General features: G+C 35.1%; 1 protein-coding gene across 6 annotated transcripts; it reads left to right on the plus strand.

Annotated features, from left to right (window-relative positions):
- Nucleotides 1-29,978: 29,978 nt before the first annotated feature.
- LOC145680988 (uncharacterized) lies at nucleotides 29,979-57,718 on the plus strand. 6 transcript variants are annotated; one of them, XM_081752242.1, is made up of 11 exons: nucleotides 29,979-30,251; nucleotides 37,048-37,244; nucleotides 39,263-39,386; nucleotides 44,480-44,571; nucleotides 45,556-45,692; nucleotides 48,341-48,407; nucleotides 49,488-49,653; nucleotides 50,821-51,011; nucleotides 51,459-51,624; nucleotides 54,572-54,711; nucleotides 57,366-57,718. In XM_081752242.1, exons 1-11 carry the CDS (start codon nucleotides 30,197-30,199, stop codon nucleotides 57,708-57,710), a joined length of 1,680 nt encoding a protein of 559 aa, XP_081608368.1. In that variant the 5' UTR covers nucleotides 29,979-30,196; the 3' UTR covers nucleotides 57,711-57,718. The 6 variants fall into 6 exon arrangements, with proteins under 6 accessions (XP_081608368.1, XP_081608369.1, XP_081608372.1 ...); XM_081752243.1 differs by having other exon boundaries at nucleotides 39,269-39,386; XM_081752244.1 differs by lacking the exon at nucleotides 29,979-30,251 and adding an exon at nucleotides 32,615-33,346.
- Nucleotides 57,719-72,089: the final 14,371 nt, after the last annotated feature.

The raw sequence follows: 72,089 nt of genomic DNA on the forward strand, positions 1-72,089 counted from the left end.
CATAGATTTTGCAAAACATAAGTATTTGAAAGTTTATGAAATATATACGGTATATAAGCGGGCTACAATTGGAAACACTGAGATGTTTTTTTATCCTAAAGAGTTTTTAGAAAATAGACCGATGTTCGTAATTAACACAAGCAAGCATAAATCAGTAACTGTAAGTGATAGAACTAATTTGAGAATGACTGTTAATTTTGAAAGCGATGTACCCGAAAAAACAATTTGCTATGTTGTTATGATTATTAAGAAAAATTTAGAGTATGATGTTGAGAAAGAAAAAATAATTGAGAAGATATAAATCAATTATATGTTTATTAGATTTGTTTATTTTGTAAGTGTTTTTATGACAATATGACAATAAAATGACTATTCCAGATAACATTCCACGTGAGAATTTAATTGTGTTAATTGAAGATACTATATTAAATCTTGAGAAGTTATTAATGAAAAACAAAAGAAAGTTTAAGAGAATAAAATGTGTTTATACTACTGTTATTACATTATCAATTCTATTATCAGCTTCTACAGGGTTCATCAATGTATTTATTCCTGTTACAGTGTATTCAATTATTACAACTGCATTTGCTTCGGCTTCTGCTGTTATCACTGGTCTATCAACACGGTTTAATATAGCTTCAAAGAAAGAATATTATAAAAATATCGTGAATCGAATTGGGCTGTTTAAAGATGAGCTTAATGTAATTAAGCTCATGAATGGTGAATTAACAGATGAAAATGTAAGAGATATTGTTAAGAGAATCAATGATATACTTAACGAAATTCGAGACTATTAGAAAAAATTCTTTATAATAAATATAGCAAAACACGTTGATTTTTTAAACAAGCTTGGAAGTCTTGAACAAAAACAAATTATTGGATTAAGAGAATTAGAATTAGATACAGAATACAAGATTGAGAAAATGGAAAAGATTAAAACTAAGTTTGGAAAAAGCATTTTAGTTGAATGTGAAGAGTTTAAGTTCTTTCTTCCACCTAGATTTATAAAACACTTAACAGATAAGATGATTGATGAAATTGTTAAAGATGGATTAAAAATCAAATATACTGGTTTAAAAGATAATTATCCAACTGTTGAGTTCTGTATGTAACAAAATTGATGCAAATAAAAACAATCTTATAAAAAAGTGAGCTGTTAGTATGGAGCCTCAGAAGAAATTTATTCTTACTAATTCATTCAATGTGATTGTGAAAGTTGTACAAGATCAAACGCAAGTAGTATTTGAAATCAATGGATGTTTATTCAGTTTGAACTATGATCAATGGACTGAGTTATGACAAGAAATCATTATTTTCAATAGAGAATGAAGTTAGCAGAAGATTTCACTATCAATATACTAATTTGTAACTATCAATATACTAATTTCTAACTATTATGTAATTATGTAGAATTTAGTTAACTTTTATGGTAAAATCATAAAAGTGTTTTTGTAATTTTATTTTACTAGAATTAGTGATATTTTTATAACTAGATTTAGTAATTTTTTATTTTTTAACTAGATTTAGTGACTTTTTGTAACCAGATTTAGTGATTTTTTTGTTTTTGTAACTAGATTTAGTGATTTTTTGTAACCAGATTTAATGATTTTTGAAGTCAAAACCGGTTATAACCAGATTTAGTGATTTTTGAAGTCAAAACCGGTTATAACCAGATTTAGTGATTTTTGAAGTCAAAACCGGTTATAACCAGATTTAATAATTTTTTTGTAACAGGTTTAGTGATTTTTTGTTACTAAATTTAGTGATAGAATGCATTAGAAGTTATTATGAGTAAGATATAAGTTATTTGAGATGTGATAGAAGTTATTTGGGATAGGGAGTGCGCTAGAAATTATTAGGGGTAGATTAGAAGTTATTAGAGATGATAGGGTGACATATAGTTAAAATGGGCTAATAATAAGTTTGTCTGCAGAATCCCCATTCCCTATCTACTAATGTTGCTTTTTTTCTACACTTGGTAATAAGTCTTATTATATTTAAAAGAAGAAAAACACATCTGCAAACTTTTTCCCGATTGCAAAGGCTGGCTTGGAGGTTCGAACTTGGTTTACTTTTTTCCGAAGATACCCGAAGCTGGACTTAAAAAAAATTTGCCTCAAAACACCAATAAAGAATGCGCTTAACCTTTTTGAGACAAGGTGTACATTCTTTAAGGAACAATTGCTTTCAAGACTGAATCTTATAGTCTACTTTTTACTTTGTATTTTGTAGTTCATTAAATTTATTTTGATCGGTGGAGGTACATTAGTAGCCAAACTTTTATAATTACTTCTGTATATCCTAAAAGATAACTTATTCTATGCCTTACTGATCATAGATATTCAATTAATTTTATTACAGTTATTTTCCTTAACCCCATTTTTTTCCTATTTTTTTCGTATTCTTTTGTCGTGGGGTCTCACAGACCCCAATATTGTAAACTGTATCTATATTGAAAATTACCACTAACAAATTAATATTACAGTTTATAATGACCATCTTAGACTGTATCTATATTTAAAATGACTACTAACAATTTACATTCACAACTATCTTAACCTAACCTAATATCGTAGATTGTATCTATATTGAAACTCACGACTAACAATTTACTGTTACCATTTACAATGACCACTAACCTAACCTAACAATTTATTATTTCGCTTAATATTATTTAAAAAGCTAATCCTCTTCTGTTTTACAATTTAATCTTTATTAGTGTTCAAAATACAATTTCACATTTGGTACATTTCAACCTATTTTTCATTATTACAAGAGAACTAAGTTTTTTCACGTTTATTTACATGTTGCAACAAATAACTGCTTGGTGCTCTGCGCAAAAATGTTTGTTGCATTTTTCACCAACTATTCTACTTTTTCTGTCCTTGCTATCACAAAGATGACAACGCTTTCCTCTGTTTGCAGATGACGCTGAAATTGTTGAAGTTCTTTCAGTTTTGGAGATTCCAAAGTGTTTCATTGCTTCACTCACTGATTTTGATAACAGTGCTGACATCTCGCATCTTCGCTGCATGCGAGGCTTTACCATATCCTTGACAAGGCTGGTTAAAAATTTACGCTTCGCATTAAGTTTATTGCATAAATCTGGATTTTGAATTTTTAAAATTATAGATGCATTCAGTGCAGAAACATCTACCTTATTGAAGAACACAGCTAATGGCCACCTTCTTGTTTGCCGTTTTGTTGTGAATTCTCTCACCATTTGGTCAAATTTATCCACCGCCCCATTGGTATTGTTATATCTGGCTTTTTCTTACCTGTTTCAGATACAGCGGTATCATAATGCTGCGTGCTCAGTAAAATCACATCTTTGCTTCTCTTAGGTGCATAACTTACGATCGTTAGGTCTCCGTTGAATCCTAAGACAGGTGTCAATGGAGTACAAGATTTACTAGGTTGCATAAAGTCCGGGATTTCACGTTTGTTGTTCTTCATGGTTCCAACGAGAGTGAGATTCTGAGTTACCAGGAACTGAGCAAGTTCAACACTTGTAAAATAATTTTAATAGTAAGTTTCCTTCCACTTTTGAACAAATGTTTTGAAAGTTTCATGACAACGTTCTGAGCCAGATTCTTCTCCACAGTACATAACTAATATTTTCGTCTGTTATAACAGTTCGGGGTCTCTTATTTTCAGACATAATAAAGAACAAATAATTTCATCCGAAAAACTAATTGTTTGGAAAACCAATTAGGCAAACACTACACTACAATGATTTCTTACAGGGAGGGACGAAAACAGCGGTCACACTGGCAAATGAAGAAATTCTTAACTTTTTCTTCTCAGATTGGAAGAAATTGCGATCAACTAAGGTCTGTTATCATTACCAAACTTTCTGTTTGCTTTACATGCATCAAATGCTGGATGCGCGTATTCCTAATTCGATCAAATAACTTCACCAGTGGATGCAAGGTATATTCATTTGTAGATAACACAGTCCCATCTTCTAGATTGTCAATGATAAATTTGCCAGTCATACAAAGTTACGTCACTCCGCAATTTTCCAGTGATAATGTAGAGGGTAGCACTGTGCTACCTACAATTGAATATACCTTGGATTTACCGGTGAAGATATCTAACTTGCCTAACTGAGGTACGGTTACTTGGTCGATTTGGTGGCAAACTAACACACATAAATACGCTGAAAGAAGTCAAACGTTCTCCCATCATCTTTATTTGGAAACATTCTGTGATTATTAGAGTAAAAGATAAGGTAGAATCACAAATTTATAAATTGTCTTTTCCTAGTACTTTCTCCCTTGCAACAGAAAATTCGCTCTACTCTGTTAGCACCATCAACCAGTGACGGATATAGGGGGTAAAATTGGGGGAGGGGAAACCAGATTCCAGTCTATGATAGGCAAATAAGTAAGATAATTATGGCTTAGGCGAAAGAAAAATTTATAGTCATAAAATATACTGTAAAATTGAATTTCTGAAGATGTCAGAAACGTACTATGTTTTAAGTATCAAAATAAGGAAATAATTGAGCCGTATGACTCCTTGGGGCCTGTGAGACCCCACAACATAAAACTGGGGTTAACCCTACAAGGGCCAACCTATTTTCCTTACATAAACAGCCAAGGTGAGTCCAATGGTCTCACACTGTTGATATCGTGTTATGAGATCTTATATTGTGTTATTGAGAGCAATTTCGTATAATATTTTTAAGTGTTTCCGACGGAACATGCAAGTATAACAACCACTTATTCTTATAGTGTTTACAAGCTCGTCAATGTTGCCATCTGATGTAAAATTTTCGTTGAAATTAAAATACTTTCTTATTGTTTAGTAGGTAGTGCAATTATATATTTTAGTAGAAACAGCTTTTGCTAACTTCTAGATTTCCAAGAAACGCTTTTCTCAAAGTACTGTAAGTTATTAAAAACAATAGAAGTAATGCGATTGAAAGGGTGGATTCCAAAAGAGCCTGACCCAATTTTTGTCAATTTTGAGATGTTGGTTCTATTAAGTTCCATTTCAGCATCTTCGTATATTGAACAGGCTTTCATGCCAAAACTACATAAATTAAATTAGTTGTAGGCAAGAGAAAACTGAGTTATTGTCCAAAATGTCCTTAGTCAACAGCATTTTCTGAAGTTATTTTGTGACTCATGCCTACAAACAGTTATAAAACTCTTGCTTTAGATTATAATTTCACCGTTATCTTACGAAACGTAGAGATTTAAAATTTTCTTTTATGTAGATTACTTTTCTTTCACAGAAATAGAATGATGGCAACTCACACAAAATATCGTCTCCTGAAAAGCTTACTTTCTTGTCTTAGGCTCTTTTGGAATTGAGCTCTTCAATTGTTGGTTTGGAATGTTCTCGTAATTTCCTGTAACTACTGAAAAAAATGCTTCGTTTTACTTGTTTGTTGATTTGCATTTTTTGCAGTATCTAAGAACAACAGAATTTTCAGAAGACACATGCTTTTGGCAGGTCCTGCATGTTTGCCTTTGCAATTGTCCTTTTCGCGCATCACACAAGTTAAAAATATTTTCTTTCTTTCTCCAACCTTATGTTGGTAACATGCATTACCCTATATCACTAGTTTTCAATTCGACAGCCACAGACTGGATTGATTTTCAAAATCTACAGCACGTCTATTGCCAGTATGTGGCTAGATGAGACTTTGTGCTATTGCAGTAAGAATATCCTTTCTGGAAGTCTTCCGATCAGGATGTAATGTACTCCAGACGAGTAGGCTGCAACAGCGCATACATCAAGCATATTCATAAAAAATGGTCATATATTAGTCTTTATTTGCCATGAATATTCATGGGCCAATTGGTTTCTTCCTTCCTTCAGTTTGGTAAGAATTCGGGTGGAACGAACGTCTTTTGTTTTTCACTGTTCCCACTAGTGTAAGACCATTGCAAAGCAATATGTTGGTGAGATCAAAATGTGTGAAATAGTTATCGCATGCGATAATTTTTTAATCCCAGAGTAATACTCCGCCAAATACAAGACAACATTTTGTCCGAAGTTTTTGGTTGTTATTTTCTTTCCTAACGTAAGATGTGCCATACAAACGAATAGTGTGTTTTGGAATCTGCTATTCATCATACCTTCATCCCACACTTACCTGGTTTCAACTACATATATTGCTTAAGTAGACATCTACCTGCAAATGGAACAAGCTGTTTGTCAACATTCAAACTTTCCCCATGGCCATAGTGGGTTTTGAAGCATTGGTTCATTCTTTTCCACACTTCACGTATTGACGCCAGTTTATCTTTATTTCTTCTGTCACTTCTTGTTGTTTTGTCATCAAATTGGATAAATATGCACAAATACTTGAACCTGTTTTTATTCATCGCACCGCGAAGTATTGGTGGTCCATACTTTTTGTCCCATAGCAGTTCTATGTTCAGATCTTTCGCTCATATAAAGGTCTAAGTAAATACTTCAATTCTCTCTCATCGGCCGGCTTCCACTGATTCTGCATGTTGCCTCTTCATGAGTATACTGAACACATCTTCATTCATCGTCTTGAATAAATAATAACAGAGCGTCTAAGGAATCTTCGATTATTTTATTTGGAAAAAGGAACCTTATTTACTCCCTACGATGATGTTCTGAGATTTCATCTTCTGTGGTCAAAGAGGTTCAGAATATGTGGTTCCGTCCTTTGCATATAAAATCTTTTCATTACTTTGGCACCGAATTCCAACATCTTCAATCTCAGAATTATTAATTGTACCAGAAACTTCTAATGTTTCACTTTCCCAATCACTTCCGCTATCTTCAAGTTCACTGCGCATAATGTCTTCGTCTTCATCCCCAGCAACTGGCGATTTACTTATACAATATTAGAAGAAGCAGCCATTTCTACACCTTCATTAGCACTAACATACACTAACAGTTCCACAGTGTGCACAACAACAAGAATCAACTGATACAAATGTGCCATTAATTAATAATTTAAAGACAATTACCTATATTACCACTGGGAACCCACATATATGAAGCAATTTAGTAATGAGTCCATTGGACTCATGTTGACCTTTTGTGTTACGAAATTAGAGATATATTTTTAAAACCTACCATGATGTATATTTTTTCAATTCCAAATTGTATTCACACTTTACATTACCTACCGATAGCATATCTATAAAGAGACATGTATTGAGCAAGAAATAAATTGCAGCTGGATAAAAATTATACGCGATGAATCCATTGGACTCACGTTGGCCGTTTAAGGGTTAAAACGTACAGTGGCGAACGCGTAATCTCACAAGTAGGATCGGGCAGATAAACTAATAATATAAATAATATTTAACGTATCATATTTTTTTTATAACTATGGTCAAAATTCTATTTTCCTTATTGAGGAAAACAAAAGAAACTACCAAATCTATTTATTTTAAAGAACTTTCTCGCTGTATTTCTGTTTATTTTTAAATTAATGTGGATGTATACAAGGTAGTTTTATTCTGTTCTCTAATTTATCAAGAAGGAATAAATAGATTCTGTCGTGAGGCTAACACTTCATCTTTACACTTCGGGAGGTCTAAATCCCTAATTAGATCACTGAGTTCACGTTGTATGATTTTGTGTGTTTCGCTGGATGAAGATGGCGTAAATGAAGGATCAACAACACTGGTGGATGGATGCACGTCTTTGCCTGGATGAGTAGCATCAGCATTCTCGCTATCACTGCTTGATGTTGTTGAGTTTGGAGGAACAGAAACTGGCAGCCCTTGTCCATGAGGCACAAGGCGAATTACCGATGGGATTTCAGGGTATTCATTATTTCTCTTCCTTTTGGTATTGATTTCTTTCTTCAAGGGCAGTGTCATACAAAAATTGCAATAAGATACATGATTTGTGGGTTTACCCCAAACTTCATGGAGACGTTTTTCCCATGCATCCAAGCATTTAGTACGGAAGAACACGACGTACAACACACTTGTGAAGCCCAAGATTTGTCTTGGTCTCCCACTCGACAACAGAAATACAATGAATAGGCTTTCCTTACTGCATCAGTAAGAGGTCGTCTTCTATTACCACAAATAGCGTCTGCACAAATGTAATAAAAGTTATTAGGATTGTTCTTGCAGGTGCGTGGCATCTTCATGAAAACCGATACTCGTTCAAATAGCACAAACACTCACACTTTAATTCAAACACTTTACTGTATATACATTCACCACCAACCACCTCTCAACCAAGACACATTATAGCACAGTAAAAGAGAATGCGGACATACACACGCACGCCGCCAACAAATTTCAGCCTGCTGAATGATCAGGTGATTGGATTGTGGGCACATGAGTGAGCTTTACGCATTGTTGCCAGATCCAACAAGTACAACTTGCTTAACGACGCAGGAAAACCGTCGTTACACTTCCTTGTAAATTGCTATTATAACAACAACGCAATTCATTTGTTCCCTAAGTACGCGTGACATTTACCCCTTCGAAATTTCTTGACAATACAGTCATCCCATGGGAATTTTTTTTGTTTTTTGTGTGTGGATATGAATAGAATATAAATTGTTGGTGTCAACGTATCTTTTATGATTATATTTATCTGAGGATTGGGAGTGCAGTTATTTATTGCAGGATTGCCAGCTGTAGGCAGAAAAAAGTCGGAATGACTACAAGAGGCAAGGAAGGAAGGAAGGTACGCAGTGTTAGTGTTTAATAAACTGAAGATTGAAGGGGATATCAATCGTGCTGACACAACAAGTAACACAGTGTTTAAAATTTTCCGTGAAAGTCGTAGCAGTGATGAAAATAACAAGAGAAGTGAATTTGGTGCTAGTGCTAGTGTTTCTAATAATTCTGTGGTGTGTACCAGTAATGAAGATAAAGGCGAGAGTGTGGATAGAGAAAAAGTGCGTGTTGTTAGCAATACTGAAAACAGCTTTCAAGAGAAATCCAAAGGAAGGTGGATGACCACACGGAAGGTGGATGACCCCTCGGGGACAAAAGGAAGGCAGTGTTAGGCGGGGCAGGGAAACAACAGGACTCTCGCACTAGGGGTGCAGCTCAAGCGCCAAAATAAATGGCCGGGAAAATTGCCATCAGAGACAACTGAAGCCAACATTTCCAGTAAGTAACTATTCTTTTGGTAGAATCAGTGACCCAACAAAATCAAAACATCAAAACCAAACATTTTCTTTGTGCTTTCAAAATGTCAATGGCCTGCGTACTAAAGCCAGTTGTTTTCATAATGCTGTTTTATCTAACTCTTATGACTTTATTAGCTTGGTAGAAACTTCTTTAACGACAAAATTATTCTGACTCAGAATTCTTTGATGATAGGTATGTGGTCTGGAGACAAGACAGAAATATTGAACTACAAAAAAGGACTAAGGATGGGGAAGTATTGTTTGCTGCACTTAAAAAAATACAATATTCAAAAAGTAAATAGCTGGGAAACTAACTTTGAAAGTGTAATTGTCAAACTGGTTTTGAACTCAATTACCGTGTATATTTGTACTGTTTACATACAGCCTGATTCACCACTTCATATATATGAACAGTTTTTTGAATTTGTAGAATCAAATTGTCCTGTGGGTTGCACAATTCTTTGTATAGGGGATCTGAATCTACGACAAATAACTAGTTCAAATTTCGATTTAATGACGTCATCAGCTAAATGTAAAAGTCTTGACAATTTTATGTCCCTCTTTAATATGATTTCAATTAATAATAATCCTAATAGCAATGGCCAAACCTTAGATCTTGTTCTCACAAATCTCTCAAAAGTAACAGTTCAAAGAGAATGCGATCCACTGGTAATAGAAGATAAACATCATCCTCCCCTTCTTATTCAGTTTACAGCATTGTATTCAACCAAACTTAAAACAGTGCCTAACACAGTAGGTTATAATTTTAGGAAAGCAGATTTTGAAAAACTTTACCGAAACCTATTAGCTGTGGATTGGGGGATGCTGCAGAATATTAAGGATGTCAATCCCGCTGTCGATCTATTTTATGAAGTATTGTATCAAATATTTGATGATTGCATTCCCCGTAAAAGAGCAACTAATAAAATCTACCCTACATGGTTTACCCCGAATATTATTAATAAAATTAAACGTAAAACTTATCATCGTAAAAAAAAGTCGTCTCAGTGTAGGTAATACTAAGTACCATGAAGAGCAATTTCGTCAACTGCGTAGAGAAATTAAAGCAGAAATAACTGCTGCTTATAAAGAGTTTTTAAGCAGCACAGAAGATAAATTGAAGACTGATCCGAAATTATTATGGTCCTTCATTAAAAATAAATCGCGTCACTTGTCTTCTGATCGCATACAGTACAATGGTCACGACCTTACTAATGATAGGGACATAGCTAAAGCATTCGGGCAACATTTTAGTTCAGTCTATGGCTCCTCAAGAGCGGACTATGACGTATCGAGCATGTCTCTTAATGATCGTTCCAGTGCTCTTCTTGATATATTTTCACTACCTCTCATATCTGAAAAAGAAATAAAAGAAGCAGTAAGGAAGTTGAAATCGAAAACAGCAAGTGGCCCAGATATGATCCCAACGTACATTGTGAAAGGCTGTTCAGATATATTCTTACAACCTTTGAATATTATATTTAATTTATCTATAAAAATATGTACCTTTCCTGAAAAATGGAAGGAGTCAGTTGTGTGTCCAATACCCAAAACAAACTCAGCTAGCAACATAGAACAGTTCCGACCAATTTCTATCTTATCTGCGTTTGCCAAGGTGTATGAATATATACTGCATAAGCGAATAATGAATCATGTTAAACCTGCATTATCTGTCAGTCAGCATGGATTTCTGAAGGGCAGATCTACTGTATCAAATCTAGCACTAATAGCAGACTACATTTCGAAGGAACTTGCCAAGCAAGGACAAATAGATGTCATATATACTAATTTTTCTAAAGCATTCACGTCATTGACCATGACATTCTCTTAAACAAACTGGCATCCTTTAACTTCTCGAAATCAACTCTGCAATATTTTGCTTCCTACCTTCAAAATCGTAAACAAACTGTATTGCATCGTAATCATAAATCTCAAATCTTTCATGCAACATCTGGAGTCCCTCAAGGCTTGAATCTGGGACCTCTACTTTTCATTTTGGCGGTAAATGATCTTCCTGAGTGCTTTCAATTTTCTAAAAATCTACTCTTTGCTGATGACCTTAAAATATTAAACAGAATTGAAACAATTCAGGACTGTTTAGAACTGCAGAGTGACTTACAAAATCTTGAAATTTGGTGTAAAAACAATAAATTTAAGTTAAATGTTCGTAAATGCAGTTATTTAACATTCACTAGAAAAGAAAAATATATTCAATATAATTATTCAATATTAGGGGAAAAACTAAAAAAGCTTGATTTTATAAGGGATTTGGGAGTTATTTTTGACTCAAAATTAACCTTTATTCAACATATTGAAACTATTTGCAAAGAAGCCTACAAAAATCTTGGATATATTTATCGAGTCAGTAAAGATTTTCAAAATGATCAAACTTTAATTGTGCTGTATTATGCATACGTCAGGTCAAAATTAGAATATTGTAGTAATATATGGAACCCCAATATACAGAAATAGTCATTCTTGATTGAGCGTACTCAAAATAAGTTTTTAAGGCTTCTTACCCTTAAGAAAACAAAATTCTATCCAAAATTTGAAAGCTACGTTAACCTTGTTGAAAATTTTAATTTTGAAACCTTAGAACTCAGGAGAAGAAATATTGATTTATTGTTTTTACACAAACTCTTTCATGGCAAAATAGACTGTCCTGACCTTAACGAAAAATTATGTATCCACGTACCATCTATTAAATTGCGCACTGCTTCGAAAAATACATTTTTTTGTATGACAGCGAAAACAAACGTTTTAAGCAGATCTCCTATATGGAGAGTTAGTGCAACCTACAACAGGTTAGTTAAAGAAAATTTCAACCTGGATGTACTGGCAATGGATGTAAGTAGTTTTAAGATGTCTATTAATTTTGTAAGACAAATGTAATTATGACCAATAGCTTTATTAACCTATATAATCTGTATAACGATATACTATGTAACAATGTAATTAGGCCTGTGCCTGTTGTGTTATATGTCAATAAATCAAAATCAAAATGTTGCAGAAAGAGACTTTCTCGTGCAATATTTCAGTACATAAAACCCCCACCCCACTACAGACTACCGAAATGATAGTTACATTGTCTGAATGTATTGTCCTATAGTTCTGTTCGGCATACGGAAGTCAATATTGTATTTTTAATGTACATGTTGTACAGGTAGGTAAAATTTCAGCATTTCGGTAGAAGGGATAATATTTTTTCACAGTTCGTCTCGCTTCGATCTTGACGACATTTGCAGAAAACATTCCGAATGGTGACAGGTTACTTTTTAAATATAAATTATAATTTTACTATTGCAGAGTTGCCAGTAAAAAATAAAATATCTGATTTTCCTCTAAAAAGAAAAGGATATTTTCGAATATATGGGTATATAATTTCCAAACTTTGCCGGTTACCGGAAAGATTGTTAAATTTTCAGAATGTATGGTCATCTGAAAATAGAAAGAGGTATAACACATTACGCAACGATAAATAGGGACGTAATTATACGTTTCTGAGTAAAACCTAAAAAAATAAATGTGAAATATATGAATTTTTAGGTAAAATCCTCATTTACTGGCAACCCTGAACTACCAGCTAATTTTAAGTGTGATATTCGTGTTCAGAGTCTCGATATCTATAAAAACTGGCTACTTTCGTTTCTGTAAAAAATAAAAAAATGAAAATTTGTTCACTAGTGTAATGTGCATCTATTACTACTATTACTTCTCTTAACTTGTATTACTACTATAATATACAATGCATACGCCAGAATGTTTGGACCAGGTCCGCAATCAGCCACAGAGGGCTGTAATGGCCATGAATATATTTGGGGGGACAAATCGTTAAAAATTCTCCCACATATATCTATATCGCTTTTTCTGTGTTAATGTCTAGAGGAGACCCAAAATATTTAAAGGGCAAGCTCCTTAGCCCCCTCTGGTTGCGGGCTTTGTTTGGACAATTGCAAAATGCAACAAATTGGAAACGTATTTTTAGTCTATATGGCTGGTACTAAAAATATTCTGTTCAGATGATGCTGTCTACAATGCAGTGAGCAGAGCGAGTTACTGGGTGGTGGGAAGCAGTGGGACATGCAGGTTGGTGGGTCGCAGTTGCTCATGAAGGGTTGTGTGTCGCATTGGGTCACGGTAAGTGGTGTGTCCAGTGGCTCGCATGCTGTTGACCCACTACCCATTCACTCACAAAGAAAACTCGACCCACTTGACCACTGACCTACCAAATTAAAGTGCTGCTCCACTCTAACTCTGGAACTTCTCAAAATATCCGTATATATTTTGAAAAAGTTCTAAACGATATATAATTGTTTAGTTTATGGTAAAGGTGTTATAAGTATGTTGTTCCAATTTTCAATGGAAATAAGATTCCAAATGTTTTTACTACATACTTTTAGTGAAAACACATTAATGAGCAAAAGAAAATACAAATAATTTTCGATTCACATTCGTTTCTATTAACAGGTTAAAAATGAAATCTGTACGTTTAATGTCCCACGATTATGCCTGTTTGGCTGAGGAAACTATAATGAAAGCAAGTGAATTATGATGGACGAATTGGTGGAATGAGAAAGTGGGAGTGTCCCGCCAAAAAACCACGAGCACAATCTTGTCTGCCTCAAGCTTAGCTGCCTAGGAAATCAACCAAGTACGCCACCCATCAGATAGTTTAGTAAGCGGGATCTCAGTTTCTATTACCAGTGGGAGAGCATTTGAAATATTAAATGTCCTGGATGTACCTGTGTTCGTGTCCCTGTCGTTCAAGATTAGTGGAGACAACTGTAAAACGAGAATAACCAAATGTAATAGAATAACCAAGTTACGGAGACACTTTCGTTTCTTTCAGAATTTAAACTTGAATTCTCTGGACTATAGTATTTTATCCTGATCGAAATCAGTGTTTCATCGTTAATAAAATATTGGATTCTTAACCGTTTGCAATTTGCTACATACATGAGTGTTTCTTGACTCTTACTTGAAAGAGCAGTATTAATGTAGTGCTTTGAGCATTGTTTTCATGAATTACGGGTCTGCTGTTCAATTCCTTATGAGGAAATTAAGAGAAGATTTTATAATCTACAATGTTGAGATTTCTGATGTATAATAACATCCAAAATAGTCATTTTTTATATTCTTACAACTTCGAGCTGAAACGGCTTCCATCACAAAGGAAAACTAATAGCATGGCGTCAAAGTCTACAATCGCGATTACCATTGTCTGAAGACTTAGCGTGTTTCACGAACAATTCATGAATGCGAAAGGGTCATCCTTAAGGCCTAATATGAGTCATAAATTTATCTCAAACATTATTGTGGAATTGTTTCGAAGTTCTTCCATTCTTACTAGAAATAACAGTAATATTTCCGTCCGCCATTTTTGACAAGTTTCATATATTTGTTGAACCAAAATTTGTAAATAATAACTATTCATTTTAATATTTGTGCGTATATTTTGTTAAAATATCAATATAACGCATATGTAATCCAATGTCTTTTACCTAAGGAAATGGCATTACTATTATCGTGATAAAGACAAAATCTACTTAGTTTCTCTTAAGGCATCCGAAAGTTTCGATTTTTATATTGTCCAGTAGCTGACCCTTTTTCCCCTCTTTTCCATCCAAAGTGTCCCTTATAAGTCAATTCATCCTTATAAAGAGTTCATTTTTTTTTCTTAATTTCAGTATTCTTATTTGCATTGGAAGAGGACTGATGTTGAGGTCTCAAAGGTTCAGTAATAATAATTATAATAATAATAATAATAATAATAATAATAATAATAATAATAATAATAATAATATAGAAGACAAATTCCGTATAATGAGAGATTGTATTGAAATCTGTAAAATCCCCTGGCGTAGACAAAAGTTACAAATTTGTCGATATTTTAGAGAAGTGTCAAGTCCATAAGGACATACCCTCTGCATCCGTTCCTACAACTAACTATATGTTAAACGGAAACTTTCCAGAAAAATTTAATGTAGAAAGTACGGATATTGAACTCACAATAGCAAAAAGAAAATTTTATTTTACGTAATTATGCCGGCTAAGCTACTGAAGACGTCAATGATGAGAATGAAAGAAATATTTGAATGTAGAAAATGGGAGATAGAAATAGAAATATTGGAAATTAGAAATTCCAATATAGAATTTCAAAACAATACCAAAATAGAAATATTGGAAAAACCCGTTAAAAAACCTGCACACACTGAGTTTGTTCAGCACAATACCAAGTATGCCAAGAATTAAATTCACAACACTTCAGTAACAAGAACAACAATAATAATAATAATAATAATAATAATAATAATAATAATAATAATAATAATAATAATAATAATAATAATAATAATAATAATAATAATAATAATAATGACAATACTATTAAAGGGTTTCAACGTGCTCAAAAATTTTGTAAAACTTACTTAAAGTTAGGTACTGCGGAGATGGTGTTCCGTACATTGAAAACACATCCGTACATTCAAAACTACAACAATTTAAAAGAAATCGTTCGATTAAAGTTTCAAAATAACTGAATATGATCGAACAGTAAGGTATATGCTAAACTAACTTGTAGAAACGACTAGTTTTCTTCTTGATTTTCAACATTTTCTTCCGCAAAGCTTGATATGTCACCGTTCTCTGAATGCCAGACTCATGACTTTACAGCCAAACAAAACCACGGAGGACAGATCGACAAGGGGAATTCGCCGTGAAGTTTAGGAAGGTGTAGGATCGTCGGAGGCAAGCACACCGCACCATTGCACGACGACCGACTCCATGTCCGAAGAATACCATTTTTTTTATCACTGCACACACATTTCAGGTTGACATCTGAATAGCGGCATGAAGGTGAAGAAGTATAGCGTAGAAGGCACATCGTCAAGAGACATCTCGACGCCCATAGCAGAACAACAGGATAGAGATCCGGATGTTGATTGATTCCAGCATTTCCAGAATTCTTCCGGCATTCATCCTTCCAAATGACCAGGCTGATGCCAGTCTCATTTGAATATCAGGCATCCTTTATATTTTAATCTCAACCTATCTATCTCTCTCATTTTTTCTCCAACTAGTCATTTTCAAAATTAAAACATTTGAGTTTTTATTTAACTTCAATCACAGCTTTGCAGTTAGCCACCATGTTGTGCATTAGTTTCATCCCCATTGTTGCATTTATTTACTGAGTATTTTAGAAATTATTCTGAGCTACAACTGATGGCACAGCTTCGGCACATTAGCATAGGAAACTATAATAATCGTAGCGAAGGGCGTCAATTGGGGGAGAAAGAGGGGACAATTATCAAATAAGAATTTTACGAATATTTATACTTTAATCAATTGCCTATTAATATACTACTACAAAACGTGAAAGTCTTGTATCGGTGGTGCTGTTGCCCCCTCAAGCGAAGTCTCAAATGATGCCTCTCGTTGTAGCATATATCCAGTATTACCAAAGGGGATTTCCACCTCGTATCCCTTGTAATTTTCACTGTCCACAGATGGGTTTTCTGGCTATTGAAATTTTTAATATTGATACTTTAAATGTGTACTCTTACCACGCGAAAGGCAGCCTCAAAGTTCATTTCCCCTTGTCAATAACTTGTGTATATTTCGTATTGTGTTTTTTCCAGTAAGCTTGAACGATACGGACACGAACACAGACACATTAGGAACATATAAAATTCCAAAATATCTCACACCGGGAATCGAACACGAAACCCCGTTCACCAGAAACACACGGGCTAGCCACTAGATCACACAGGCAAGTGAAAAAGCCAATGCATTTTAATAGTTCTAACAAAAATGCTCGAAATATGCACTTGTAATATATTGTAATATGGGGTAATGTGTGACATTCTATACCGATGTCTTTCTTTACTAAGCGGTTAGTGTACGCACCCTTCACGTAATGAACACAGTTCGATGTGAACTCATGTTATTCGGATTCCACGGTAATCAGCAGATAAACGTCTCATATAGCCTCGCTGCTGAAAGGGACGTTAAACCCAACATCAACTAAACATTATTTTTATACAATCAATAGAAGGAAGAAGATACTATCCTTCTAAAAACATACATTTATTTCTTTGGCACATATTGCAAAGAATCGGACTATTTGAGACATTAATTACAAAAGCATTAAGAAAAAGAAGCTTTGTGAACATTAAGTCGCTTCAAGCGTTCAAATCCCTTTATAAAAATCCAGATTATGAATTAAAATACTATCTTACGTTGTAAGTACAAAATACAATCATATATTGTTTTTTATATTTCTCTCTCTCTCTCTCTCTCTCTCTCTCACACACACACACACACACACACACGCACTCTCTTTCTCTAAATATATACTTGTATATTGCAATAGATATCAGAAACATGAATAATTTTCATTTTGGACGTGTGGTCTAAAGTTGGTATTCAAATCAGTAATCTTTTCCCATTACAGCAAACTTAACGTTCCTGATTTTAACGTCTTCGTACATAAATGATGGGCATTGTACATAAATGTGACTGAGCTTAGAAAATTGAAGAAACGAGTTGGTTTTATATTAACAAAGGAACTATAAATTTAAGGAAATGTTTTCAACTATTGAGGGAAAATATAAGTTCCAGGACTTTCAGATTACTGGTAGAGCGCCATGACCAGAGAACAATGATTATTACACTTTAGTTGATTCGTTTTTAGTTTTTTTACGTGTATAATACACGCGCCGTATTTGATTCAACACAAGTGAATTTTATATTTAGTTTTTTTTTTAATCTGTAATGCATATAATTTAGTGAATACCATGATATAATACCCTACGCGTCCTCAATTACATATTCCTATGGTTTGCCAATCAATTTGACTATAAAGAAGCTACGTTCTGGAGCGAACTGAAAAATCTCTTTATTTATGCGAGCCGGTGAAATAAATATTTAGGTGAATGGTTAGTGTTGTCGTTTCCTAATTTGTCGGTCTGTAATCGCTACTTTTTAAAATATTTCATTTACAATGCTGAGTTCCAGTTGAATGCTGCTAAACGAAGATAATCTATAAAGAAGAAATTCACTGATGATGTAATCCTGAGATTAGGGGAAGGAAAATGAATGAAGGAAAGGAACTACAGAGTTAATTCTGATAATGGTTCTATATTTGATATTATTCGTTATTTCCGTGCTTTTTTAAAAATTGTTGCTAATTAACACTGTATTCTCCCCTTTTCTCCTTGTGTTTCAATGTATAAATTTTTACAAATCAGGAACCCTCAGTTATATTTGTAACCTAAGGAGAAATACAGTTAGTACGGATAAGTTCTCCATCTCGTTTCAGTGTTATCGAATTTTCCATTTTTTTTTAAATATTTACAAATAAATTACTGCGTACCAATATTTAGAGTTTTCAAAAGTAACTTAACGAATAATGAAATGTGACAAGTTCTTCATTCGAAGAGGTATTACGTATAAATCAGTGGAGCCAAACCGAGGAATTCAGGCTTTGTTAGACTCCCAGAATTTTCATTGGACGCTGGGCTCTTCCCCCGAATGATCTATCGATACTGTAATTGATCTGTAGGTAGGACAACTGTTAATAGTTTTAAAACTCAGGGCAAGGTTTGTGTTTATTTAAAAAATTACCTACTACTTATACCGCATAATATATTCGTATATTATGTGATACGTATATATATATATATATATATATATATATATATATATATATATATATGTATGTATGTATGTATATATAGTCATTTGATGTCTCATTTGACTTAATCATAACGTTATTTATGTTCCCTGATCTTTTCATCGGCGCCTCTGGTGTTCGTATTTTTTTCCTGGTATTGTGTTGTTTATTGTAAGTACAAGTATCCCAAGAGTCCCTTTTGTCATTTCGTCAACCAGCGTTCCGCTCCACTTCTGCACAAAAACGCCCTTTGCGGTTTGTGCTTTTAACAGTTGGTGGCAACTTCAAGCTGCTGCTCTAATTATTAGCAGGCGTAATTAGTCTTGGAGTAGGCATTAGTTTGATTGCCTCTGTCACGGATTTTGAACATCATGAATTTATGTGGTCCACTGTACACACTATGAAATTAATACAAAGAATTGATATTTTGTGACATTAATAGATCTACTATGGTATCTGATTCGTCTCCGGATACGAAGTTCCTACACCGTAAAAGGGAAACAGAAAGTTAAGCAAACTACATAATGCAAGCCAAGTATAAAATATTTAGTTTGTTGTAGCTAGATAGTGCTTACGGGTGCTCATTCCTAAATAACTTTGGGTTTTAGGCTTTCCTGTCTGTGTCCTTCGCTGCCAGATATCCAAGGACGCTAACCTTCTGTGGTGCAAGGAAACTTGAAAACCGACCAATTTTACCTTCCATATTCAGAGATGATGATTTTTTCAGTGATAAAAAATATAAAGTTCACTTGTTACTGATGAAACCTTTAGCGCATACATCCAGTAATGTAGAATCTATGGCAGGAAGAGTAATCTTTAGGAACTGAGAACAGAATTTCCATTTATTCTATGTATTTTGTCCATTACAATAGAAAAGGATTTTCAACAGATAACTATGACATCCTATTTATTTAAAGCAAGCTTTTGAAGAATACTAATGTATTATTATTTAACAATGTGAACCAACCGAAGTGATTTCATGGTTAATATAAAGAACAGAATGATTAGGAAGTCCTTCATTGAATTTTCTCGCATTGTTTCGTGGTAGCAAAGCTTCATTTCAAGACTTTAATAGTCCACTTTAATTTAGTAAGGTGAGAACTTATTCAAATAACAGTATCACCTAGCGTTTGTCAATGGTGCAGTTGTTCGCAACTAAAATATTCCATTATTAGAGTAAGAAATGATAGGTTTAAGTACACGTTCAATGGTAATCGACTAAGCATTAAACTGATTAAATTACTCTAAAATACTATAGAATTCTATGTTATTACCTTTTTTGAAGTACTAGTGATATTACTAATAACCTTAATAGAAAATTATATTTATATCTAGATGTGAGAAGATATTCAAGTCATGCAAATCGGATGGAACTCCTTTTAATTGCTGCGAACACTTCCTGCCTGTCAAACTACCACAACCCGGGAAGAAGGGTTGTTATGTCATGAATTCTCTTCAAACGAAGTAAGTGAAAATTGAAACCTTAATTAATTCAATTTTCCAGAATGAAATTAATACATATAATAATTAATTTATAATTTATGCTCTAAGCATGTACGATAGAAGTAAATCCTTACAATCATTTTCTGCAATTCGATCCGCAAAAAATGGCCAATATCTTTTAATTCTAATTTTATCTCCTAATTTTGCTTGGTGTGTTCGTGAAGGATATCAATTTGGTATTCTTAGTGAAGTGGAATCATGATTCATAGAACATAAAAATGGGATACAAAAAGGAAAAGTTATATTCGAGCCATCGTTTAATAACATAGTGAATGCTATTTGCTTTTTGTGAAGATACTATTAATGACTACGTACGAAAATACATAAATCTGAGAGTTATTAACTAGAACTATAAAAGTAAATATATTTCAAGGTTTAATGCTTAAAAACAAATAAACTATTTGTTGAAGAAAATAATATATTAACATTTATAAACTATATACGTCTTACAGTTTCGCCAATTAACACTTTGGCTTCATACACACTTATGGAAACTTATGTTTATTTTTTTCCGTTTACGTTAAGCGCAAATAACAATGAACCAAATGCAAGTAATTTCATTTCATTAAAGAAGAGGCGTAAACACTACGTGCTAAGGGTAAACCATAGTAGTCTAAGGGTAACAATATATCTGAGTAGCTACACTCTGAGACGTCTTTACGCTGAAGTGAATATTGCATAATAAATTGAAGTTCAATAATGCAGTTATCAATCTAGGATTATACAAGGAGCACATGGATAAAATAGATTTGGAGGCAGCAGTTAGAAATCTGAGAAGTTACCTCCATATCATAACAGCGATTAATCGAATTTAGACCAGGTTTATCTTATTTACTGAGTGACTTAGCCTTACTGTTAAGCCACTCCAATACTTTCCTAGTTTGTTTTGGTGATTAGTAGCCCATGACTTACATTGCTATTTACAATTAGGAGTTCACACGAAATCATTACCAAAGCTATGATGGCCCAATAATTGGACACCGTTGGAAAGAAGGTGTTGAATTTCTTAAATGTTAGTTTATCGAACCTGCATAGTGTGCTGTAGTAAAAAAAATATTATTATTAGCATGAGCATAATGTTTGCTTTTCCTAATCTTCCTATCTTCCTTAACATCGAAGTTTAGTTAGCGCATATATCAATCAATCCCTTAAACTCGAAGTAACAACGCCCTTAAACTCGAAGTAATAAAGATGACTACCATATGATTTAGTAGCCATTTTGTCCGCAAGAACAACTCTATGGTAGCAAAAACTTACTACTGAATCGTGGTGTTATTCTTTGCCTATTTAAGTATGTAGTTGCAACTTCGTCTCAGTTTATCTGCTTTCTAGAATATAAATATTTTTTTTTCTGAATCCAAATGGCTCCTGCGCTTTACAAGTCGCAATCTCGTACTTGATCTTAAAATAATGGAACTATATTTAACGTTGACAATATGTAACGTTGACATGATTCGCTCTCAAAAATCAATACAATCCACGTTTCTTAGTTTTTTCCACAATCCTGTGAAATATAATGCGTGCAAGAATGGTGATCGAATTAAAATATGCATATCTTCATACACCCCACGCACATATACATAGGGTGTTTCAAAATAACACCGAGAACATTCAGGAAGTGATTAATCATACCATGAAAAGACGAAAAGTACAGATCAACCTGGTTGCACAAATGCTTCCTTTAGGAGTTATAGGCTGAAGAAAAAAAAATCTTTAAAGGTTCGTAACTCCAAAACTATGGGGCATATTATAGTCGGGTGAAGACTTCATTTAGGAACTAACATGTGCGCTATACAAAAAACTTGTTTAAGAATTTTGAAGTACACACCCAATAATTTTTATAGAGGGAGCTTTGCTACGGACATACACAATTTGAAGTCACAACAACTACCTTTATAAAATCTCTTGCGGAAGTACAATAGGCTTCTCAAAAATGGATATTTGTATGGAGCACATTCTAATTTCAAAGTAAAGTATTGACCCGCTAAAGGTAGGGTTCGTAGTTTAGGAGCTATGGATCTTTAAAGTTCATTTTTTCATGTTTCTGGGTGCCTATAACTCCGAAAAGGATTTGTGCAACGAGGTTGGGCTGTACCCTTTCTCTTAACTTGGTGTCAGGAATCGTCTACGTTGTCGGTGTTGCTTTGAAACACCTTTGATATATATATATATATATATATATATATATATATATATATGTATGTGTGTGTGTGTGTGTGTGTGTCTGCGTGTGTGTATGTATGTATGTATATCCTATTACCATTATTGCACCGATTATATTCCGCAGGATTATGCCAAAAACTAGAAAACGTGAAGTGTTTGATTACTAATTGCAAATATTGTTAACGTTAAATATTGTCAGAATGTAAATCGTTTCTGATTATCCAACACCTAGACGAAATTTGTCACATTTCATTCTACACGTAAAGTTCATGCTATGTGATTATGAAACAGAAAATATACTGTCCCACAACTTTTACTCCATTATCATTATGAAACGATTGCATGCACAGTGATATCAATCTTTGTCTATGCACCGTTTCTTGCTATTTTTTAATTATGAAAAATGACAGAGAACAATTAAAGAAGAGGGACAAATATTTTATTGTTTCTTTTATTTTGAAGGTATTTTCCTGGAAAAACGATTGGGGAAGCACAGAAATATCTGACATTATGATCAAGAAATATCAACATTTTTAATAAGTAAAATTTGAAAATACCTAAGGTACTTGCTGCATTTTAACGATACTGCAGGGTACCTGAACAGATTCTCTTTTCTTCTACCTTCGCGCTAAAGGAAATACATCTATTTAAATACTAGATTTCGATATATATATATATATATATAGTTACAATTGTCTTCCATGTTTCTAACGTGGAAGTTGACGAGAAAGATGTAATGAAAAATATAGTTTCCTGTGCAATTTTAGACTGCTCAAGTAAACAAATGCAGATAAATATATTCCATGTTTTTTTATAACCTGTTTTTGCATAAACCTGATAGAATAAATTCTTACAATGTGAAGTATTTTAAACGCCTCAAACTTCAGAATCTCAAGTCCAGAAATTACAGTTCCACATGGGACCCACATAGATCTATATGGAATACATAGGACATGGAGATGCCATATAGATCCATTTGGGCCAACATAATATATATATTTTCTTTTAATATATTTCTTCAGGTTATAAACAATAAAGTCGACAAGAAAATGTATTTCTACATCGATCTCTGCATTAACTATTCCGGAAAGCATGCTTTATGTATTCGTTGGGACCCATAACAGACAAATGCGTATTGCAACAATTGTATCAACATGCACGGCAGTGCATGGCAGCCAAGTTCCGCGAAGCAAATGAAAACTGGCCTGCACTGCCGTAAGCATATTATACACGAACAAGAGTTTTGGGTAAAATCGCCGATTTCGAGGCTTTGTAAAAACGACTCTTTTAAGGGTAGAAACATGAAATTTAGAATATAAGGAGATATCCCACAGATGTACTCATATGCAAAATCTCACATTCCTATCTAAAACCATGTTCGAGTACTGGACCCCCAAAATATGCAGTTTTCAGGCTCACTGACTCACTGACTCACTCATCAAATTGATTAGGTACTTCCCAATTAGATAGAAACGTGAAACTTTGCATAAAGGTACCCTATAACAATTTGAGTATGGAAAAAGTCCAAAACCTGAGGAATGTCCTATGGGATCTTTTTTATGGGCAAAAAACTGTCCTTAGCCAGGAAAAAAATCGTTTCACTCACTCACTCATCAAATTGATTAGGTACTTCCCAATGAGATAGAAACCTGAAACTTTGCATAAAAGTACCCTATAACGACCTAAGTATGGAAAAAGTCCTAAATCTGAGGAATGTGCTATGGGAATTTTTTTATGGGCAAAAAAACTGTCCTTAGGCAGGAAAAAAATCGTTTCACTCACTCACTTATCAAATTGATTAGGTACTTCCCAATAAGATAGAAACCTGAAACTTTGCATAAAGGTACCCTATAACGCCATGAGTATGGAAAAAGTCCGAAATCTGAGGAATGTGCTACGGGAAAGTTTTTATAGGCAAAAAACTGTCCTTAGCCACGAAAAAAATCGTTTCACTCATTCACTCATCAAATTGATTAGGTACTTCTCAATGAGATAGAAACTTGAAACTTTGCATAAGGGTACCCCATAACACCATGAGTATGGAAAAAATCCGAAATCTACGGAATGTGCTACGGGAAAGTTTTTATAGGCAAAAAACTGTCCTTAGCCAGGAAAAAAATCGTTTCATTCACTCACTCATCAAATTGATTAGGTACTTCGCAATGATATAGAAACCTGAAACTTTGCATAAAGGTACCCTATAACGCCATGAGTATGGAAAAAGTCCGAAATCTGAGGAATGTGCTATGGGAAATTTTTTATAGGCAAAAAACTATCCTTAGCCAGAAAAAAAATCGTTTCACTCACTCATTCATCAAATTGGTTAGGCACTTCCCAATGAGGTAGAAACTTGAAACTTTGCATAAGGGTACCCTATAATGACCTAAGTATGGAAAAAGTCCGAAATCTGAGGAATGTTCTATGGGAAATTTTTTATAGGCAAAAAACTGTCCTTAGCCAGGAGAGAAATCGTTTCACTCACTCACTCATAAAATTCATTAGGTACTTCTCAATGAGATAGAAACCTGAAACTTTCCATAAAAGTACCCTATAACGGCCTGAGTATGGAAAAAATCCGAAATCTGAGGAATGTGCTATGGGAAATTTTTATAGGTAAAAAACTGTCCTTAGCCAGGAAAAAAATCGTTTCACTCACTCACTCATCAAATTGATTAGGCACTTCCCAATGAGATAGAAACTTGAAACTTTGCATAAGGGTACCCTATAACAATTTGAGTATGGAAAAAGTCCGAAATCTGAGGAATGTGCTATGGGAAATTTTTTATAGGCAAAAAACTGTCCTTAGCCAGGGAAAAAATCGTTTCACTCACTCACTCATGAAATTGATTAGGTACTTCTCAATGAGATAGAAACCTAAAACTTTGCATAAAAGTACTTTATAACGACCTGAGTACTGAAAAAGTCCGAAATCTGAGGAATGTGCTATGGGAAATTTTTATAGGCAAAAAACTGTCCTCAGCCAGGAAAAAAATCGTTTCACTCACTCACTCATCAAATTGATTAGGCACTTCCCAATGAGATAGAAGCTTCAAACTCTGCATAAAGGTACCCTACAATAACTTGAGTATGGAAAAAGTCCGAAATATGAGAAATGTGCTATGGGAAATCTTTTATGATCATAAAACTGTCCTTAGCCATGAAAAAAAATCGTTTCACTCCCTCACTCATAAATTGATTAGGTACTTTTTAATGAGACAGAGACGTGAAACTCTGCACAAATGTACCTAATAATTACTTGAGTATGAAAAAAGTCCGAAATTTGAGTAATATTCTGCGGGAAAGTTTTTATAGGTAAAAAAAACTGTCCTTAGCCAAGCAAGAAATCGATTCACTCACTCACTTATCAAGTTAATTAGGTACTTCCCAATGGGATAGAGACGTGAAACTCTGCATAAAGGTACATTATAATGACTTGAATATGGAAAAAGTCCGAAATGTGAGGAAGGTGCTATGGGAGTTATTTATGGGCAAAAAACTGAGCTTAGTCAAACACAAATCGCTTCATTCTCTCCCTCATCAAATTGATTCGATACTTCCCAATGAGATAGAAACGTGAAACTTTGTATAGCGTTACCCTATAATGACTTGAGCATAGAAAAATTCCGAAATGTGTGGCATGTGTTATAAGAAATTTTTTATTGGCGAAAAACTGTTCTTAGCCAAGTAGAAATCGTTTCATTCTCTCAATCATCAAATTGATTAGATAATTCCCAATGAGGTATAGACGTGAAACGTTGCATAGAAGCACCCTATAATGACTAGAGTACAGAAAAAGTCCGAAATGTGATTAATGTGCTATGGGATTTTTTATTGGCGAGAAACTGTCCTTAGCCAAACATAAATATGTTCGTCTTCTGACTCATCAAACTGATTAGGTATTTTCCAATGAGATAGAGACGTGAAACTCTGCATGAAAGTACTGTACCTTATAATGGCTTAAGTGTAAAAAAATTCCGAAATGTGAGGAATGTGCTATTGGAAATTTTTCATGGGCGAAAACTGTCTTTAGCAAAGCACGGTTCATTCAGTCACTCATCACATTGATTTGTTAGTTTCCAATGATAATGACGTGAAGCTGTGCATAAAGGTACCTTATAATGACTTGAGTGTGAAAAAGGTCTTAAATGTGAGGAATGTGCAATGGGAATTTTTTTATGGGCGAAAAACTATTTTTGCCAAGCAGATATCGGTTCATCATTCACTCGTCACATTGATTAAGTACTTGTTTATGAAATATTGACGTAAAAGTCTGTACATTGGTACCTTATAATGACTTGAGTATGGAAAAGGTTTGAAATTTAAGTAATGTACTAAAGGAAATTTTTATGGGTGAAAACTGTCCGTATCCAAGCAGAAATCGGTTCACTCAATGATTGACTCATTCATAGCATTAATTAGGTACTTCTGAATGAGATAGAAGGATGAATCTCTGCATAAAGGTACCTTATAATGATTTGAGTATGGAAAATGTCCGAAATTTAAGGAAATGCTATGTAAAAATTTTATGGGTGAAAACTGTCTCTTAGTCAAGCAGAAATCGGTTCACTCACTCGCTCATCATATTGATTTTGTATTTCCAATGAGATAAGTCGTGAAACTCTGCAAAAAGGTATCTTATAATGACCTGAGTATGGAAAAAGTCCGAAATGTGACGAATGTGCTATGGGAAATTTTTTATAGACGAAAAATTGTCCGTGGCTTCCCAATGAGATGAAGATGTGAATGTCTATACGAAGGTAGCTTATAATGGCTTGAATATGAAAAATATCCGAAATTTAAGGAATGTGCTATGGAATTTTCTATGGGTGAAAAATTTTGCCTTTCTCAAACAGAGATAGGTTCATTTACTCACTCATCATTGATTAGGTGCTTCTAAATGAGATAGAGATTTGAAACTCTGCATAATGGTACCTATCTTATGTAATGACCTGTGTAAATAAAGGTTCCAAATTTAAGGAATGTACTATGGGAATTTTTATGGGCGAAAAACTGTCCATAGCCATTAGATACTTCTTAATGGGATAAAGATGCGAAACTCTCCATAAAGGTACACTATAACGGCTTGAAAATGAAATTTGAGGAATTTGCTACGGAAATTTTTTCATTAGCAAAAAAAAAAACTGTCCTTATGTACAATCAGAAATCGGGAATGATTCCGTTATTGAACACATCATGTGCATAGTGATAATGTTGTCAATCGTCTGAGTGGTCGAGTTGGTGCTCTCTTCGCTGGTGTATTGGCTATACTTAACATACGTTATCCATACCTCTTTCCCGCTTAGATGTTACACAATGTCGTTGCAGGATGTCTGATATCTAACAGTCATCCGTACATTACGTACGTCAGCTATAAGTTACATACGGCCATCTGTATGTGAGATCCTGACCGCCTACGTACAGTCTTTTCGTTCGTGTAAAAAGTACGTTTATTCGGAACACTTATACGGAAAGTACGCTCAAATATACTTTTCAGTTATACGTTCAGTGTACGATAAGTCCAACAACTACAGGATTTAGAAATGTAGCAAACGTTTTTACGTGCGCCACATACAGTTTTTCTCAGTGTGTGAGTAAAATAAGTGAAAGCTAGTAATAAGTAGTTAAGCAAGTTAATGAGGCACGTTCTGTGAATCAGTTAACTTTTAAAACCGTGGGCTAAGACACGTACATACTGCCGTAAATTTCGTGGTTGGACACCCAGACAAGGAAAGCCAATATTTTGTCTTTTTTCGGTGAATATTTTTCCTTTATTGCAGTCATTCCTATTAAATAGATATTGAAATTAATTTGATAAGTAAGATAATGTAGAGGTGAGAATGTTTAAAATTAATGAAGTTTTCGAAGAAATGCGAAATCCAATTGTTCGAATTTATGTTAGACCAGCAACAAAATGTAACCGATTTCGTAAATATATTGGTACCAGAGTTATAGTTACCACAGTTGTTATGTAAAAATGTTCTTTATACTTCGTGTCTCTATCTGTGAACAGAATGAGAATCTCTTATGTATCAAACTTTTAATCAACAGTGAATTTCGTGCCTTTTGCTCTTCATATTTTCTGAATTTGCCCTTCAGGGGTTCGTCCCCACACCCTCGCCTTTGCTCGTCCTACTTCCTTACACCTCTTAAGCTTACAATTCCCAAATTTCAAGTTTCTTTTCCTATTTCAACTATCTAAAAGATAAGATTTTGTATTCCAGGAAAACGCCTATTTAAATAACATGGTGATTTCTTCATCTTCCTTTAGACTCCTTAAAAATTAAAAATATTCAATTTTAGCAATTTTCCTGTTGGTTAGTCCCGGGAGGATACAATCGTGCCAAATTTCATCATTCTAACCCTGCCGGAAGTGCCTAAACATTTAGGGGTTTAGAAGACGTCCAATATAAATAACATGGAAAAGGTTTGTCTGTTCCCCATAAAACCACTCTAAATTTGGATATTTTCGTTTACTGACTTACTTAGGTAATATTAACGAAAACGTTGAACCATACCGAATTTCACATTTGTATTCCAATTTCAAGTACCTAAAATATGAGATTATTTGTCACAAAAAGGCCTATTTAAATAGCATGGTGAATTTCTTCATCTCCCCTTTAGACTCCCTAAAAATTAAAAATATTCACTTTTGGCAATTTTTCTTTCGGTTAGTTCCGAAAAACTACAATCACGTCAAATTTAGTCATTGTAGCCCTACAAGAAGTGCCGTATAATTTTGGGGTGTAAAAGGTGTCCCATATAAATATGTACCATGGGAAAGATTTTACAGTTCCCCAGAAAACCACTCTAAAGTTGAAATTGTTTATTTTTACTGATTTACTTAGATAATACTAATGAAAACGTACAAGCATACCGAATTTCAATTTTTTATTCCAATTCCAAGTTCCTAAAACATGAGATTAAATGTAAAAAAAAAAAAAAAGACCCATTTAAATAACATGGGAAAATTCTTCATCCCCCTTCACCAATTCAACTTTCCACGTCAACCGGAAGCTCCCCTTTAATTTATGCCAGTTCATGTAGCTTTATATACAGTTAGGATATGTTGGTAGCAAATATTATTAAGTTTACAAGCTATTTGAAAGGTGTATATCATTGGAAGGAAAACCCGAGGCAGTATGAAACTGCGCGTTATGTAATGAACTCCGTAATTTCGCAATGTGAAAACGTAGAGAACAACTAGGTATATTGAAACACCAGCTATATCTAGTGATGTAGCAGCGAGGATTCAGCATCAAGGGTTTTGGGCCCTGTTGATACTCTTCGTATTTAGGCAATGAAAAATGAGATGTTAGCGATCGTGATTTTGTAGTTCGGGTAAATGAATTGGAATCTCGTTTGGACATAACGCTCTGACAACTATATGTGAGAATAAATCCTCCCCGCACTCAAAAAACAAAATGGGTTACGTGTACAATAAAATTATAGTTAAACGGTATAGTCAAAGTAAATTGCTGCTCCAGCTGAGAAAATTTGTGAAACAACCTGGTGCTGTGTTCTAATAATCATAGCGGTTTTGTTGTGAGAATTATAAAATATAGTTAATCATTTTATAGTTGCGTGCACAATGTGTATTGTTCATATTTTGTCCTTTGAACACAACATGAAATGCGAGTGTGCTACTCTGGCAATACTGTGAGTTGAACCAACCAGGCAACCAGGCTGACCTGGCGCGGAAGAGTTTGTTTTTGTTGTATTGGGATGTTGCTTCGACCCTTGACGAAAGGAGTATGGAGGCATTCTTAGAAAGAAATAATCTCAGCACATACATCAAGATATTCAAAGGTAGGGCTTTATTTGTTTTGAGTTTTTAATATATGTTAAAGTAGATGTTATTAAAGAAATGGTCAAGTTATTCAATCTTAACAACTGTTCACTTAGCAAATTACTCGGGTCATCTTAGCAAGTATAATTTTTACGGAAAAAAGAGCATTACTGTCCTTAAACTGTATATCCCGTACTTAGGATCGTGTACGTTTACTTTCGGTAGACCATCCGAAATAATTGTTGGGAAAATATAATTCTTTCAAAAATTGGTAATGGTATACAACAGTACCTCATGATGTATGCGCGTGGATACTTCCTACTGTTGCACTACGTATAAAAATGATTTTATTACATTTAGAAGTAGTAAGAAGCATCCACGTGCACGTGACATGCGATATGTGCTTCAAATCCCCCACATATACTCATACACTACGTACAAGGGCACATTATTATTCTTCGCATACCATAACACAACGCAAACCGACGTACATTTTATTTTATATTACTCAGTAATTAAATGAAAGTCGCCTTGTTACCTCATTTTCAAGTTCCTATATCCTCAATGAATAATCCTTAAAAGACTGCACTTCGTGAGTCCTCGCTAAATGATGAGGCACTGTCGTATACTATATCCCACAAATTTCCTTCTTATTATAGCCTAAAACATTTGCGTTGGGCGACATGAAAAGCTACTTCGCACAGATAAAATTCAATTGGGCCACCAGAAGTAACTGTTGAAAAATTATACATCTTTTACGATTTGTGTATAAATACGGCTTGCGCGTGTATTGCATAAAAATTACAGTTCCAAAAAACAAACGAGCTTGTGCTACGCGGCCACTAAAAAGCCTAAATGTTTACCCTATGTAACCGAGTCAGGGCAGGCCGAAGCTACGTTCTCAGGGATGAGGCGCGTGAACGATGGTGAATATACATCAGTGGGAAAGGGTAACTAAGGGAGTCATCCTTCGTATGCCCTCCCTTATTTTATCCGTCGTAAAGCACTTGAAATTATTTTGCACTAGTAAGCCTAAAATACATCTGGGCATGTATTTTCGGTAATTGTTTAGCGATGGGGCCAACACTAACAAAGTTAGAAAACAATATGTACTGCGGGGCTCTAACCCGCCTTCACTTGCTAACGTTACCTCGGAATGAAATGTTATTAACCTAACCTAACCGAATGTGAATAGAATATCGCAAAAATTCGGTTGAAAAGTTGCCCCCGTCCCCAAAACTGAACAATTCCCATACTTTCTTTTAGCAATTCATTCATTTTTTTCGATTCAGTGAATCTATTCCTTTGGTTCGTATATATATATATATATATATATATATATATATATATATATATATATATATATAATATATATATATATAACTAATCTCTTCTAGTTGTATTGGGGCCGCGGTGGCTGAGTGGTAGAGCGTTCACCTCTGGTGCTTGGGGTCCCGGGTTCGATCCCAGCCTCCGCCAAGTGAACTTTGTGGTGGACAAACACCGCGTGCGTGGGTTTTCTCGGGGTTCTCCCGTTTCCTCCCACTTTCTTCATTTCACGATTTTACTCATCTCTCATCATCACCGTCTCCTTTAGCCTAACCGGCATAAACGTGGGACGTAAAACTTACAGATTTCATTTCAATTCCGCTCCACATTCCTTGCTATACATGTCAATCTTACGCAACGTTTAGAACAGAAAATGAAAATGAAATGAAATCTTTGAGTTTTACGTCCCACGATTATGCCGGTTAGGCTAAAGGAGACGGTGATGATGAGTAATGAATGAAATGCTGGAATAAAGAAAGTGGGAGGAAACGGGAGAACCCCGAGAAAACCCACGCACGCGGTGTTTGTCCACCACAAAGTTCACTTGGCGGAGGCTGGGATCGAACCCGGGACTCTACCACTAAGCCACCGCGCCCCCCAAAGGAGCGCAATTGAATGCAATGTTTGAGATTAAATGAATATTTTTAATAGCTAATGTTATATTTGGTGTTATTTTCTGAGTAATGTCTCTAATTTAGGTGGCATACATGCTTATGCAGCTTGTCCATTTTAAGCACAAAATTCGAAACGATCAAGGCCATCCACAATAGTGCAAGGGTTGCTAGTACCACAATCTTATTTTCTAACACCCGATCCTGGAATCGATTCATTATTTATGATACTTGAGTTGACACTGGTTAAAATTGGATACCTTACACCCCTCGGGTTGGGGAGTATAATCATGAAATAAAAATATCAGAAACGACCAGAAAATAAAACATATATTACCCCAAATAACAAAAATTTGTGTGGCCAGGCTCGTGCACACTCACTAGAGAGTCAGAACTCATGCGCATTGTGGTATCGAGCACCGGGTGGCTCTGGCAGTCTCATTTACAAGATGAATATTACAGGAATTTTTATATTTCAGCACTCGATCGCAGAGCTTGCTACTTAATTTCCTCATACGGAAAACAATTGAACAAAAGTTAAGCTTCAGAAAACCTATATTTCTGAAATAATTAACCATTTCAAAAGACTGCCAGAGCCATCTTTTCCTCGATTATTGCGATCTCTTGCTAACTCGCGTATACGTTTAGCTGTTGACGTTACATCTCTGTCTTGTTATTTTCAATTTGATACTACTATATTTAACAACACCAAACTAATATGACGTATACGTCATGCATTATATGACGTATAAAGTGTGCTTTCCTCTATCCTCATTTATACGTATACTCGCCACCGCGGACGCGCCTGCTCCTGTGAACGCACCCGATAATAATTAAAGGGATGGTAAGGATAATGATCGCGTAAGTTCAGACTCTCTAGTGAACGTGCACGAGCCTGGCCACACAAATTTGTGTTCATTTGGACTATATGTTTTATCTATTGGTCGATTTTGGTATTTTTACTTCGATTATACCCCTCCCCCGCCCTCAGGGGTGTATGATATCCAAGTTAAGCCAGGGTCAACACAAACATTATAAATAATAAAAATCGGTTCGATGGTGGGATGTTAGAAAATAAGTTTGTGGTATTAGTAACCCTTGCAGTTTTCTAGTACGTTTTCAATTTTGTGGATAAGATTGGTTATGCAGTTTGCAATTTTGTACTTTAGTGAGAAGTAAGTAATATGTATGAGAGATGCAGCTGAATTGTATTTATTGTATTTATCTATGTGAGTTTTATGGGTATGTAGTTATGGTCATATATATATATATATATATATATATATATATATATATATATATATATATATATATATATATATATATATATGTATGTGTGTGTATGTGTGTGTGTGTGTGTGTGTGTGTGTGTAATTTATACTGTTGGAGTTTAGGAGAGCTTTTTACCTCAAGCTCATAAAAACTAATGTATTATTTAACTTGTTTTTGCTACAAGAATTCCGATATAATAGTTAGTTTTGAGTTAACTGCTGTATCGGCGGACCAATCTTAGAAATTTTACCAGATGAATTCTAGAATTTATTTTGCTTTATGTGGAAGGGTGATTGAAAGTAAGGTGAGGGGAATAGTTGAAGTTAACAAAATACATGTTCTTGTTAGTTGTTTTTGATGTTGTAAGGGGCAGTGTCTATTGAGGCGAAAGGGACTATTTAGCGGAGAGGTACACTTGTTATGATTATGGGAAAGACAGTGTGAAAAAGGTGTGTAAATCAGAAGTGTAACATATCGTGTTTGAGTTTTATCAGGTTATACGGAAATAAGGAGTGGAAATTCTTAAAGTTGTGTGATGGGCATAGTATACTTAACAGTCGAACAGTTTATGTGTGGAAACGAATTCAAACCACAGGAAAGAGCAATATCTAACATTTAATTTTGTACTTTTTTGAATCGCATTTAGTCCCCCCCCCCTCGCCTATTCTGCACACAAGTCATGCATTGTATGACGTATAGTGTGTGTTTTCCTCTATCCTCATTTATACGTATACTCACCATCGCTGAAGCGCCTGCTCCTGTGTACGCACCCGATCGCTATCGCTGGCGCCCACCTGCCGCAATTCTGCCCAACGCGGTTAGATGACATTCGTGCTTTTAGAGTCCACCTTGCACAAGTTGGTTTGTATGTCATACGTCCACACTCTATTTCGAACAGTAAGCACTACTAAGTAAGCCAGGGTCACAACCTAGTATTTTGGGGGAGATATTGAGTAATAATCTTTTTTTTATTTATTTATTTTCGTGTGGTCTGGCATACAGCAGTAATGCCTTGTGTTTTTATGAGTTTTGTTCTAGAACTTGCTGGAGTTGGAAAATTTCGTTGTTCCTGGTGTAGTATTTCCTTTTATTATTTTAAACATTGAATATCTGAAACATTGATTAATTTAGGACATTAATTATTTACGGACTGCTACAGACTGTTTTACCAAACGGAACATTACAGGTAAAATACGATATTAAATTTTGATGGTGAAAAAATTAAAATGAATATGTACGTTTTTCCTGACAATCAACAGTATGTAAAAGTTAATTTACAGATAATAAATAGGAGTTCATGCGTATACCCACCATCGCTGATATGATTGCTCCCTACGGATGCAGCCCCGCGCTAACCCGCCTGCCTACCACTTTCGCCCTGCTCTGCCCGAGTTAAGTAAAATTCATGCTTTTTATCGGCCACCTAGCATAGGTTGCTTTGTGTTTTCTGACAATTATTTCTGGTAACAGAAAGTGTTTGTTTAGGTATCTGGGGCCTACCTGGACGTAACCAAATCTACTCTAAGTAGGCCAATCGACAACATAGTTTGCGAAAACAGTAATCCTATTTACGTATATTTAATACAGTCGTGTGTAGTAGTAATGGCAAAATTATTATTGTTTGTGCTACAGTTTCGTTTTAGTCACATGGCGATGCTGAAGAAAGTGAAAGCGGCTACCCTGAGGACCCAACGATAAAAATACTCCTCCCCTTTTGGCTTTCAGCCCGCAAATCTGCCTCCGCTTTACATATTTGCCCGTCATTACATTTGAAGTAATTTTTGAAGCACTTTTGAGATACCCAATAAAGTAAACTTGTTCCGCCACTTTGTTTGTACAGCGTTACCTAAAAATATCAATAGGTTAGATTAGATCTGTTTTTCACCTTGTAATCAAGGGGTCCAGGTATCGATTCCCGGTGGGGCCCTATAAATTATCTCATTTGCAAAGCGAGTAGTGATTAGGATGTCAGTTGAAACAGGAAGGCTTTTAGTGTTCATTTAGCACCCATAGCTTCTTAGTGGCTGAACTAACGTGGGAATCAGTGTACGTTTTATCAGGGTTGGCTGGTTTAAACCAAGGTGGTTTAAACCATGGTTTAAACCAAGGTTTAAACAGCTGGTTTTTTCAAAAAAAAACCAACTGGTTTAAACCAAAAAACAAAAAAATGTTCGTAAAAGTGTAAGTGTTTGTAAAATCTTGATGAACACACATTTGTGGGTTACCACGTTTCACTCCCGTATATTATTCGTATTATATTCAGACCTAAATTCCCCATTCATTACTCAAAAAGATTATACTACAAAAGCAACTTTTTTTTTTACAAGTTTATAAATGTTTATTTTGTGATTTTTTGTAGTTATTATTATTGTTATGTAATTGTAATCGAAGAAAAATTCTAAATATTGTTTCGTTTCAATGTTTACTATTGATAAAATACATCGAAAATGCCGTACTTTGTGTGTGTGGGGGGGGGGGCGTCATACAGACCCCACGAGAGGCATTTAGTGAAATGAGAAGTATCTTTGGTATCTATTTATGTATAAATGAGTCTGAGCCAAAGTGGACTCAAATAATTCGTATCTTTAATCACTTTTCTTACTGATTATTTCTTTAATTTGTACGAATAAAAGTCGTTGTTAACTAACTTGAACTAGAATAGTTCTTCTGTACTCGGTCGTACTTTGAAATTGTTCATATGTAATTAATTCTGTGTAATGGTTTCACTTGTGCAACTGTTTATCTTTTTGTCCTTCTGAAATGACTCTTGACAGTTATATTAAGAAGCATGTAAAGATCAGTACAACGTATTTTTTTTTATCAGGATTCCTTCGTGAGTGAGTCGGCAGACGTATCGCATTTGTGGCCAATTAGTCCTGGTTCCGAGTTCAAATGGAGGACAATTTCTCTCGGATGTAACTCGAGAAGCGGTTTTTATTCCGCTTTAAGCTTATGTGACCCCTTCCAGCATAACCCGGTTGTTGCATAATAACATCAAGGCGAAACAAACTTATTTTTGTCCATATATGATATGAATATATAGAGCAAATCATTTAAACCATATAAACCTGGTTTAAACCAAAAAAACCGGTTTTTTTGTTTTTTTTTAATAAAAACCATGGTTTTTGCCAACCCTGCGTTTTATAGTAGGATCTTATTTTAGTTGCATGGCGGAAAACGATTAGATCATTTGAAATTAACATTTCGACCAGGATATTTATGATGTTACTTTGATTAAAGTGCGTATTCTAAGTGGGAGCTGGAAAGTCAAAATTGGTACGAAAAGTTGACTATCTCACGATCTTTTCAAGCTACGAAGATGAAACTTGAAAGATTAATTGCATATTAAATATAAGTGGACGCGTGTCCCAGTGGTTTTGAGAATTCTCATTTTAAGGGAAAGAAGAGGGCATTTCCTATGATTTCTTCATGTTGATAGCAATGCTGCCTGTTGTTTCTGATCACATCAGAAGGAAACGGTTGAACAATTTGAGATAAATGTATGAACATTTTTTGTGCCCACCGTAAGTCTGTTCTTATCATTACTTTGATTCAAGGGCCAGTTTTAATACCTTAAAAATCATCACTGAATTCGTATTTACAGATGAAGAAATTGACGACGACACGTTCCAACATCTCACTCCGGATCTTATAAAGGAGTTAATCCCAAAGGTGGGTCCACGAATTAGATTTATGAAGAGCTACGAGAAGTATAAGGAGGATATGAAATTACACCAGCCGATATCTTGTTCCACTCCAGTGTCAGAAACAACGGAAAGTAGTAGTTCTTCTGTTAATGAGGTACGAAATTCAGCAGAAATACAGTTAATTAACTAAGTACGTTTTTTAGGGTATTTGTTCGAGCTTCCCCAATTAGTAATAACAGATACTTTATCAATACACTAATTTTAATACAGCGCATTTCCTAAAAGCGAAAATATCTAATTCATTTGTTAATATTCATAACTGTTGGATCACACTGATGACAATCAAGTAAGGTACAATATGTACTCATTTGTGTACTAAGTTTAGCTCCAATCAGTTCATAATTGTTCCTGTAATTTTGTTTTTATTTACAGACTCTCTTGTGTTGCATATCAACTGAAGGGCATTGCAACAACTTTAAAATGGGCCAGAAATTAGTTTTATATGACTGAGGGTTACGGACTTATGACAACTTATGTATATAAAACTGCGGAATTTTTTGTGGGGTTGGGCAATTTTCAAAAATATGTTTAAAAGTAAAAAAAAAAAAAAAAATGGACTTCTGTCTCACCGTGTACTAAAAGTTAAGTGAATCTGAAAGGTTCAAGCTTAGTGTTGATTTGACATGGAATGACTGCAATATGGATGAGCGTTTGATCTTGTATCTCAGTAGCATCTTCAAGTGAATGTTAAAAGTAGAACTCCGGACACATATCTCAGAAGTGATTATGATAGGATCTACTTTCAGATAAATATTCATAACTTTAAAACTGCATATGATTATACGTGACAGGTTTTGCGACAATTTCTTTTTTCAGGCTGCGCCATTCTGGAAAAAAGCACGTTATTAAAACCCACTAAGCTTTGCACATTATCTTATTGTCGGAACTATATCTGAAATACTGATCTTTATAGGAAGGACAGTATTGCAAATACATGAATTTTAGTATTAGATATCAAGGTGAAATGACTTCCGTGATATTTTTTTCCTGTATATCTCCCTGATTTAAATCAGTCCACAGTGCAACATACTAGTTGTTTGGTTTTTGATCTACTTACCTAAAACTTTTTTTTTCTTTGTGAGCAACATCTTCGGGACGGTGTTCCTTAACATGTTGAAAGGACCATATCTCAGTATGACAGAATTGCCTATAGGCTATTTCTATCTTGTTGGAAGATATTGGTCCATCAGCCACGCATCGTCGTTTAGAAAAAATACCATGCTACAGGTAGACTTTTTGGAAAAATATCATCTTTTTTTGTCATTTGTAAAATACGCCTATCGACATTACGCTTCTAGTTCTACTTGTTTGATAGAGCGATCAATTGGAAGAAAATATTCTCTACAATACGATACGGAGTTGAAGAAAATATTTATCCAACGTGTAGCTATGGTTCAAGATGCTATTTATCCAACGTATAGCTATCTTTCAAGATGCATTCTTTTCGCTTCTCCAAAACTTATTTATGTAGTTATTGTCTTGGTGAGGGCCTTAATTCACTTTGTGACACATAACACTGACCGAGTATTTCTACTGTGAGGAAAGAGTGGATTATTCAGTGGCCTCTTTGTATTCTCGACTTTCTAGTCCAAAAGAATGCTGTGACGACGAAGCTATGGCTAACATGATATATATTTAGATAGACGCATGGCGTTGATTTCTGCGAAATGTTAAGATCAGTTTCTGTGCTACAGGATCTACTTTTGTGTGTGTGTGTATGTTTGTTTGTTTGTTTGTTTTGTAGTGGATTCGTTTTGTTTTTTAGCCTCAATGAAACTATGTCTTTAAACATTATACAATGCGTTTCTTTGTATTGAAGATTGAATTTGTAATAACATTCAAGTCATTATAGGATGCTTCATGCCGAAAATGGTAGATTTTCCGAAAGAAAAAAAAAAGCTTCACGAGATGAAAATACGTTCTAAATTTATTGGTACCAAGAAATTAATTCAAAAACTAACAAACATATTAACGAGTCTTTTTAATGCTAAAATATACAGCTATTATCTCTTTAAAAGATTACACATGTAACTGAAATATCACCAGAAACTGGCATGTATCCTTTGTACAACGAATGAATCTATTTTCAGTAAGTACTGCATATAATTTCAGTTTCAGGTGTGTGACTTTACTGTTATTACCGCTGCTGCTGGTGAAAGCGCTGAAACGTATTTGTACGAAAGTTTAAACTGTGAAGACGTGTTGGATTCAGCGGTTAATAACTCACCGGAGCCACGTAAGTTTAACTTTGATTACAGTTCAACTTCAAACCTACATTGTGCACATGAATGGTATGGTTATGGCAAATTATCATCTCTGTGATAAATTATAGGGTAAATGGAAGAGTTTGTAACTTTACCGTACTCAAACGATGACCCTTATTAATGAGACAAAAGTAGGTATCTTTAGGCCTCAGAAAAGCTAAATATCTATTATTGAAAGGATTTGATTATCTATGAGAAAGACGTCGCAAAGTATGTATTTCAACCGTTAATGTGAAGTATTGTTACAGCAGCGGATATGGCCATTGTTGTTGAACTTTTGGCTACTTTAACAACGTTTTACAGCTGTCTGGATCCTATATTTTAAAGCTGCTATAACATACTGTATATATTTCATCGTTTTAGTGGTGAGAGCTTTAAAACTGCATTTCTTTCTTCGATCCACCCTAATAAACGTATTTACATGCTTTCCGGATAGTTTCTTTCCCTGAATGATCGAAACTCGCGATTTACACGGTGACCAGTCAACCAAGAAAACCGGAAAAATCAGGAAATTCTGTTTAGAATCTTTAATTTTGTGAAGATTTGTAATTTTATGTCGTTTCGAAACAGGGTATTTCTGTTTAGATGCAAATATAAGATACTATCTTCCAAAGATAGCCGTTGATTTGTGCTGTTCCTATAACAAAATCACCCTTGTCTCTTGGATTCTGCCCGCAGACATCTATTCAACACTTAATGATTACTATTGATGCGAAGTTTCGTCTTGTAGCTATACCGGTTTGAACTGCATAGTTTGGCATGCACTGTTGTCAGTCAGTCAGTATTCATGGGTTTTATAGTATACTAAAAGGTCATTGAATACTGCATGTGAATTGAGCTAGAGCGAGTGCTAAACAATTTTGTAATAAACACAGTAGCTTCGTTCGCTGGAGACTCAGTATGAACACCGTGCTCGTGGGTTTTCTCGGGGTTCTCCCGTTTCCTCCCACTTTCTTCATTCCACCATTTCATTCATTACTCATCATCACCGTCTCCTTTAGCCTAACCGTCATAAACGTGGGACGTAAAACTTAAAGATTTCATTTCATTTTTCCGTATGAACACCGCTCTGGAATTCGCCCGAGACCCCATTTTTCCCCGTTAGGAACTTTTCTCCAAACCACGTTTTAGCTCTATGGGTTTTTTTTTTCCAGACCCCATGCTTTCTCTCGATTGTTACACCGCCCCTACTCTCTACGAGTAACATTTTTTCTCTAGAATCCAAATTTATTACTTCTTATAAAAGTTATCATTTGAAAGTTTCAGATTGACCTCAGAGATATTGCTAGTGTTATTAATATGAAGTTAAAACCTACGTTCTCAGATGTTTATGAGAGGAAAGGTTTCAAATGGTTAGTACTGCTGTTCAAATCACCTTCTTTTCCCACTGAAGAGGTGCCTGTAAGAAAATAGTGGTGATTTCAGAATTGACTGTGAATAAACAAGGTAAGTTTAAGTGAATAAACAATATTACACGTCACGTGAAAAGTGAATGACTAAACGGGGACCTTTGGCATACCGTGCCGATACATTAACCACTACCCTACTCAGAACAGCCACACACACACACACACGTTCACTCCTGAAGTCTGTGATCTCCACTCAGACTACAATCTTGTACTACGGCCTAGCTCTTGTGCTTGAATAATCCAGTATTCATGTATTGAGAACATCTTTGGTCCAGTCATTCATTTTTTCACTGTTTCTGTGTTATTGAATTCGCACCTACAGATGACGTGGTGCATAAACAAATTGGATTGTTCTCTCCTTTCACGAATGTATAAGTTAATTTTATCGTTTCTAGTGTCACAGGAACAATTTCACATCACCCCTCGTGTTGAGTATGCGCATAAATCCGGCATCTTCATCCAATGGTGAACTAACTGTTATTCCTTATTAAATAATTGGTATAATCGGGTTAAAAGGAATTTAAGTTCCGATAAACCTGAAACAGACATGAAGGATAAAGATGGATAGGATTGCCTATTTTTCCTAGACTGACAACTACATTAAATCAGGGTTCTTAATGGTCAGGGAAAACTCAGTGAAAATGGTGCAGGTGAGGAAACTCAGAGAAAAAGGCTGAAAATCAGGGAAAGTCAGGGATGTCTTATAAAATATATTTTTTTCTAACATTAATTGTCCCCAATTTCAGTTTAGCCAACCATTAATGGTCACAGTATGAGACGTAGCTCAGATTTTTATGGGAGGTAAGTGGAATGCACGATGAGCAGTTGATTACTATTTGTCTCTATAGAATAAATGTTCTCATATATATAAATATTCACCGTTATCTATTCTTTATTTATATGTCAGCGTCATCCGACATACGTCATGAAAAAGTCATGGAATTTCCTATCAAAGGTCAGGGAGAAGTCAGGGAAATAAATTTCTCCAGATCAGTAGGAGCTCTGGAAATAGTATCTACACACAATACGATTTACGTATAGGTTTAAAACCACCTAAAACGCTAGAAAAGCACATCACCCAATTTAAGAGTTATTACACAGATGCCAATGACAAATATGGTATTTGCGAAATAAAATGCAGTTGCCAAGAGAGTGAAGGAACACATTAGAGATTCGAAAGCGAAAATCCGGTGTCAGGTTTATCGAAACATTTAAAAGAAACGCAGTGCAGGGTAGAAGATTCAAAAATTTTATTTGGAGCCAGAAATGAAGTAGAGAGACTTTTTTGAAATTTTATTTATTCATTTAACGAAACCAAAAGTAAATCTAGACAAGGGATGACTGAGTGACGAATGGGAGGCTGTTATCACAAAATTTTCACAGTATTGGCATTATAATAAAAATAACATGAGTTAGCAAACTTCCAACAGAAATAGAAAAGGCGCACAAACTGACTGCCATATTTCAGTTTGTTTCAAGACCATCTGCAGATAGCTGACGCACTTGACAATGTGTTTTCCACATATCTTGTCCTCTTTGTAAGTCCGTTCCTTTCTGTTCCTTGATGTTTCTGTTCTTTTTCTTCCTGCTTTTAACCTTCATGACCAAGACTCCAGGGGAGAGTTGAAAACTTGGAAATTTAAAACTTCAAGAATTACAGAAACCTGTAAATAGAATACTCTCCAAATTGCTCTTGTCAGTTTGGTTTCCAGAGGTGACCTCTCCATTACTTTCAATACAGATTTCTGACATCCTACGCGACAATCTTTTCGAAATTCAAGAATGTCTTTTTCCGATAGTCTTGGCTTTTCGTAAAACATCTTTCGGTGTATAAGTTAGTCATGTTTACAAACTTAGCTTACTTTACGTTTTCACTTTCCTTGAAATCAATCATAACTAATCGCTGGCTCTTCAAAACGCTATCTTTTACAAAACAACCAGCAGCAGACAATATACTGGCCTGGAGGGAATTGCAATCGGAAAGAGCTAAGCCAGCTTTCGAGGGTGCGGGATCTCAGTGGTCGCGCGTTCACCTCCGGTGCTTAGGATCCCTGCTTCGATCCCAGCTCGCGCCGTGTGGACTTTGTAATGGACAAAAACCGTGCTCATGGGTTTTCTTGGGGTTCTCCCGTTTCCTCCCACTTTCTTCATTTCACTCATTATCACCGTCTCCTTTAGCCTAACCGACATAACCGTGGGTCGTTAAACTTAAATATTCCATTTCATTTATAATTTTCTAAGCCAGCTTTCCCTGAAACTCGCGAAGAAAAGGTTCATCAGTCTTTGGTAATGTTAAAGAACGTAGCTTTACAACAAGAAGCTTGTCATTTGTGAAATGTCGTACAGTATCAAAACTTCCACATTGTGGTACTTTCTTCTTGCCAGCAGCACTTGTTCTTTGTTCAGCATTATTTCCATGGCCCGAGAAGTAACATCTAAATGTTTATGTTCATGCTAAGCTGGAAATTTGTTTCGGAAACAGAAATTCTGCGAATCTTTTGTAGTTTGTTCGACGAGCTGGAAAATTGTTAAATAAGTTATAAGTGGTTTACAAATAATCATCTACTTTCCAGCCCATTTATTGCATGGGAGCTTAGAAAGCACAATTGATAAAGTGCTTCCCACAACTTCCAATATTAAGAAGGATCAGATCTGAGGTGAACTAGGAAGTACGTTTTGCAGATCACTTAAGGAAAAAGATTTTCTCGAAACCGGGAAAATGTCACGGAATTTTGAAATCACGAAAGAGTGGTTACCCTGACTTAATGTATCATTGTTGGTATCTGTAAATGATTGTTAGGCGTTACTTATGGATATTGAAATTCACATTGTTCTTGCAGTTTAGTTAGGACCCTTCTATGTACTTTTCTTCGTCGCTGTCCCTTCTTAATTGAATGTTCAGACGCCTATTTTTTCATATCTTTGCGTTCTTAACGTCCAGATTCTGAGATATTACATTTTCTTGGGTTACGAATGATATTCTTCGTGTTCCCTCCATCTTGGCAATACTGTTAGATAAGAGTATACGGGAGAATCTCCTTCAGTTTTCTCCACTTTTTCTTTGTAATGGTATGCATTAAGAATTAAGATGGCGTTCATCGTCCAACGTAGCTCCCAAAAACGTGCATCCAAAGGAAAGAAAAAAAATCGTTACTGAAGTTAGAGATCGTCTGTGCTTAACGTATGTCTTCAAATATCAACATCAATTCAATTCCTGCTTTGTATGAAGATATTGCACACGCTGGTTAGATAACATATACTACTCACCAATATACAGGATCCACTTTTAACAATTACATGTTCCTGTAATATAAAGCTTGATCAACAAGCAGCTATCATCATGTTAACACCTGTCTTCTTACTGTCATTAGGCAAGACCCGCCATTTTGTATCAAAAGATTCCTTTATCAATCTTGCATGTAGTATGTGTATGTAAAATACGTAAGTGTACGTTTGTGTAAAATTAGATGTTTTTTAATGATGTTTTTTTTACCTCTGTAATAAAATGTTCTGTGCCATGTACTGTTTTACTTGACCCCATACTGACATACTGTACCTCACATTGCAATTATGAGTGAAGATAGTATACGTTCCTGTACACATATATATGTAGATACATGGATAAAATAACCATTTTCTTTGCAATATGCTTCTAGCAAGAGGAGGAATTAAGACGGCTCAAGCTGTAGTACCGGTCAATGTAATAGGAGAAACCAGTTTCCAGGCACAATGTGTACTACAGAACTTTGTAAGTATTCAGACTGTGACCCACTGCATCATTTTGCGGTGTTACTATAGTTAAATCCTCGTAGGTTGGTCTATGTTCAAATTTAGATAGGACGTGAAAATAAATTTCTTCAACGCGTATTATAAGCATGTAAATTGTATTGAAGTTCAGACATTTGTATATACTATTACCTGATACATATGTAAACTTTATAGTGGTAAAATACTTAAATCTTTTAAACAGCTGTCGACGGAAAGTCTACATTTTAGGCATAAAATTCTAACCACTTTCCTTTCAATTTAAAAGTAATGTCACTCTTACTACTATTACCGCAAAATATGATAATGTATTTTAATACTGCATGAAAGGTATCGTAATATATGGTTTATTCTGTTGGTAGATTTGTTTTTTCCCTGATAGTTCTTATTGCATAGCAGAGGCGATTTATTTTAGAAACAGTTATTTATGTTTCTCCCAAATGATATTGCAGTCAACTCTTGCTCTTAAGAATGAACCACATTTTATTTGGATATAATCATTTGATTTTATCAGAAGGTAGAATGATCTTTAGAAATGAAAGTATTTCAAAAAGCAGAAATAAAGAATCAGAATTAGGCACAGTTATAAGACGTTAAAGGGTTAGACTTCCTTCTCTGAAACTTTCGACTCTTTAGGTTGCCATTTGTAAGAGCAAGGTGTTTTGAAACTTACTGGCAGAAACATAATCGGGTGATTCTGAAGCTAAGTATTGACAGAGGGAACCGCTTCAAATAATCTTCAAATAATAGTAATATATTTTGGTCAATTTTCGTTTGCCATCACCAATATTTGTGGAACTGATTGTGATAAAATCAATTGCTGCATATCACTAGGATTTCTCAATATAATGCAGATATTGATTTTCGTCATAGAAGTTGTATTTTACTTACAAATTTCCCTTATACTACTGTGCTCAATATTGTATCCTTGAGTTACTGTAAACAATAATGTAATGTTTTCTTGTAGGATCTGTTAACCATTTTGGAAAATTCTTTAGATGGAAGAGAAGTTTTAAGTGAGTACAAGATACATAATTGTTTGAGCTCCAGGACGAGAAATTTACTAACTGAAGTAATCATACGTCACATTGGCGCCGACAAAAGGTTTGTTCAGTAAAATACTTGAATAAAAGAGCAGTATTTTCTGTTTTTGTTTTGTTATACGTAAGATTTATTTATTAAAGTATTTTTAATTGCATTCTTATTGTAGCTCTAAATTTGTTTTATATTTTGATTTGTTTCAAAGTGTGATTGAAGTGTAATCATGATATAGAGCGTGTAGTGACGTGAAAGAGGTTAAGTGGTAATTAAAGTTTTTTGTTTTTTAAGAAAAACCTGAAAGGGCTAACATGTAATATATCTGTGTGGCAAATTAGTAATAACGTAATGACTAACCTTGAAGAATCTTAAATCTTGCGTACAGTGAGTGAGTCAAGTATTCGAAGTAGGATCAGTTCATGTGAAATCATCCAGTCCGTGTTGCTCAAAGTTTAGATTTGCTTGAATTTTTTACAGTTAATGTGGCAGTATATTGAAAATTCAAGACGAGGGTTTTAAACATTCTGAACTCTTGTTTTATTTCTTTCGTGTTTTTTTTTTTTTTTTGTTACTATTTTTAAGTGATGACACGAGCTGTTTTTGGAGAAATTTATGTTCGACGGAAAACTTCATAACTATTATTTTTGGAGATATCAAAATGATTAAAAGTCCATTCGATTCAGCAAACAATGAACGTTATTCAGATAGAAAAAAAATTTTAGAAACTGTCAAAGTGATCGCTGAGAATTGACTTTCAAAATAGTTGATTTACCGTGGAGGAATAGTAGTTTCGACTTAAATTTCAGTAGAAGAAAGTGATACTCATTTATATATATATATATATATATATATATATATATATATATATATATATATATATATATATATATATATATATATAATAGATATTCTGTACGACTGTTGTTTGGGTAAATATGAAATCTTTGCAGCTGTTTCTATTTTATATAGAGTAATAACGAGCAAGGGTACGCATTAACACTTTCAGCCCCATGTGTATCTTTTTGATACACAGTGAGGGTTTACTGATGGACCACGTGTATCAAATAGATACACATGGGCTGACGGTGTTCATAGCAAACTGTAGTCTGGTCCCGGGATGAAATTTACTCAAACAGGGTTGGGGCTGAGAGTGTTAAAAAGTATCATACATATGGTCCATGTGTGTTGTAATTCGAAGACTCCTCGTGCCATCACTCTTTACACATCCCACGTTAAAGCCAACGAAAATAAAAAAAAACTCCACAACCACCACAAAAAATGTTCTCTTCCTGTTTTTTTGGATGAAGAATGGCCGGTAAATTTGAAGATAGTTAAGAATGTACTTTGTCTCTTTGGCTTAATATCTTTTGCGTGTGTTTTCCAAACTTCTTCACAAGAGGCTTTTGCTTCATTGCTTTTGCACCATCTTGTTTTTAAATGGTAATTCCCAAAGACTTTCTCATGACCGTCAATTCCTGGCACTAAAAGGAATTTTCCTTGATTCAGTCTTACCGATAGAGCACTGTGGGCTTTGTTGTGATACCCTATATTAACATTATTCGGCGCTCTCATTAAAAGAAAATAGAGAAGTGGTTCCGTAACTCCTGTCTATCATTCTCACTCACAGCCAGTTTGCGTGATATAGATCCAAATCTTGCGAGGTGCAAGATGCTGAATTAATATCAGCTGAAACATACTACACTGTAAAATACACCTCGATCATTTATATATATCGGAAATGTCACTGTTCATCTGAGTGATCCCGAAAACTATGGATTAGACACTAATATAGGTCATTTTCGATCATTATTATATATAGCTCCCCCTCCTTGCTGCGGCACAGGGGCATCAGAATTGTCACTGTTAATCTCAGCTACTCCTAAAACTATGGATTCGACACTAATATTAGTCATTTTCGATCATTTTTAACCCAACTATCTGGGCTGAACTTGGATTGAAACAGCATCAGAAGTGTCACTGTTTCTCTCATCGACCCTGAAAACTATGGATTCAACACTAATACCGGTCATTTTTGATCATTTTGAAATGTCTCTCCCCCTCCCCTACGCTGCATCGTCAAACTGAATAGCCTAAAGTAATCCCTGCCCCTAAACTCATGTATGTTGAAACTTTGATTGAGATCGGTCGGGTGGTTCAAGAGTTATTAAGTTACAAAAATAGTCACTTTCAGTCTTATATAAATTGATTTTTATATATCTCCCCCTCCTTCTCCACCCCTACGTTTCTCCATCAAATTAAAATCATAAAAACGACCCCAGACCTGAACCTCATCTATGTTGAAAATTTGTTCAAGATCGGTCGAGTGGTTCAGGAGTTATTAAATGTTATTTATTTTTACACCACCTTTCTACCATCAAAGTGAATAGTCTAAAACTAGCCCAGCCTCGAACCTCATCCATGTTATAAATTTGATCGGCATCGGTCGGGCGGTTCAGGAGTTTTAGAGTCACAAACATAATGATTTTCAATTATATATATATATATATATATATATATATATATATATATATATATATATATATATATGTGTGTGTGTGTGTGTGTGTGTGAGAGAGAGAGAGCATTATTTATTTATTTATTTATGATGTTCATGCATGAATCAGTGTCTTCTGGTTTGCTGAAAACACTCGTAACAGTAATATCCACATGGCATATATCGTACAGTTATGATGTGTTTGTATTTTTCATTCCAGAATCACTAGTCAAACGTTTTCAACAATTACTGACTCCATTGTTCAAGTCTTCCCTACAGAAAACAAGGTTAGTACGTTCACATATGGGTCAGTTTCTTTCAAGTAATCCAAGAACTGGTTGCTTGTTGATTCGTAAAATATCTCAAGCTTACTCTACTCTTCGCCTCATAAATTACGAACTTTGGTCATGTTTTTTTATTAAGCGATTTGTCTTTGGCAGCCATATTATTGCACTCGCCTATTTTCACTGTTGAAAGAATTGTCAAAAACATTAATTGCTAAAAACAAAACATATTGTCCTAGGACAATGTAACCAAAAGCAGTTTGTTGGTAATTTATTATTGTAAAAGATGACTCTGCTGGATTTTTAAACTTCTATTCTCATTTTCAAGACAAAATTAAAAGTAAACATAGTAAAATGTACTCACAAGGATGACATCCGAGTACTAGAAACTTAAAAATCTAATACGTAAAGCTGAATCATTCACGTTCTTTTACGTTAGTGATTCACGTTAATTTATGTGATCTTTAGATTTGTAATAAAACAAATAATAAAAATTCATGTGTGAGGCCTTATGGCGTTGGGACCGTCCCAACGACATCTGTTAACGATTGGTGAAACTACATCCGCCTGAGTAACTAGGTGGGGGTCACCCGCTTGCGTCACTGCCCGCCAACAGGCGTATCAGGAGCTTTCTAGAATAAGTTGTTATCAAGTCTGTATGTAGGTGACTCCCCAGTTCGCCGCCTGACGCTGGATGGGCCCTAAAAGTGGTATTCTCCAGCCGGAAATTGAACGCAGGACCACGAGGACACTGGTCGAACACCATAGACGAACCATAGGAGTCCCCTTAATTTTTAATACTCACGTTTCTCTAATCATATTTACCTTTTCCTTTTACGTTTATGCGTGATGTGCAGATTGTCTTGCAGAGTCGAAAGCTCTCATCTAGTGTTTTTAGCTTCGAGAAATTTGGAATTTGGTATCCCTTGGTGAATACATTTTACAATCTTTTGCTTACTGCGCAGATATAGTGAACACAGTTAAATATACTATGTGAACTTTAAGTTAAATTAATTTGTTTTGTTTATTTATCTTTTGTTTTGTTTTGTGAGTCACACCTAATTTTAATTTTCTCTCAAATAGCATACCTACTATGTACCATATAGTGCATTTCAAGGAAAGAAGGTGTTAGCAAGAGGAAAATTATGGGATAAATACAATAATCGAAAGCGACATCTTAGACACAGTGGAGTTCTTCCGATTAAAGGAAAAAAAGATACTACTCCAAGCAGTCCAATTACTCCCGAAGGTAAAGAGTTTGATATAAATGTAGATATGTTAAATTATGAATCCCACAAATATTGTAGAACGTGCGATAGAACGTTCCAGGTGCTTACAAACCGAGTAATCAACCTTTTATACATTTCTCCCATCGTGTCGTCTGTCATTTTTAGAGCCTTGTGAATCAAGAGAAAATCGCCTCGCGAGGTCACGGTTGCATCCATCCGTAGATTTGAACTGTGTTAGTATATCTACAGTTATAGGGTTTCAGGAGCCAGTTCTCATTTTCGTGAGTTATCGGGGTATTATGATAAATTTTCGAATTATAATATTTACATTTAAGTGGATACCTAAGAAAATCAAAATTTAAGTGTTAGTTTAAATAAGTTCTTTATTTAGAGTATCACTTCAGTTCGATCAATATTAAAGCACAGTTACGTGTTAAATGGCAAGTGGTAGAAACAAGATATCTGAATAGTTAGAAGCACGTAGGGCATTACAGAGTACCGGTGTTTTATGGACCTGACTTCGTTGGTGTCTGCGTAACGAAAAAAACATTCACAAGAGCGCATTCACTTATGTAGATCGAAAACCAGTCTTCTATTTTCCAAGTTTTTGCAATGTATGAAGTGATCGATAAATATTAGAGAATCTTTAAACGTACAATTAGTTGCTTGATATGGTTATTCATTATTATTAAGTCTTTAGACTATATTGAGTGTTGAATTCCAATGGACAGCAGATTCCTCGAAGCTTAAACTACAAATCAAGAGCTTTCGATTGTACAACACAATCTTCTTCGGTTTAAAGTTAAAAGGAAACTTAAAAAGTATAGATGGTAAACGATGACCGACGTTCAAATCCTAAAAAATCACGTTAGTAAATCAAGCAGTGCGTCAGTGCTTTAGTTTTACTTAATGTGATATTTAGATTTTGAACTATCAGTCGTCTTTTACCGTTTTTACCTTTTAGTCTCCTTTTATTGTTACGACCGAAGAAGACAGTGTTGTTCAATCGAAAACCCCTGATTTCTAACTTACACGTTGAGCAATCTGCTGTCCGTTGGAATTTGGTCTCCAATTGGTGATGACATTTTATATTATTTTCTTCACTGAGCAGATAGTATGTATAATGGATATTATTGATCCATGTACATAATTCACACTACTAATATTCGAAATCCTGATAATTTTAGAGAATGACGAGGAAGACCTTGAGGAATGCATTCTTTGGTTAAAAAATTCCATGGAACCTTGGGAGAAGGTCTGTGAATATTGGAAGAAAACTTCATCAAAACGAGTAGCTGATCTGCGTAACAGCAGTAAACCAGTTGCAGAGTATTTTTCGGAATTTCCAGTTTTAAAACAACCGTTGGGATATACATTGGTAAGTGATAGATATGTAATTAAATCTATGATTAAACTGTATAAAGTTGCATATTTTTTGTATTTCAAAATCATGTATACCGAGTGTGCTGAAGTGGGGTCAGCCCTCAAGAAACTTCTCTCCGGATGCATCCACTTTTAATTGCAAAATAAAACTACTTAGATACATCTGTATGAAGATTATTCACAGCTGGTTAAACAGCCAGCACCGGAAGAAACCGCTTTTACGATTACATCAAGCTTAATACTCCCATTTAAAACATATCTGGTTTTCTGTCTTTCACTGATGTTTCCCACAAGTCTTAGAACACGGATGGTCAAAATATATCATACGTTTAAGTTTAAGTCATAAGTTTAAAATATGGTCAAAATAGGTTTTGAAAGCTAAATAACTTCTTACAATTTTCGAATAAAAGTGATCTTATGTTACTTATTGTTCTTGTTTTAGATCGAAAGTGATTTTACCAAAAGGTTTCCTGATAAGGAAGTGTCTTTATATGCAAAATGGAACACAGAGAGTGAAAAGTTGAAACACATTTTCTTGAAAACCAAGCAAAGTGCACCAGACGCAGCGATCTATGCAAGACTTCTTGAACAGAATGAGTTAGATGTAGGTAAGTAGCACATTCACTCAGCGCATGTTTAACTGTTGTGAACTGTAACAGGAAAGCTCAATTATTATCAGTATTGTAGGGAGTGTTGTTAACAGAAAAAAAAAAAACGTTCGTATTTTTTCAGAAATGAACATTTTTTTTACAAAACAAAACATTGCCTCTCGTTTTTTTCTGAATTTCGTTTTTTTTTTCAAATAGCCTACGCGCAGCGTTACCAACTATGGATATTAAAGTTTCCCTAAATTTGGAAAAAACTTCGAGAATTTTGTTTATAAATCCGTACTTATATGTCCGAGCGCAAGTCAACTTACGGCAGTCGAACATTGGTCTTTACTGAACAAAAGCGGGTACAGACCGTTCCAGTGGAGTAATTAGGGGGCGCACTAACAATTCGTATTAGGTTCTAACCATTGATTTTTTTTTTTTTTTTTTTTTTAGATTTTCTCTACTTTTCTGTTGACCGTAATCTATTTTTTTGTAATTAGAAGCTTTGTTTCTTAAATATCGCCATGATACTTGTAGGCCATATTAGTGGTGTACCAATGTTCATTTTAAGATAGTTTGCGTCTGTCTGGTAGCAGTGTTGCCAGCTATAGAAAAATTTAATTCCCGATTTTAGAGGAAAATTTTGAAAACAAAATCCGTTTTGTCTCCATTGTTTCCTTCCTGTTGGCTACATCGGGACGAACGTACCAGCGTATCAAAGAATCGTTTTTGCTCTATACAACAACAGTATAGGAAGTTTCAATAGAATAATTGGGGGAAGTATAGTTGAGGTTTACAGTAGACCTTGTTCTCTAAGTGGGAAGATAACTCATACTTTTATAGGTAGAATGAGATATTTTTAAATGGCATGCTTACTTTATTAGATACCGTCACGATACTTGTAGGATATATTAGAGGGATGCCAAAGTTTATTTTAAGATAGTTTTTGTGTGTCTGGTAGCAGTGGTGCCAGCTAACAGAAAATTTTATTTTCCGATTTTAGGGAAAATTTTGGAAAATCTCCCTTTTGTCTTTATTATTTCCCTCTTGCTGGCTACATTGGAAGAAACGTACCACTATCTGAAAGCCTCTTCTTTGACCTAGAGGATGCACCATAAAAGTTTCAATAAGATAATTTATTAGGGAAGCTGTAGCTCCGATATATCTTGATTTTTGCTCCTGAGGCGTAAAAACTGTCGAAATTTCATGTGTATGATGACAGATTTTTTTTCTTTCTCTCCTTGCATCTAAGCCAGCGACTTCAGGTTTTCACTGTACCTTATCAACAGACCAAAAATATTTTTAGGTGATTTGGACCGATGTAGCAACAGTGGTGCTGAATACAAAGAATCTTGAAAATCGGTTAGGGAAGTTTTTGTAAATTTTCACCCTACATTTCCCTCAATATTTCCCTCCCATTGGCAACAGTGCAACGTAACCTACATGAAAAATAGCAACATCCCTTTTCTAACAAACTAGGCCTTAACCAAATCAATCGGATTAATGGTTTTTGAGCAATAACTCACTAACTGAAAATGTAGGGAAACGCCAAAAATGACCTGGGTCCGAAAGGGATAATCAGACAATTTTTTTCGTATAGGTACAAAGAAATGAACGATATGTAAGTTACGAGGGCTTCGACTCAAGTTCTGCTGATTATTTCACGTATCTGCAACATAAATCAATAAATAATAGTTCTCAGAAAAAAACACATTTGAAAAAAAAATGAAAAAGAACGGCTTTTTATTAAAAAAAAAACTTCACAGTAAAAAAACGTTTTTTTACAACACTAATTGTAAGACTCACGTAGTATGTTAAATATAATTAAGTATTTGAGTGTGTGAGTAGTGCAAATAAGTTTCATTTGGTAATACAGGAATGGTTTTCCAGTACTTTATGTGAAGCGAGCAAGTGTTGCGAATTTTTTTTTTTTTTTTAAATGATATGTGCCATCCTGGGATCGTTCGTCAGTCAACTTGGCAATATCACACGCCTGCTTTAATACGCTCGCCGAACATATGTACATGATTAAATGTACATTTATATGAAAATCATAATCTACACTAAACAGTTTTAGGTTTAGCTTGACATTTCACTGAACTTCAAAACGAGCTAAATCTCTCTATTGATACGCTTTCTCAGTTCTGAAGAAACGTTATCTTACAAAATATACAAGAACTCTTCTGAACAACATCAGATCAATTTAAAACTTGATATACGTATTAACAATAAACTTCTTTAAAAGCTATCATAGTTTGGTTTCGAACAAATGAGAGTAATTCAAGTTATGAATTGTTGAAGTCAGCCCTCCGTTCCAACTTGTCGAAAACCAGCACTTTGTTTTAACATACGGTAGACATTTAACGAAACCTTAAAACTTGTTCTTTACTTAATTTAACCCAGATTTTTTTTTAGCTTAGCTTAGCTTAGCTTTATGTACTTCTAGGAGTAAACATTTTATTTATATCTAAACTCGTGTGTCTATAGTTTCCTCATGACAGCAAATATGTTATAAATTTCGACGCGACCACATTTTAATACCAGCAATAAATTTTGTAAAAATTAATGATTAAATTGTGGCTATTTTCTGTGAATTAAACAATTAATATGATCGTACTTGAATTGTACATCGTACTTGAATGGATTTAAATGTCAGTCTACTTCTCTTTTCACCCTATAGAAACTGAAAGTACACCGAATGTCAACCTCACTTTTTAGTCACATTCGTATAGTGTAAAATCGTAGTAAAAATGGAAACTACTCATTGGATCTGTATCAAAACTAATCCAACGTATGCGTAGTTAGAAACCAATGCAATTAGGATATGGTATTTGGTATTCAATACATTGTATCCATTAGGTTTCGTAATGTGATATTATTCATGTTATATAGGCATATTCTTTTAAGACGTTACAGTTTAAAGCAATTGTACTAATTACATTTACATTTTTTATACTTACAGGAGCCAGAAATGTAATTCTGCTGCTACTTTTAGGTAGACATTTTCCTCCTGTTACTTCGTCGGTAAAGAGGAAAGATAGCGGAGGATACTGGAAGCCAACAAAGTTAGAAGCGCAGCAGGGATTCCTTTTTCATGTTAAGGTATGTTGCTTTTTAAGTTAAATACCGTATAGTAGAAATAGAGAAGTATATGGATCAAATAAAACCTGAGGAAGAAATAAAATGAAAAAGTGCAAAGGAAGAGTGGATGTTTGCGTCAGATCAATCGAAAGATTGTTTATCCGAGATACATTGTTAAATGATTCAAAAAGGTGGTCTAAATCGAGTAACTGTTTCTTCAAGTTTCATAATAAATTTTCGAAATCCCATAAATATTCAGTTATATATATTCGAATTATATATATATATATATATATATATATATATATATATATATATATATATATATATATATATATATATATATATATATATATTGCTGTAAGTTATATTTCAAATTTTCTGAAAGAAGAAATGCGAAGGTTTAGAGAGAAAGAAATTACTAACACTCATTCTCTCTGTCAGAACAGAGGAAATATATATATGACACTTTAGTATTGAGTCTGACGTCACTTTCTTTTTCAACTCTTCGCATTTCTTGTTTCAGATAGTTTACAATGTAACCTAGCAGCAACCAGCAAAATTTAAATGTATGTGAAATTAATTTTTATGGTTACGTTTCATCGAAAGTTTGAGGGGACACATTACATTTGTTGGCACTATTTAATTATTCACATGTACTTTTGCACAGCCGAACGTGAGTTTCGTTATCGACGCTGCAGAAAGGGGAAAATTGATTCTCAAGTTTTAAGATCATTTCCATATTGCAGCTAAAGCGAACGTAGCAGAAAAATCAGTGTAATGTCAAAACTCACAAGTTCGATATAAAGTTGGACGGTGCTTTCTTGTATAAAACTTATACAGCTGGATAACGCGTCTCAAACTGGTTCAGTGTACGGAGTCTAATTTTTCGCAATCTCTTAGTCATAGTGAGACCTTCAGGTAGAAAATGATGTTACTTATGTCCAAACGCATTATAGCTACCAAATATCAATTTGGTATAAAATGTGTCGTTGTGGCCAAATTGAAAGCGTTCCGTACTCACTTCCAAGTCGGCTACAAATACACTTCACATGCATTGATACTAGGTGGCTCTTGTGCGTTTGTTACATTACATCACTTGCAACCTCCAAATTTCGCCCTTGATAAGGGGCTGCGAAAAATGAAACTCCCCTACACTGAATCAGTTGGTCACGTCCTCCGCCACCATAAGTTTTATACAGCTTGGCGCCCCACTTCGTACCGTATTCTTATCACTCATTGCGCAACATAATTTTATATGAATTTACACATAAAGCCCCAAAAGCAGGGGAAGAAAATCGTGTTTTGTGTGTGTGTAATTTTTATCAACGAACAGTTTTTTTTTCTAATTCTTAAATTAGAATTGCGATTTTATCTTTTTGTTTAGTGGCACAGTTCCATTGAATGCTGCTTATAGCGAATATGTGGTTCTAAACGAAAATCATTGTATTGGTACTATTTACCCATTTACTTTACTGAATTGTGATATTTGTACTCAATCTAAAACCCGTCTATAATGCAACTAAATCACGCAATATGCCTTTTTATTTTCGAATTATAAGTAATGTTTAAGGACTGTAATTTTACTAGGTAAAATGTACCCTTATTATCTTTCATGGCTTTGAAAATTTACAGAAAATGCATGAATTTAAGGACCATCGTTTTTTTTCTTACTCTTTCCAATTTCCCTTTAAGTTCATCCCAGGGGCGAATGCAGGACCGACTTCTGGCGGGGACGGTGGGTTGCCATACTGTTACTTTAAGGGCTCCAAACTTTGGGATGGGTTTTATTTATATATATAAAATAAGAAAGTTTCCTCTTCTGGGGGGGGGCAATTGCCCCCCCCCCTTGGATCCGCCCCTGGTTCGTCCTAGATAAAGGAAGGCACAGTTTTCATCTTAATACCGTGTTTATATTGTCTCAGAAAGTAAACAACTGCGTCAAGTGCTATATCACCTTAAACGCACTCCCGTGTTGCGGTACAATACCAAAAGTGAAGAAAAAATAAGAGTTCATTTTGATACGTTGAACTTCAATTTACCTTTTCCAGACATAAATTCAACTATATGAGCATATGAGGAAGATTTTTTCACGCGACAAATTGTCAGACTTTTCTTGGTGTAGTAGGAAGCGAATTTTAGATGAGACCTAAAGAAAGACCGAAAGGATCAAATACTCCTAGTAGCTAGTTAACTTTTTCCTCCGCAGTAGTGAATAATTACATAAATGTAATTCCGAAATCGAACCCATTGGAAAGGTTTCATTATCATGTCCACATGGTAATTTGTACATTCTTTTATTATTGGTTGGAACGTCCAAAACTCAAGAATCACGAATCATATTGATGCGCATAAAAATAGCGGTAACCTCACATGCAAACATAAGAAATGCCCCCAGGACTTCTATAATGAAGAATGGAAAGCCAATAAATCACCATCACTTAGCTAGCACCTCGAACCAATACTTTTCGCTAAACGAAACTTCCAAGGCGAAGACTCACTTTCATTGGGCTAATGCTCATACATCCATTGTCTGCAGTATTTCCTCATTCATTGAGCAGAGGGTCCGCATAAATACATACATTAAGATTGTCCCTACAGTAGGTTTTATTTCAAATGCATGATATTTATTCCAGCTTTTGAACATAATCTTATCAAATATTTGTGTTTTGCAGGAAGCATCTGACCTCCAGGCAAATTTAGAAGCACATCATGAGAAGATGAAAAGATTCGGCTGTGGTGTTCAACCTTTGCCTGTAGTTATAGCGAAGGATATAAAAAATCCAGAAGCATATTTCGTGTGCATCGAAACTCAGTTATACAGGATGGAAACAATTTTGAAGGCCATGGATATCTGCTTCAAGTGTTTCCATGTATTACACTTGCAGTACCCGAAGGAAAGTGAACAAGCTTGGATATTCATCCAACAACATATCTACGAAATTTTTACCCAGTGGGACAAGAAGTTCACAGCTGTAAGTAGTTTAATAACGCAAATAAACTGCAGCAGCCTTGAATAATGTTTTTGCAGTTGGACAAATATACAGCTGTAAATGAATTTATGTTAGAGGAACTGCTGTAGAAGTCAATAGTGCGTATTTTGTTTGTTGTGAAATATTGACATAAAGTAAAATGTTATATATGTAGATGTAATGTCAGGTCAGTTAAACTGTTGTTGCAACATTTCAAATGTATCCACAATTTGCACATAAATAGTGTGTATCGCTGCGGAGAACATTTGTGTGGGCGTGAATTTGATATTCTTAATTCTTTTCGTAAGCATTTACATAAGCAGCACGGCTTCCCAGATGTTCTGTCTATGTCTCATGTTGTTCGAAATAAAATACATGTGTCTAAACATAAAACAACTTGTGGTGTTGATACTGATGCTGCTATAGTAGCAAATGAAAACATAGATGAAAAAACAAATGAGAGACTTTCAGAAAGCAGCTTACCTGAAATCTATCAGGAGGCTATGGAGGAAGAAGTATTTTATTTTATAGCCAAACTATACAGTGAACCGCATCTCACCAGAAAGCACATCCAGTATATTTTACAATGTGTAGAGGAGCTCTTGAACGGCAGTATCGTACAACTTCTCAGGGATAACATTTTCAGCAAGTTATACACATTTCAGACTGACGAAAGAATCGTCAAACAAGTAGAAAACATGTTCACCATTGTGGGATCTTCATTTCATAACTTCAATAGCGAATATAAGCGATTAAAAAGCCTGGAAAAAACTGGTGACCTTATAATGCCTCAAAATTACATCATAGGACAAAGGCAGTGTTACAAAAGAAAAAAGGAAAAAATAGTTTTAGAAAATATACCTGTGTTCGGCAAATTTGTTCCAATGAGACATGTACTAAAGCGGTTTCTGGAAATGCCTAACGTCTTGTCAACATTGATTCATTTATCAGAAACAGCTCTCGAAGAGAGTAGTGTGCTTTTCTCATGCGTTCAAGGACGGCATTGGAGAAATATTTTGACATTTTCCGCTCAATTAACTTTTCCTTTGTTTGTTTATTACGATGATTATGATACAAACAATGCTTTGGGAAGCCATGCTGGTTTAAAGAAAGTTGGTGCTGTATATTACACTGTTGCGTGTTTGCCTCCAGAATTCATGGGGAAACTGGAAAACATATTTTTAGCTCAACTTTTCTACACGAAAGACCGAAAAACTTACGGCAACAAACAAACATTTTCTGTTCTCATTGAAGAATTACTCTTTCTGGAGCGTATAGGTATCTTCATACATTATGGTGAAAATGAGATAAATATTAAATTTAAGGTATGTGCCATACTGGGAGACAATTTGGGGCTTCATTCGGTTTTGGGTTTCACGGAATCCTTTTCAGCCAATTTTCCATGTAGATTCTGCTTAAGTACGAAAACTGACATTCACAGGCAGGTAAAAGAAGACTGTGATGCTTTACGAACAAAGGAAAATTATAAAGAACAACTTGTTATTGGAGACTGTTCCCAAACTGGTATAAAAGAAGAGTGTGTGTGGCATGTATTATCAAATTTTCACGTTACAGAAAACTATAGCGTAGATATCATGCACGATCTGTTAGAAGGCGTATGTAATTACGATATGAGCCTTATCTTAAACTATTTTGTAAACGAAGTACGAATTTTCACCTTAGAAATGTTGAACAGCAGAATCGGAACCTTCCGAAGTACACCAAGTAATGTTAACAAGCCGCCACCTATATCTTCAGACCACCTTCAAAATAAAAAATTGCATGTATCTGCTTCAGAAATGTTATATCTTGTACGATATTTTGGTTTGATGATGGGAGATTTGGTTCCTTCAGATAATTCTGTTTGGCATTTATACATATTGCTAAGAGAAATCGTAATCATTGCTACTGCAAGAGTCCTTAACGTAAATTGTTCAGAATTGCTTGCTGTTCAAATTCAGGAGCACCATGAACTTTACGTATCGCTATTTGGAGAGACACTAAAGCCCAAACATCATCACATGATACATTATGCACGTATAATTCGTGAAATAGGTCCACTTGTTAACACCTGGAGTATGCGCTATGAATCGAAACATCATCAATCTAAAATGGTAGCCCGAGTTTCCTGCTCCCGAAAAAATATTCTGAAAACACTGAGCCTAAAACATCAGTTACATCTCTGTTATCGATTTCGTCAAAACCACGGATTACATTCAGATCACGAATTAGGACGTGGATCAAGGGTGTTTCTAATGAGAAGTAATCAGTTTCTCGACTATTCAACGTCTCTGCCTCCTTCTTTGCATAAAGAATGCCTTAGTGTAAGTTGGTGTAGATATAAAGGGTATGTGTTTCACGTACAGATGGTTGTCTTCGAAATTGAAGAAGACGGTCCAGTTTTTTACTGTATACATCAAATTTTGTCGGATGAATATTCCAACATTTTCCTTCTGTGTAAATGCTTAAAAACAGTGGGATACAGTGAACATTATTGTGCTTATGAAATAAGTTTCACCGACCAGTGGAACTGTATCGACATTAATAATTTTCTTTCAGGACCCCCTACTTATTTTAAAGAGATGAGTAATGGAGCCTTATACGTTTCTGTTTGTTTGTAATGTATTTTGTTATTCAGCAACATGAAAGATTTTGACAACTAATACTGTGACAATACTAACTGATATTAGGCCTTAAAGGGTATTAGTTATTGTTTAGAAAACAACATTGGCACGGATAAATTAGGTAGGGCTTATGAAGCATAAAGAAGTGAAGTATGAAATACAGAAAGGCACAAGTTAATATTACAGTAAAGGGGGCGCAAAGATGTAAACATGGTTACACTAACGTGTTCGTTTTCAGCCACACTATGGTTTCCACTGACTTGGAAATCCTTAGAAAGTCAGGGAATTCTTGAAACTACAAAAACTGGAAATATGAGGCTTTATATATATGAGGATTTTACAGGTCTGCTGCGTTTATTTGTGCCTCACCTGGCTATTTGGTAGGTGATATATTACAAAAGAAAGTAATTTGGTTTGCAAATCTTTCGTATCTTCAATCACACAAAAAATATACACATGTACACACAGCTTGGAAAGAGAATACCACCTTTATTCGGCACATTCTTCAAACTTAGACAACAAACTAGACGTGGACGATTTTAGTTCTCTTTTTATAAATATTATTAAATGGGTATCCCTATTAATAAAAAAGAAACTAAAATTGTCCGTATGTGATTGGAGGTGCTCTTTTGGAGCCGTGTCTACATGTGTAGATTAAGAAACTCTAGTTGGTTGGTATTGTTTCTTTTACATTATATATAAATCTTGGAATTTGTAATTGTGAACCTGGAAAAGTCAGAGAATTCTCCATCGTGAAAAAATTAGAACCCTGCTAACAATTCTCAGAATGTAACAATTTATCCTTGTGTTTTTCCATTATCTACTGTAATCACTAATGAAGGCTTTCTGCATTCTATACTTTCTCAGTTCTTTATTCAACCTTCCTACCTATATACGCGTTCCCATGTTGCTGTTTAAACACTAACTAATACTCATTAAAGCACAATGATGTTCTGCAAAGTGTTATTTTGCAACGTATGTAGATAGATTGTAATGTCTTACAATTACGATTTTATATACAAAGGTTGATTGCATACAAGTTACAATATAGTAATTTAATGAACAGTTGGTAATAAATTAAAGATTTAACGTTACTGTCATACCATTCAAGTTTCTAGTACGGTCTCGTCTATCATAAAATTCTTGTGGAAACAGTTAAGTAATTTCTACTAGTGTTACACTGCACGTTTCGCCCAGACATCTTCTGTCCATCCCTCACAAGTAATTTTGGGGCTGTGAGTTAGATTTGGGTGGCTTATGGAAGATTTTTTTGTAGCGTCAAAGTGTATACGATCATTCTTGTAAGTAAAATGCCAACAAAAGCTGTCTCAGAGCGATGTAATTAGTAAACCATGGGGAGAAGGTGGGCTTCTATTGAAGTTTCTGTAGCTCAGGATATTGCCTGCAAATACTTTTATAAGCATGCCGCTGCGATGTTAAACCTTTTCCTTGTCGTCTGTTGTTTCTTATTTGAAATCTAGTTAAAAGCTACATAATACTGGTACAGTTACATATAAAATTGACTAGTCTCAAATAAATGTTTAGTTTGTATTTGAAAGTTTTATTACGTATACAGAGTGGCCCAAAAATAAGTATACAGTCCCGTACTGATCGGCTCATGACATTTTATATCATTTACTTATTATTATCCATACATGTTTAACTTAGTTTCTTCGTTATTTGTTCTTAATTTCTTTTCACTTATACCTAAAGCTCGGAACAGACCGAAGGAAATAAATGTATTATCTTAATAAGTTAAAATGTCAAAGTTGATCGATATTGGTCTATATACCTACTTTTGGGCCATCCTGTAGTTTATTATCAAGTGGTGTGCAATTTAGTGGACGACCATGACGGTAGTGATTTAAGCACATTAAAGATATTGTCAAATTCTTTTGTACTGTTGCATAATACTAGCTGGTGAAACATTTTACACAACAGATGTGTTCTTAATAAAGTCTATCAAATTGTGTATGAGGTCTGTTATATTCTTTAATAACTGGAAGTCCCCAGTAGGTTGTAATAAACATTATGTAATTAACACGTCCATGTTTGTATGTTAAATACTAAGTAAAAATTTATTTTTTTAATGCAAATGTTTATATGGTAAATGTAAATGTATTATTCGTTGTGAGCATCTGGAAAAATGCTCTGCTTTTGTTTCTGTACAATGTGTTCTTGACTAAGTAAAGTCTATAAATGTCTGGTAAAAGTACAGTGTGTAAAACAGTCTCTAGTAGAGTGTAATCAGAAAGTTTGATTGCTAATGTTCATGTTTGTATAGTAAATATTCAATGAGAAACATTCCTTTTAAATACTTATATGGTAAATGTAAATTTAGTTTTTATATTTAGCATCTAGAAAAAATACTCTTCTTTTGATTTCGATGTTGTGTGCTAATAGTATAGTATTTGATACGAAAACACAAAAGTGTAGTATTTAGTAGGGTTTAATAAATATTTCAGTTAATTCACTTAATTGTGAGAATAAGTTTCATTTATAACGTTTCGGTAGTAAAGTGAAAGTAAAATATGTCTTTGTAAAGTTACGTAATTGTCACTTTTCTTTTGAAGGAAGTTCTAAACAAATTCTGTATATATTTTTTCATAAAAACATGTTACTCAAATGAGTCTTTCTATTACGTCTAACCTTGCTTATTCGGGGTACGTGGGGGTTCCACCTCATAATCTTCTTTACTGCTCTACAGTCTTCCCTCATTATTGTAAATCAAGGTTTACGGAGGACAGAGTTTGTAAATTCAATCAAGTAGAATTCCCGGTTGATCCGTCACTCGATAATAAAACTTTTCCTGTGTGGAAAATAAGTTTGTAAATAAAGTTTAATTATGGTCGTTTGCTTTAAAAACGCTTTGTTCAAGTTTATGGTAGCTTCTGTCGTCATCTGGTAGGCAGATGTGAAATTCATTTTTCCCCACACTTTCGGAGGTGTATAGCTATGCCGCTTCCCACTTCTGAAGTTCTTTCTTAAATAGGCTTTGGTTTCATGCGAGGAATCTCTGGTCTGAGTTTTTAATATTGTTTATGAGACGCCCTGTACATTTTTTTTTACCATGGTCCTATCGTTTGTCGTAAACCATTCATTTACACTTCACTTATTCGATTCTGTAATAAAGAAGTGATCAAGAAATATACCGTCTAGGGACCGAGATCGCTGTTGAACACATACAAGAGAGGAAATTAGTGCGAGGTATTACATGCATAGAATTGGAGAACATTCACTGCTTTCCCACCTGAAATTTATTTTGAATGGAATGCATGTCCTGAGTCTGTATTGTATTTGTTACTATAGTGTCTTCATACGATATAATGAAAGTGTATATTGCATTGCTGGTATAAGCAACGCATTTTTCAAGTTTCCAGAGTTTTTTTTTTTCAGAGGCTATATTGTACCTGTTACTATACTATGTTTTCGTACGATGTAATAAAGGTTTATATTATATTGGTAATAATTACGGCGCTAATTCAAGCATCCGTAGTGCAGTTTTTATTTTTTTTTATTTTTAGCTAAAACTTATACTTTTGCCCTTGTAGATACAAATAGCAGTGTATCATTGTGAAAACAAAATACATGAAAGAAATTGAAAATTTGTGTGGTACAAATTGAAAAAAGTTGCTATTCAAGGGTAGGATACAATAGAGCAAAATAGTTCTTATACAGGGGCAAGGTAATACGTAACGTAATCTTGTAAGACACGCCTCCGTTTCTCAGGACCAAACTGCGTTATGGAAGCTAGAAAAAGCGCTATCGAAAGCGTGTCGTATGCACTATCAATGCTATGTAGACTTTCAAGCCATCGTACGAACAGCCACATAGCATGGTAATAGGTACAATAAGACACAGGTACAGTAAGGGACACTTCAGGATGGTACACCCATATGGAAATTTACGTCAAAAGTGTACCATCCAGAGGTGTCCCTTACTGTACAATATAGACTCTACAAAGATTTTACGAACAACTATACAGTCTAGTAGGGGGGTACAATATTGGCTTTCACGACATGGTTCGACCAACTATATTTTATAGTATCTGGTACAATATGGACTCTCAACAGATCGTACGAACAACCATCAAACATAGTTGGCAGTACAATCCAACATCGTTCCAGCAGCAATATAGTATAGTGCACGATACAATATGGACACCACGGATATTGTATTGCCAACAATGTAGTATTGTTACAGTTGCCATGCTGTATGGTTGCAGACACGATATAAACAGCGAAGATATTGTCAGGTGTACCACACTCTATGGTCACGACAACAACAATATATTGTAGTAGCAACAATACAGTATGGTGGAAGCTACAATCGTCGCTCCAATAATATCGTATCTCTAGCAATGCAGTACTGTTCGTCTTACAATATTTTATCGTCCTCACAGCAATACAGCATTGCATTTTCAACTATATAGTATTGTTACGTGTATTGTCTACTTTTGAGATGTGGTTTTTGCAACTATACTGTATTGTACTTCCAGCTACATCTTGTCTATATAGTTGGAAATACCAGCTAAAACCGTTGTTCATTGAACAATAATATAGTTCCTTTACCCCAATTTTATTGTAAATCTAGCTATATCATTTCAACAATATTTTATGGTATCAGTAGCCTAGAAGCATGGTCGTCACTTTTTTAACCATGCAGTATTGTAACTGTCACCCATTTTCTGGCTTTTCTAACTATACTTGTTTTTTGCGTGCGCTGTTCTAGTGGCTAGCATGTGCGCCTTTCTTGTACAGGTCTTGGGTTTGATTCCCGGTGGGAGAGCCATTGGGAACTAATGTTGTATGTGACACATTATGACTCCTTTAAAAATGTACAATTTTAAATTTAAATCCAGCAATATGCCACAATTGAGAATTCCAATATACGATATTGACATGGTAAACTACAAAAAGAAGTGAAATATGAACAAAAACACCAGAGGTGCAAAAAGTGCAGCCAAGTTCTTCAGCCTCAAAAAGTGTTGAGATGAGGATGGATGAGCTAAGTTCCTTGGCCACTGCATCTGAAAGGGACCTGGAACTTGGCGCGAGGTGTCAAGGAAAATGATGTTAAGGAACCTTAGGGATAGTGGTGGTGCGCATGGTGGGTTTGGGACCACCATCAATCTTAGGAATATCAACTTTGCTAATGAGCTAAAGCACATATACAGAATACTGCAGTAAGATTGGTGGTTCGAAACCCAGACAAGGAAAACTTATATTTCTCCACGAAGTGTCAAAGTAAATGATGTTAACAAGCCTTAGGAATGGTGCTTGTGAGCGTGGTGGATTTGGGGGTCACCACTAGCCTTAGGACTGAAATGTCTCGACCGTGAAACTAGGAACATACATCTTAATGTATTCAAATATGTTAGACACCACGCGCCAAGTTCCAGGTCCCTTTCAGATGCAGTGGCCAATGAACTTGGCTCATCCATCCTCATCTCAACACTTTTTGAGGCTGAAGAACTTGGCTGCACTTTTTGCACCTCTGGTGTTTTTGTTCATATATATCTTACTTCTATAAAAATCTTATAGAATGCTTTATTCTTTTACTATATTTCTATAACTGAAACACATTCTTTGTCACCGTGTTGGTTTCAATCTGAAGAAAGCTGTAGGAATAGATTCAAACAAATGGATAGCCTGCCAAAAGAACATCATAAACAACAGAAGTGGTCAAAAGTGTTTGTTGTAATCTTAGGCGAACGTTCTCAAAACTAGGCACCATATAATACAATTTCATACATGTACACCTTGTCTCAAAAAGGTTGAGCGCATTCTTTGTTGGTGTTTTGAGGCCAAATTTTTTTAAGTCCAGCTTCGGGTATCTTCGGGAAAAAGTAAGCCAGGTTCGAACCTCCAAGCCAGCCTTTGCAATCGGGAAAAAGTTTGCAGATGTGTTTTTCTTCTTTTAAATATAATAAGACTTGTTACCAAGTGTTTAAAAAAGCAACACTGATTGAAATACTTAATGATACAATATTTCGAAACCTTTTATTAATGTGACCACATGCTTGTTTGTCATTTAGCTCTCTATAAGTAATGGAACATTTAAATACGTTAAAGAATCTTTCCATATGTAAAAGAATGCTCAAAGTTAAGAAATAGAACATAATTATCGCCTGAGTACTAAAATAAAAATCAAAGTAGAACAGAAACAGCGTTTGTAATGGATATGAATGTCATAATTATCTTGAGATCCGTTATACATCGCTAGAAGTTTAGTTCTAGAAGTCCTTGCGTTAGCTCATTGGTAAGCTGTCGGATTTCAAATTATAAGAATGTGAGTTCGGATCCCATCTGGGTCAATACGTTTTTTTAAATTATATTTTTCGCAATGCATGAAAAATTATATAAAATAATTACATTAAAATACATAAGTTGTTTATATATAACATAATAATTGCAGAACATAGTAATTATTATGTTTAAAATATAACATCTGAGATAATTTTCACAGTAGGTCGTTATTATATATGAGAATGTTAAATACAAGTTAGGAAAATCGTTTAATAGCAATAAATAAGTTATGTAGTGTATTTATTTGCAGCTATTTGTCATACAGATTTAACTTCTCAATATTCTCATTACAGTATGTTATTTATATTCGTGAAATACAGTATATTCCTACGGATATAGAAAGTGTATAAACAGAGTATCCAAAGTCGTATCCTGCTTCAAGACATAACTTTTCCCGATCCCCTTAACGTCACGGGAAGAAACACAAATTCTCTTTAGAACGGAATGTCGTTACTTAGAGTCTCATTCGAATACGTTGAATATGCTTTTGTGTATTCATCTCTCTCTCTCTCTCTCTGTCTCTCTCTCTCTCTTTCGCTTTGTTTATGTGTGTGTGTGTGTTGCGGAATATCCCAAGTTGAATACAACATTTGCAAAGTATATGAGCATCATTGTCATCGAATACCAGAAATTGAAAGTCGTGTTTCTTCAGGTTAGGTTTGCGTGTTCATGTTAGCTCATTGGTAGAGTACGGACTAGCCACTGAAGAGGTCTTGAGTTCAAAGCCTACAGCTAATTATCATTCTTTTGTTAGTAAGATTGCACAGAAATCGGATACAAGGAGTGGTTTACTTCTAGAAATATTTTCAGAAGCGTTTAGGTAGCCCTGAAAAGGGCTGTTTCCGTGAGTTAAGGCAGGGACATTAATATTGTGTCCAAGACCCTTCTGAATTTATTACACGCTCCATTCTTCTGGGCATGGAATCTATTAGATGGGTGACAAATCTATCTCCTTCCCCTACCTCCAGCCATGCTTTCGGAAACAAGATGCCACAGGTCATCCTGAGTTCTTTGTGGATCTGCCTCAGGCCAACTTCCCCTTAGAGTACGCTTCACTTCTGCTCACATATTTTCCATGAGATTGAGGTCTGCTCCACGAGGCGGCCAGTCGAATAAATCAATCTCAGGGTGCCCTGCGAACCATTCCTGAACCACACGGGAATTATGTATTGGCGACTGGTATTGCTGGAACTGAATTACACCATCAGGCTGAAATACTCGTACAGATGGCACCATGATGTTACTGATAATGTCTAAGTACTGAGCATTGTCCAGATGTCCTTCAATTCTATGAAGCTGTCCTGCTCCGCGACTGGAAATCCAACCCCAACATAAAATAGATACATGGCCTCTGCAATTGCAAGCAGCCACATATCCATGGTCATATCGGGTGCCTCTCGGACGATACACAAAACGGCGTCCCTCCTTTGATGTTGTGAATATGCATTCATCTGAGAAAACTACGTTTTCCCAATTGAGACCCACATTCGCCTGTGCAAACGCGAGACGGTAAATTTTGTGGTCGTCTGAGAGTTTTTCCTTCACGGCAGCAACACGGCCACGTAACCCAGCATGACGAAGCCTTCGCAGAGCTGTATGCTTACTACCAGGAAAGAGAGAAGCTTCCCTTATCTGTCTAGACGTCCTTAGTGGGTCTAACCGGGCTTCGTTTACTAATCTCGCATCTTGGGCTTCGGTTGACACATGCGGACGACTAGGAGATCGTAAATTACCAGTCTGACCTGTAGCACCATATTTCCGAATCCATTGCCTTCCTGTAGAGGCCGGGACACCTACTCGCCTGCTAGCTGCAGTTGCAGAATAACCTTCCAACTCCCATAAAGTAATTACTGCTGTACGTCTATCCATAGTTACCAATGTTCTGAGCTGTGAGAAGAAAGCAATAGGTAAAAGCTAGTACCTGACGTGTGATTGGTTACTTGCACGACACGCCTATTGTGGGGAACAGCGTTGCCAGATCTAGCATAATGATGCTAGATCTAGCATAATTTGCATGTCTCTAGCACCTAGCATCTTGCTTTTAGCATCCTGCCCAAATCTAGCACAATTTCAGCAATTTATCAAAAAGACGTAAAACCTGGAGAAGTTGGTCGTGGGAAGAAAAAGAACGGCAGAAATGTATCCTCTTCCATTGATTCATACACTCGGTAAACCATACAGGCAGTCTTATTTTCCTAAGTAAGTTCGGAACGGCTTTGGGCTTTTTTTTGTGGCTCCATCCAGGGTTTTCTAATCCTTTAACTCCGAGGCATGGGCGGAGCTATGGGGGCCATTCTCCCCCCAACTTTTTGACTTTACCATCTTTACTTCTGACTTCATGATCATATTTATTACTGAAATGACAGCTCCGAGACCGACCAAAAATCTGCCCCCTCCCCCAGCAGACGATTCCCAACTCCGCTTATGCTGCGAAGTAATTTTCTTTCAAAATATGTAAACAAAAACTTTGCATTCATTTATACGATATATACGCCATTGAGTTTGGCAACGACTGCAGTAATTTAGTTGAGTTAAAATTTTGGTGCGTGAAGTATTGAGTTCTATCCATGCATTCTTGCTCTCTGTGTATTTTAAGTTACGTTATCGTATCTCAACTTTGTTTTTTTTTTAAACTCCTGAATTAGTAATTATGAGGATCTAGCATAATTTGACCGAATCTAGCGTAAGTTCGATCAGGTTTTGGAATAATTCCGAGCTGTGAGTCTGGCAACGCTGGTGGCGAACGACTTGGTCAACGACCCGCGAAAGAAATCTGAAAATGTTGCGCCGTAATAATAATAATAAAAACAGTTTTTATAAAGGAATATTAATACATACGAAAAGCTGTTTAAAGAATGAATTGTTATACTGACTTTACACGTATAAAAACATATACCATATACGAAACAGATTGAGCGATATGATTATAGCTGTTTTGAGACGAACACTTTCGAAGTCCAACTTCGGGTGTCTTCGGAAAACAGTAAACTAAAGCTGCTGGTTCGAACCTCCAAAGCCAACCTTAGTAATCGGGAAAAGATGTACAGATATGTATTTCTTTCTGTTAAATATAATAAGACATGTTGAAATGGTATTAAGTGTAGAAAAAAGTAACATTGATTGAAATACTTAATGATACACTATTTCGAGACTATGTATTCACACTCTCGTTTCGTCATTGTGATCTCCATACGGAAAAGAGCATTTACGTATGAGCTCAGTTATATTTTAGAAGCAGCTTCCGAAAAGCGGTCATGTTAGCTCAGTGGTACACCACCGAGCGTTTAAATCGTGAGTTCGATACCCGTTCAGGTGAGATTCCTTTATGATATTCTACTTTCCTCAATGCATGAAAATTATGTAAAATAGTTACATTACAATTCATCAGTTGTATATATATTTTCATATCATCAGTTGTATATATCAGTTGAATATATATATTCATATCATTTCACGACATAAGTAATTCTTATCTTTAAAATATAACATCTGAGGTATTCACAGAACGTCGGTGTGTTATGTGTGAATATTGAATACAAATTTAAAAAATCGTGTAATAGCAATAAATAAGTTATGTAATATATTTATTTGCAGCTACTTTCATCGCAGATAACTTCTCAATATTCGCATTACAGCATTTAGGTAGAGCATATCGAAAATCGGATCGTGGTTCAAGACAAAAAACTAGCTAGCCCCAAACTGTCACGTAAGAAATTCACGAATCGCAAAAGTAAAGTGAAGAGATTGAGAGCGGTAATTCCTTAATCGCTCTCTCTCAACTCTCTCTTATCTGCATTTATACATATAAAAGTGTATGTATGTATTTTCCATCATAACTCATGTATACCTAGAGCAGGGTTTCTCAACCTGGGAGTAGCGGCCCCTAGGGGATCGCGAAGATAGGCGGAAGAGATAAATATAGTTAGAATCTAATACCAGAAATTATTTTTAAATATTATTTTTAATTTTGTTCTGATAGGCATACTTTTATTTTTTATACACACTGTAAAGAACAATAAAAAATAAGTCTACTGAACATTTTCAAAGGGTGTAGAATTCGTGTTACTATTCGGTTCAAAGTCTCTTGTCGTCGCGAATTCTGTCGAGAAATTTGAAGCTTAAAATATACAAAACGATAATCATGCCTGTTGTTCTGTATGGTTGCGAAACATGGTCGCTTACTCTGAGGGAAGAACATAGACTGAAAGTATTTGAGAACAAGATCCTTAGACGAATATCCGGACCCAAGAGGAACGGGAATGGGGAATGGCGGAAACTTCATAACGAGGAACTACATAATTTATACGGTTACCCAACATTGCTAGGGTTGTCAAGTCTAGGAGGCTTAGGTGGGCAGGTCAGGTAGCTAGAATGGAAGAAAGTAGAAACGCTTTGAAAGTCTTGACCGGAAGACCAAACGGAAAACGACCATTAGGAAGACCTAGGGGCAGATGGGAGGACAATATTAAGATGGATCTCGCTGAGATAAGAATACAAAGTAGAAACTGGATCCAATTGGCTAAGGATAGAAGTCAGTGTAGAGCTTTTGTGAACGCGGCATTGAACCTCCGGGTTCCATAGGCCATAGAGTTAGTTAGTAGAGTTGTTTAAAAATGAATTTAAATCAAAGAGGTATGATATAAAACTAATGAGAACTGTATATAGAAATACTAGAAAAATACACATGAAACAAAACCTGCATATTGAAATACAATTAAAATTAAAACCTAATGAGATACCTAAGCATGGTGTAATTTCAGTAGTGCAGCAATGCCCGGTTCAATCTTCATGACGAATATTATCAAGCCATTTTCAACTGATAAGCGATTTCTTATCTTTGTTTTAATGTTTACCATAAAAAAAAACACTTTCGCACAAGTACGATATAGCAAATGGAATTATTACTTTTAAAGCAGCAATCACCAGACCAGGATATTCTTCTCTCCTCATCAGGCAGAACTTGTCCAAGTCTTCGTTACAGAAGACCAGTTGCAAAGACTTGTCGCATGATCATTCTATTATTTGGTCAAGAAGTTGTGGGCTTAGATCGGATACGTTAATGGCCCCTTCAATGAAGGAGTTTAACATCCATCTTGAACCAGCACCTTCGTCGTTGGGAATATAGATATTACAGTTACTGTATCCACTGTCAGTGCCGGGCGCCGAAAAGAGGGGCCACACATTTCGGAGGAAGTGTGTTACTCAAGTTAGGAAAGTGCATGTGCACATGTGTAAAATAGAAGGAAAAACGTAATAAAATGTGCTCAAAATTAAGGAAAGGTAGGGTTTATTTTGAAAATGTTATTGAGCTTCGTGCCAACCATGGTGGCGCTTCGTAGCTAGTCTGTCGACGTCACTCATATATACGGTGACATCGTACTATACTCTCGCCCCGGGCAATGATTTTTCATGGCACTGTTCACTATAAACAAAAAAATGGATTCTACTATTATAGAAATAGGTATGTTAAAAATCCCACACAAGCTTATTATAAA

Source organism: Thermobia domestica, chromosome 3 (assembly GCF_964235325.1).
Source record: "Thermobia domestica chromosome 3, izTheDome1.hap1.1, whole genome shotgun sequence".
Classification (NCBI taxonomy): domain Eukaryota; kingdom Metazoa; phylum Arthropoda; class Insecta; order Zygentoma; family Lepismatidae; genus Thermobia; species Thermobia domestica.

Coding starts and splice junctions, on each gene's coding strand:
- LOC145680988 (XM_081752242.1), top strand. CDS start 30,197: ATGGAGGCATTCTTAGAAAGAAATAATCTCAGCACATACATCAAGATA. Junction 30,252..37,047: donor ATACATCAAGATATTCAAAG/GTAGGGCTTTAT, acceptor TCGTATTTACAG/ATGAAGAAATTGACGACGAC. Junction 54,712..57,365: donor GATTCCTTTTTCATGTTAAG/GTATGTTGCTTT, acceptor TGTGTTTTGCAG/GAAGCATCTGACCTCCAGGC.